The sequence below is a fragment of the Humulus lupulus genome, chromosome 1 (assembly GCF_963169125.1).
Source record: "Humulus lupulus chromosome 1, drHumLupu1.1, whole genome shotgun sequence".
Lineage (NCBI taxonomy): Eukaryota > Viridiplantae > Streptophyta > Magnoliopsida > Rosales > Cannabaceae > Humulus > Humulus lupulus.
This window is the reverse complement of record NC_084793.1, coordinates 46,318,342-46,390,430: the sequence shown is the minus strand read 5'-3', so window position 1 is coordinate 46,390,430 and position 72,089 is coordinate 46,318,342. Positions and strand designations below refer to the sequence as shown.

At 36.1% G+C, this 72,089-nt stretch overlaps 1 protein-coding gene across 1 annotated transcript; it reads right to left on the bottom strand.

The window, feature by feature from the left end:
- Nucleotides 1-29,736: 29,736 nt before the first annotated feature.
- Nucleotides 29,737-35,923, bottom strand: LOC133792004 (uncharacterized). Its single transcript, XM_062229915.1, has 5 exons — nt 35,711-35,923; nt 35,502-35,612; nt 33,336-33,519; nt 30,273-30,362; nt 29,737-30,109 (listed from the first exon to the last, which is right to left on the bottom strand). Exons 1-5 carry the CDS (start codon nt 35,825-35,827, stop codon nt 29,940-29,942), a joined length of 672 nt encoding a protein of 223 aa, XP_062085899.1. The 5' UTR covers nt 35,828-35,923; the 3' UTR covers nt 29,737-29,939.
- Between the last annotated feature and the right edge of the window lie 36,166 nt (nt 35,924-72,089).

Sequence of the window (72,089 nt, the reverse complement as noted above, 5' to 3'; positions counted from 1 at the left end):
AAAAGCCGCTACAGCAGGAGCTGATCAGTGCCGGAATAGAAGTAATTGTAGGCAAGCTGGCTAACTTGTCTATCCAATCGAATCTGCTAGAATACATACGGATTGGTCAAAGACATGACGATACACTAGCAGCACATATGGATGCAGTCAGAGAAGGCTAAGCTATAGATTTCTCAATATCTAGCCAAGGTTTATTGAGATATAAAGATCGGGTATGCGTGCCAAATGATCAAAGGATTAAGAGGACAATTCTGGAAGAAGCACACAGTACCCCTGTTGACGCCGTTTTTCGTCAAACAGTGAAAGAAGAGCACGTAAACAATGAATGACAATGGCTAAACGAAATAAAACAAATCAAACACGCTATTTTTACGTGGTTCAGCAGTTAAATCTGCCTAGTCCACGAGTCTCTGTTATTAATCTCAAGATTATCTCTGAAAATTCTTAAGCATGAATTCTTCAGAGTTTTCTCTCCAGGATCAGAATTTCGGTCCATTACAATGGTGCATGGCTTCTCTATTTATAGAGAAGGATGCAGAATACTATCCCACATATTTTGGGTAGTTACTCTTTTGTGAATAAAATAAATGGCTTTAAATGCCTATAATCAGATATAAAAGGAAACGTCCCTGAAGACCAGGAAACGCATAACTAACCTAATAATATCCCACGATTCTTGGGGATTTACATTAATAAATGAGGATTACATCTCATATTTATAATACTTGTAGATATTCAAGGTGGTTATCGCGTATCTCTAAGGCTTTAGCATCCCAGGTCTGACGTCATTGTGCGAGCTAATGACATCTCCCGAGATCACGTGTCTTTCGAGATCGTACGTGCATCGAGCTCGAGACCCCCGATCCGAAGTCATCCCCGAGGATGAGTGTGTTCTCGGAGCTACCCTTCGAGATTGAGATCGTTTCGAGGTCACTATATTCGAGGTCATATATTGTACTTTGCAGGCTCGATATACAATCCTGGAACATACTCTAATCCTTACGAGACCATTCGTTGCGAAACCATCTTTCGAGGTCACATTTACCATGGCTCGAAATCTGGGTATAACATCTTGCCCCCTCAAAAGTATTTGTTCCAATCCTAAGAGAAGGAAACTTTTGAACTACTTTCTTTGAGAACTGTACCGTCATACACTCTTGAAAATGGACACGCGTCAGCCGGGTATTGCTCACTTTAGGTACTTGAGTACCTTGGAAACACGCCCACGATCGTCCGTCTGAAAACTTTTCGGCGCCTTCTTGTCATTGATCCCCATCCGTTCGATCTAGTGAGGATTTCATTCGACGCTCCTGATTAATTCCTTTTCCCCGCCTATATATACAAGACCCCCCACTCTTCATCTTCTTCACTTTTATCTTCATTCGCCATAAGCAAGAAAAGAAAAACAAGCCCAGAGACCTCTTTGCAAAGTTCCTGTTCCGTGCATGTTTTCTAGACCAAAGAAGCAAAGGAATCCTGGTCTGTTCGAGTCAGTGAGTTCTTTCCTGCAACCTCTTCTTCAATCGACAATCTCTCTGCAATCGCCATTACTGTGTAAGTATGCCGTTTTTGTTTTCCATTTAAAATGTTCTTGCTGTGTGTGCTAGTTTACGTTCTTAGCATGATACGATATGAGGTTTTGAACCGATAGGCTTTTATGCTTTCTAGATTTTTCATTCTGGACGTTCGTCTCTGGTTTATACCCAGTTTTGACGTTTGAGTGTGGTTCCCATTTTCTGGGTTTTGAAACTCTTAGGCAGCGTTTCTTGTACATTAAGTTTTCGGATAAAAACATGGGCTTTGACAAATGCACGAAACCCAAAAACGCTTTTCCCGGCTAACCGCCACTCTTCTTTCCCTTGAACTTCGGGATTTTCAAAAAATTATCCACACTCCTTTTCTTTTTCGTGGAATACACGCCCCTGACTCTTCAATAAGGGTCTTAGTATTTAGTCTCGTTCCTAAATCTCCGAGCTCATTCCATCGAGCTCGTGACTCTTGCATGCATGGCCCTCACCATTTTTTCTTTCTTGCTAGATGTCACAGAATCTGGAAAGACGGTGGGGGTCATTGCTGGCAGTCCCTTACGAGCTGAAATCTCTGAGCCCGAAATCGCTCTTTGCCCGGAACCAACGTCGGATAAGAGAATACGAGCTTGCACGCGAGCAAGAAGATGTTCGAGCTCACTACCACCGCCAGATAGACGAAGTCATCGAGGGGAAGAGAAGAGTTCTTCGGGAGGCCATCTATCCGGAGCCCAATTCAGGACTTAGGCCTATTCCCCTCGACCCTGCGCTAAAAGTCACTGTTGCGTATCACCCAGGGGAACTCCAGTTTTCATTAATGGGGGAACCTTCCAACTCTCAACCGAGGAGAGAGATGTTCGAGGCCGAGCTTTACTGGAGCACGGTTACCACAACCAGTCAAATATCTGAAATCCTGGCTTTCCTTGGCCTTAGTTTGTCAGGCACCTTGAAGTGTCGACCTCCGACTGGTCAAGAACGGAGCTGCTTCGCCCCTGGCGGCCGTGACACCACAGTGAAATATGCGGCATGGAGCCAAGAACATATGAGGGCAGGAGCATTGCTGCCCTTGAAGTCTTTTTTCAAAGGCTTTATTGATTTTGTTGGGTTGGCTCCGTTCCAACTCAACACCTATTCGTACAGGGTGCTGTCTGCCCTGAGGTCCTTGTACCACGAGCTGGGGTGGGAAGGACCTTCACCTCAAGAGATTTTATATCTCTTTTGTTTAAAAAGTAACCCCTCCCGAGCTCGGGGAGGGGATGGCTTTTACTACCTCTCGAGCTACCCCAAGGAGACGAAGATTTTTGGGGACCTTCCCAACCACCTGCCTGATTTCAAGAGAGCCTTCTTTTGGACAGATGGTCTGTCCCCGTCTCGACATTATTCGTTCAGGCGGATTCGTAAGTATTCTCGTTACTTTCATTCCTGAGCTCGAGACTTTAGTTCTTAAATCCATATTTAGTTGAAATGTGCTTCGCTTTTTAGCTAACTTTAAGCGTCCCACCCCTACTGAAGCGATGACGAGGCACAGAGAAGCCTTGCTCTGACTCCCTCATGGCAGGAGATCTCTCTCGTACCTATTACATGAGGACAAGCTCCGAGCTTGTGGGTTGTTGGGAGAGGGCCAGTCAACCTCTGACCGGTCCAGTAAAAAATATGAACGCTGGGAGGAAGTGCCACTGCCCACAGGCGCCCTTCCTCCGAGGAGAGAAAGGAGACCATCACTCCCAGTTCGCCTGAGGAGTCCGCGATCGGGGAATGAGGCCAATGACGAAGCCTCGAGCTCGGATTCAGATGGAGGTAAAACCCTTCCTACTTCGCGAATGTGGTCCCCCACTTTACTAAAACACAGGCCCAATAGGTTAGTTTCGTGCCCACAAGATAGATACCACTTCTACATATGGAGTTGGGTAGATGACTGTGTCCATAGGTTTGACAGTGGGCTCAGGAAATACGATACCATGTACACCATGGACGAGGTGTGGAATGGGATAGCTGTGCAGTACGGAACCAATGATTATAGGGACCTCTCGAGGTTATCACCTACTTATAGGGAAGGCACTCCCCCCGCCTCCTCTGAAGACGGGGGAATTTCTTGGTCCCCAAGTTCGAGCTCGGGGGAGAGTCCCAGTTAGGTTTTTTCTTTACCTGGTTTCCATCTCTTTTCAAACTTATTATTATTGTCTAACCCATTGTCACTGTGCAGGTGCCATGAATCCCGACCTCGACGCTGTGCTTTTTAGCGATGGGGGAGCTGGCGCCCAGAGGAGCAAACGTCCGAGGATACCAGGGAGGTCCGACCGACCGTCCAAGGTACCCCGACGTCACGAGATGACTCCCACGGCCCAGACCACTGCAAACACCTCCAAGGAACCGACTGTCCAGGTTGATGGGCCTAGCTCGACCGCACACATCTCGCTGCCTGCCACCGAAACCCAACTAGCAGTTGTTCGGCCCCCGAAGAAACCTTCTACCTCCAAGGCTCAGCTGCCAATGGCCCGAACCCATACTGAGGAGTACGTACTTGATGGCGCCGATGGGACAGAAGGGGCTGTACTCAGCTCGGATGTCCTTTCTCGAGTGGGTCAGAGCTTTTCTGGCTTCGGCGCCGACCACTGGGATCTCGTGCGCAAGGCCTCGGACTGCAATACTCTTTATGATAAGAGTATCGAACTCACCGCCGCGGTAGCCTTCGCAACTCTATTTTAAGTATTTATGCCTCAGTTCGCAATTCTGATTCGTTCTTTGTGTTTCAGGCCTTTGTCGTTTCAGCACAGCTCAACTATAAACTGACCAACGAGGTGCAAAGGAGCATGTCCCTGGCCCATAAATCGAGGGATCTTGAGCTTAAGATGGCTGACGAGCTCAAAGACTCGAAGTCTGAACTTGAAAAAATGAAGACCCGTCTCGAGGAGCTGGAAAAATCGAATGCCGAGCTCGAGAAGGCCAATGCCAAGCTCGAAGAGGAGAAATCTGTCACCTTCGACTTCATGGAGAGCGAGAAGGCCCGCCTCCTGGACGAGTATAAGGAGCAGAAGGAGAAAGCGGTCGACCAAGCCATGTACAAACTTTGGGCTGACAATGCCGACCTCAATACCAGCTTCCTGGGTCTTCTCGAGGCCACATACGTTGAGCGGTGGAATGCCCGTCTTGAGGCAAGTGCCGCTGCTCGAGAGGCGGCTCAGAAGGATAGTCATGCTATTCATCCTGAGGGGTCTGGTGCTACTGATGCTGAGAAGGCCAAGGAGACTCCTCTTCCTTGAATCTGACCTCGGGGAGATCAGTTATCGGGGCTGCGTCCCCTTATTTCTGTAACTATTTTAACATATGCCCACGGGGCTGATACAATTTATTTTACCATTCTTTTATATGCTTTACATTTCTTGGCTCGGAATATTTTGCATATTTTTATATTGATGAACCGGTTATGTTTATTTATTCATACAAACATAGTTTGGATTTAGGCTCGAAATTCGATGCATTCATGCATAGTTTATTCGAATTATCCGCTTCCGACCTCGTTACTTATCAAGGTCGGATATTACTTTAACCATGAACTCAAAAGTGCTTATTTGGTATGTAATGTGAATGATCTGGTTATATATTTTTTTTTTGTTTAGTCACTTTTCCTCATCCTCAGTTTTTGCTCCGAGGTTAAGAGTTCGAAACTATTTTTCTTTAAGATATCCCAGCCTCGATCACGACTTGTCTCGTTATAGGTTTAGGCTCCTACTTATCATCGATCAATTTTTTGGCTGGTTTGTTCCAGACCTGTTAAGTTTGCACATCTGGTTAACTCCAAACGTTTTAGGTTTTTGGTAGTTCGGTTTTCTCCGAACCATCTAAGCTCGCGTATTTGGTTATATCCAAATACTTCATGTTTTTGATAACTCGGTTATCTAGGCTCGCGTACTTGGTTATCTCCAAATACTTTTATCTTTTTGATAAGTCGGTTATGTCCGAACTATCTAAGCTCGCGTACTTGGTTATATCCAAATACTTTATCTATATATATTTTTTTTATTTTTTAATCTGATGGTATATATACCAATGATGCCCCCTTAATATCCTATGAGTGTGACCATAGGTTATTAAATTAAGAGAGATTGCAAAAATAAAAAGAAATTACATATGGAACAAAATAGACCTTTTATTTGATGAAATTCAAAAACAAACAAACAAACTAGTACAGATAGAAAGTCATGGTTACAGGCAACACTTTTCCTACACTATTGATAGTAAGGTCTAAGGTGTTCGCCATTCCATGCTCGTGGTATCAGGCTCCCATCTAATCTCGCAAGTTTGTATACGCCAGGTCGGATGACTGACTCTATCTGGTATGGTCCTTCCCAGTTCGGCCCGAGCACTCCAGCTGCTGGATCTCGGGTTGCTAAGAATACGCGTCTCAAAATCAGGTCTCCCACTCCGAACTTTCGATCTCGAACCCTCTTATTGAAATATCTTGTGGTTCGTTGCTGGTAAGCAGCATTTCTCAGCTGAGCCTCTTCTCTTTTTTCTTCGATCAAGTCTAGGGTTTCTTCGAGCTGAGTATGATTTGAATCCTGATCGTAAATTTGAGTTCGGATCGTCGGGATTTCGACCTCGATGGGCAACATTGCCTCGCAGCTGTACGCTAGAGAGAACGGGGTATGTCCTGTTGATGTCCGAGCTGTAGTCCTATATCCCCAAAGGACTTGAGGCAATTCCTCGGGCCATCGTCCCTTTGCCTCTTCCAACTTTTTCTTTAGAGAGCTCTTGAGAGTTTTGTTAACGGCTTCGACCTGACCATTCGTTTGAGGGTGAGCCACTGATGAAAAACTCTTTATTATGCCGTTCTTTTCGCAAAAGTTGGTGAATAAGTCGCAATCGAACTGGGTTCCGTTATCGGATACAATCTTTCTCGGTACTCCGTATCGGCATATGATGTTCTTTACCACGAAATCAAGGATCTTTTTCGAAGTTATAGTTGCCAATGGTTCAGCCTCCGTCCATTTCGTGAAGTAATCAACGGCGACTACAGCATATTTCACTCCGCCTTTTCCAGTTGGGAGAGAGCCTATGAGGTCGATGCCCCATACTGCGAAAGGCCATGGGGATGACAACATGGTCAGTTCGAATGGTGGAGCTCGGGGTATCGTGGCGAATCTCTGGCATTTGTCGCATTTCTTCACATACTCAAAAGAGTCTGTTCTAATGGTTGGCCAGAAATATCCTTGATGTATGATCTTCTTGGACAGGCTATGCCCCCCGGTGTGGTCTCCGCAGAACCCTTCATGAATTTCTTCAATGATCTTCTTTGCTTCGGGAGGGGTTACACACCTAAGCAGCGGCATGGAATACCCTCTTATGTATAGCTTTCCGTCCAGAATGGTGTAACGAGGAAGTTGATACATCAACTTTCGAGCTTGATTCCGATCTTTTGGAAGAATTCCATTTTCGAGATAGTCAACTATTGGACTCATCCAGGTCGGCTCTGTTTCAATCATACACACATCTTCCTCGTCTGGCTCAGTAATGCTGGGTGCTGATAGGTGTTCTACAGGTACAACATTTAGCTCTTCATTTTCGGCGGAAGTGGCGAGTCGAGCTAAGGCATCTGCATTTGAGTTTTGTTCTCGGGGAACCTGTTCGATTGCATAAAACTCGAAATACTTGCGGATTTTTCCTTCTCCAGATAAGCTGCCATTCTTGTCCCACGAGCCTGGTACTCTCCCAAGATTTGATTAACCACGAGCTGGGAGTCGCTGTAGCAATGTACAGCTTTGGCCTTGAGCTCTTTTGCTATTCGTAGTCCTGCGAGTAGAGCCTCGTACTCAGCTTCATTATTAGATGCTTTAAAGCCAAATCTTAAAGCAGAGTGAAATTTGCTCCCTGCAGGAGTGATCAGAATAACTCCTGCCCCCGCTCCATTTTCATTTGACGAGCCGTCGAGGTAAAGTCCACAGCTCGTGGGCCGTGGTTATCACCTCGTCGTCGACTATACCAGTGCCCTCCACTATGAAGTCTGCCAAGGCTTGTGCCTTAATGGTCGTTCTTGGATGGTAAGTGATCTCGAACTGTCCAAGCTCAACAGCCCATTTAAGGAGTCGACCTGACGCCTCTGGTTTAGACAGGACTTGCCTAAGTGGTTGATCTGTCAGTACATGGATGGGATGTGCCTAAAAGTAGGGGCGGAGCTTGCGAGATGAGTGGATTAAACTGAGGGCGAGTTTCTCCATCAATGGATATCTTGACTCTGCCCCCAGTAATCTCTTACTGATGTAATAGACGGGTTTCTGCACCCTCTCTTCCTCTCGAATGAGCACCGCGCTTATCGCGTGTTCGGTGGTTGAGAGGTATAGGTACAATACTTCTCCCGTTTCGGGTTTTGACAGGATGGGTGATTCAGCGAGGTGTCTTTTGAGCTCCTGAAAGGCTAGCTCGCACTCTTCTGTCCATTCAAATTTCTTACTTCCTTTTAGTAAGTTGAAGAATGGAAGGCCACGATCCGTTGACTTCGAGATGAATCTGCTCAGGGCGGCCATCCTGCCAGTCAAGCTTTGGACATCTTTATGCTTCCGAGGTGAAGGCATATCAATCAGGGCCTTTATTTTGTCGGGATTAGCCTCGATTCCACGAGAGTTGACAATGAAACCCAGAAATTTTCCCGAAGATACCCCAAAAGTGCACTTCTGAGGATTTAGCTTCATGTTGTATTTTCTGAGCACGCCAAAGCACTCTTCGAGGTCATCAACATGGTTCTTGTTAAGTTGAGACTTTACAAGCATGTCATCAACATAAACTTCCATGTTGTTCCCTATTTGTTCTGAAAACATCATGTTCACGAGTCGCTGATATGTAGCTCCAGCGTTCTTGAGCCCAAACGGCATAACATTATAACAGTATAGCCCTTTATCTGTAATGAAGCTCGTATGTTCTTGGTCGGGGGCATGCATGGGAATCTGGTTATATCCAGAATATGCATCCATGAATGACATCAAGCCATGCCCCGCCGTGGCATCCATGAGCTGATCAATTCTTGGCAGCGAAAAATAATCTTTTGGGCAAGCCTTGTTGAGATCCGAGTAGTCAATACAGGTTCTCCACGTCCCATTGGGCTTTGGGACCAACACTGGATTGGCTACCCAGTCAGGGTAAAAATCATCCCTAATGAAATGGTTTGCTTTTAATCTGTCAACTTCCTCCTTTAATGCTTTCTTTCTGTCCTCGTCCAGCTGTCTTCGCTTTTGTTGCTTCGGGGGAAAGCTTTTGTCTATGTTTAATGCGTGGCTCGCAACATTCGGGCTTATCCCCACCATGTCTGAGTGTGACCATGCGAAGACATCCTGGAATCCCTCTTCGATTTTTGATTTCTCATTGGGTCCGGACGCCTGAAGGGGACCTGGTTTTCATTAGCCAGGTATATGTTTTCCCGAGACTCGTTGAGCTCGGTGTGCACTTTATATACAGAGAAATACCTTTCTCCTTTCTTTTTCTTTCCTCCTTCAGCCTCGGGGTTATTTCCCTCGCTCTTTTTCCTCTTGGAGGGATTCTCCGAGGTAGGCTGTGGAGTTGCTGGGTCAGCCAAGGTTGAGGCGGAGTTAATGTTTATCATTGTAGTTTCGGACTGCGAGGTCGCCTTGAGCGTTGAACTCGCCTCCTCTACATTGACAAATCTCTGCGCCCGTCTGTTAAACTCGGTTATTGACCTCACCGGTTTCCATTGCATGTCATCCCAAAGGGCACTTCCGGGTAAAACACCAGCTCGGATAGCCATCAGGTGCCCACTGTCATCCACATCTCGAGCTCAGGTGACCTCTAGATTAAATCTTGTCAGGTAGCTTTTCAGTGTTTCGCCCGGCTGTTGTCGGACGTTAGTCAAAGTGGATGCCTCTGGTCTGACTCCCATCATAGCTCGGAACTGCTTCTTGAAGTCTCTGGACAACTGATCCCATGAAGTTATCGAGTGTCTCTTGTACTTTTCGAACCAACTCTTGGCAGGTCCGGCCAATGATGTTGGAAACAACATGCACCTGAGCTCGTAACCCACGTTACTAGCTCTCATAATAGTGTTGAATGTACTCAGGTGACTGCATGGGTCGGTTTTTCCTTCAAACGCTGGGACGTGAGGAATCCGGAACCCTTGAGGAAATTGAGTGTTAGAAATATGTGGAGCAAACGCTCGAGCTCCTCGTCAGAGTCCTCATATCGACCATTCCCTCGTTCATTCTTTAAAAGCCTAAAGGCTTTTTCGAGCTGATCGATCCTTTCTTGGACTGGGTCCTTAGGTGGTGTCTGGAATTGACAGTCATTGATCATGATTCCAGGCTCGCGTCTCCGTGAGGGATCTCTACGCCCATTCAGGTGATTCCTTAGGTCCGGATTTGTCTGATCTCCCTTCCTCCTGCTCTGATTCAGATGATTTCGCAGGTCAGGACGATTCTTGCGGCTTCTAGTATTTTTACGACCTCGTTCGTGTTTACTGACGGACTTGGTCTCTCCGGACTCGTCACTGGTGAAACTCATCGATCGGTCATTTCGCGATGGGTTCTTCCCATGTCGCCTCGTCTCCGCAGTGCGAGACCGGGACGTCTGACTTTTCTCAGATTGTGCGCCTCTCCGCTCCTGGAAAGTCTCCCTGTGTCCTTGTCTATCCCCCGTACGCCCTTGATCCTGATCTCGAACAGGTTGAGCGTTTCTGTGGGGAGGTGAAGGATATCTTATGGGAGACGGAGGGAACCGTATAGGCGACGGTGGCTGCCGCCCTTGCCTCGGCCTAGAGGGTCCAGAATTTGCCTGAGATGGGTCAGTCGCGTTCGGTGCACTACCAGGAACCTGAGTCCGAGCCTCGGTAGGAGCTCGGTTATTCTCAGTTCCTGCAGGCACTTCCACAGGTGGATTAGGCGGGACCCGAGCTCAGGTACTCCTCTGGGGCCTAGGAGGAGCAGATGGCTCTGCTGGTGCCGGAGGTTGAGTCGGCCTCCTTGTGGCAGCATATTTTCGTGGACGTCCACGGGGCCTCCGGGGAGGAACATGCACGTCCCTTGGAGGAGGGACTTGGTTTTCGCGCGGAGGCGGGGGCTGAGCCACCTGTGCCTCTGCGGCCATCCTAGTCAACTCCTCATTCTGTTTGTTGGCTTCTGCCAACAGCTGTTTCAATTGCCGATTTTCCAGTTCTACAATAGGAACATAACGCTCAGGATTGTAGTACATATCCTCATCCCTCGGTGGAGGCGGTGGTCCCCGGGAATCGGAGGACCCACTTCTCTCCTCAGCATCTGGGTTCTCCATTGGTTGTTTTCCAGAACGCCTTGGGTAGCTTTCATCAGGGGTGTTCTGATTGTTTGTAGCCATGAATCTCTCAAGGATGAATGCTTAAGGCTCTCAATGAAAGCACCAAACTGTTGACGCCGTTTTTCGTCAAATAGTGAAAGAAGGGCACGTAAACAATGAATGACAATGGCTAAACGAAATAAAACAAATCAAACACGCTATTTTTACGTGGTTCAGCAATTAAATCTGCCTAGTCCACGAGTCTCTGTTATTAATCTCAAGATTATCTCTGAAAATTCTTAAGCATGAATTCTTCAGAGTTTTCTCTCCAGGATCAGAATTTCGGTCCATTACAATGGTGCATGGCTTCTCTATTTATAGAGAAGGATGCAGAATACTATCCCACATATTTTGGGTAGTTACTCTTTTGTGAATAAAATAAACGGCTTTAAATGCCTATAATCAGATATAAAAGGAAACGTCCCTGAAGACCAGGAAACGCATAACTAACCTAATAATATCCCACGATTCTTGGGGATTTACATTAATAAATGAGGATTACATCTCATATTTATAATACTTGTAGATATTCAAGGTGGTTATCGCGTATCTCTAAGGCTTTAGCATACCAGGTCTGACGTCATTGTGCGAGCTAATGACATCTCCCGAGATCACGTGTCTTTCGAGATCGTACGTACATCGAGCTCGAGACCCCCGATCCGAAGTCGTCCCCAAGGATGAGTGTGTTCTCGGAGCTACCCTTCGAGATCGAGATCGAGATCGTTTCGAGGTCACCATATTCGAGGTCATATATCGTACTTTGCAGGCTCGATATACAATCCTGGAACATACTCTAATCCTTACGAGACCATTCGTTGCGAATCCATCTTTCGAGGTCACATTTACCATGGCTCGAAATCTGGGTATAACAACCCCGTACTCAGTTCACCCAGGGTCTACCAAGATGACTCATGACATCAAAGCAATATATTGGTGGCCAGGGATGAAGAAAGACATAGCAGAGTTTGTGTCCAAGTGTCTTGTATACCAACAAGTAAAAGCAGAGCATCAGCGGCCTGCAGGCTTATTGCAACCGCTTAGCATACTAGAATGGAAGTGGGACGATATAGCTATGGACTTCATGACAGGGTTGCCAAGGACGAATAAGCAGTATGATTCCGCTTGGATAGTAATAGATAGACTAACCAAGTCGGCTCATTTCCTGCCTGTTAAGACTTCATATACGGCAGACCAATATGCAGACATCTACGTCCAAGAGATAGTACGGTTGCATGGAATCCCCAAGACAATAGTATCAGATAGAGGATCGATGTTCACATCGAGATTTTGGGGAAGTTTACAGCAAGCTATGGGTACTAAGTTAAGTCTTAGTACAGCGTTTCATCCTCAGACAGACGGGCAGTCCGAGCTTATGATTCAGATTTTAGAGGATATGCTACGCGCATGTGTACTTCATTTCGGAGGATCATGGAATAAGTACTTACCACTGATAGAATTCTCTTACAACAATAGCTATCAGTCAACGATTGGGATGGCACCTTATGAATTGCTATATGGAAGGAGGTGTTGATCACCATTGCACTGGGACGAGGTAGGAGAAAGGCAGCTTCTGTAACGCCCTGGTTGCCCCAGAATAGTTACGGCGAACGGTGGACTGGAAATTTGACTCGCTACCCGAGTCATTTGGTCAAAAACGTGCTCTAAGTGTAATTAACTGGTTAAGGTATAAAACCAATAAAAAGGAAATGGAGATTTTCATTACAAACTGCTCTGCAAAGCTAATCAAAACATTTATAAGTTGTTCTCAGTACAAAATGGTCACTACTGTTTTAAATTTACAATCCCGCCGACCTAAGCGGCAAAAAATAGGGTAAACCCCCTAGTTCCTCTGAGAACTACTTGGCCGTGGTGGTCAAGCGGCCGCATATGTACACATCACCACATCAGCTCTCCACTCAAGGCTAGGTGAGCTTTTCTTTCCCTTTACCTGCACCACATAGCACTCATGAGCCAAAGCCCAGCAAGAAAACATAACACTTTTCAATAGCATTATCAAATGATTATCATTATAATCACACTGAGCATAAAGCTTTCAAACAACTGAGAACACAACACATGAGGTCCTGATAAACCATACTGAGTGACTGACTAGCATGTCACTAATTCAAATGGAAGAGTGGTTGTTAGGTAAGCCACTAGCCTTCAACAGGTTCTGGTAAACCATACTAAGTGACTGTCAAGCATGTCACTGTTTCAAATGGGAGAGTGGCTGCTAGGTAAGCCACTAGCCTCCAAGCGCTTATTTCATTCATCGACCCTCGGGGTCGGTCTGGCATTAATGCTCTTTGAGCCATTCAATGCTGATAGTTGATTAGATCTAATCCTTGTTGGCTTGCGTTAACACGCTAAGGCCATCCTGACTAATGAGTCAGCTTAATGTGACCAGTGCCCAGTACCACTGCCGAACCTGACTAATAAGTCACAGCTTCAAAGTTGATACTAGCACCTTTGCCAAATCTGACTAATGAGTCAGTACCATGCACAAGTGAACAACATATGCTAAGCATTCTATATTTAATCCATGTCCATATTTACACAACCAACATGCCTCATGAATATCCATGCATGTCACACTTGGGGTGCAGTTTTCTTACCTCTGGTTCGAGTGAGAATGAATAAAAGAACAACCCTGAGAACGATCAACCTTTTACTCCTTTAGCGGTTACCTGGTCATAACCAATTATGGGATTCCATCAATAAAGTGAGCAATAAAAGGTTCCCAAACCAAAACCTAACCTCCGGAACATCAAACACTACTCAACCGGGTAGTAGGTTCAACCCCGAGGCCTTAGGCTTGAATCCCCATGCTAGAAACACTATTTTGGCCAAAAATTCCTTAAGGACCACGACCCTCCCCAGCTGCGTCGCGGCGCGCCTCCAAACAGAGGCGGCCAAACCCTGACAGGCACCTTGGGCCACGGCGCACCTAAGCCATGCCGCGGCTCAATACCCCTTTCAGCCAAAAACCAGCAACGCACCAGAAATTTCCCCTGCGTTTATCCTCTCAAACCAGCCCTTCAAACCAACTCAAAACCTCTTCCAAACACCCATTTAAACCTCCAAACATCACCCATAACTCTCCCTCATCATAACCCAAGTAAAACACCACAAAAACTCCCCTTAATTCCAACTTTCCTCACCAAATTCTAGAGCTGAAAACTTAAAACGAAAACAGAGTATAACCAGAAAATTGATGGATAAAACTCACCTCAAATTCGAAACCAAACCCTCTTTAATGGCTGAACTAAGTCTACAACCTTAGCCCCTTGATCTCCTAGCTTAAGTCCACCCTTTGAGCTCAAGATTCCAAAGAAAAAAAATGAGGGATAAGAACGTATGGGAAGGAGAAGCTCTCACTCTGTTTTTGTTCTATTTCTACAGCCATCTAAACCTCACATATATCCTAGCCAAATGACCTAAATACCCCTAGGTCATTTAAGGCCTCTAAAACCAACTCAAGGGTAATTTTGGCACTTTCCACCTATTCCGTTAATCATAATTAACGCTTCCCAATTCTCGCTAATCTCAATATTCTCAAACACCAATAATTCACATCCCATTACCCTTTAATGCCTGGTAACACTCTAATCATTAAAACACCCTGAGACTCACCCCGAGCCCCGAGCTTAAGCCTGTTATGACCAAACCGATATTTAACATACCATGATCGTCTCATGCCAAATGGCTCGAACAAACCCACATCATAATGTGGTCTCAAAATATATCACCAACATGCATCCAAATAAACAATTTACCCTCAACGGGCCAAATTACCATCACACCCCTGTAATTAAAAATATGGACTCACATGCATGCATTTCACATCATATTATAATATAATCAACATATACATGCATTTTATCAATTAATAACATAATTAAGCAAGTATGGCCCTCCCGGCCTACTATTCACGCCGTTAAACACATCAGAGAATTTGGGGCATTACAGCTTCTAGGTCCCGAAGCTGTTAGACAAGCTCAAGAAGCAGTAGCGCTTATTAGACAGTGTATGCTTGCTGCTCAAAGCCGTCAGAAAAACTATGCGGATGCCAAGCGACGCGATGTGGAATTCCAAGTCGGAGATCAAGTCTTCTTGAAGATATCTCCTATGAAAGGTGTAAAGCGGTTTGGGAAGAAAGGCAAGCTTAGTCCCCGATTCATAGGTCCTTTTGAGATATTGGACAAAGTGGGAGCAGTTGCTTATAGACTAGCCCTACCGCCAACACTAGCAAATAGTCACAACGTGTTCCACATCTCGATGCTACGCAAGTATGTGTCAGACCCATCTCACGTTCTCAAGTACGATACGATAGCACTCCAGAAAGACTTAAGTTACGAGGAACGACCGGTTAGCATCCTGGATAAGGGGATGAAGCAGTTACGGTCTAAAAGCTTTCCTATAGTCAAAATCCTATGGAGTAATAGTTCTGAACGAGAGGCAACGTGGGAGTTGGAGGAGGACATGCAAAGCCGGTATCCGAAATTATTTGGTAAGTAAATTTCGAGGACGAAATTCTTTTTAGTAGGGAGAATTGTAGAGTCCAAGAACTTTACTTAGCTAGTTAGATAGTAGTATTATAGTAATAATAGTATTATCTTTATGACTGTGGATTTTTGGTTCAGACCAGGATTTATTTGGACACTCATAGTAACACTTGTAGATTTTCTAAGTTTAACCTATAGTTTAAGAATATTAATTTTAACCTAAGGTTTGATTAATATGACTGATATTGAGGGTAATATTTATTATATTATAAGGTTTAGATAAGACCCAATAAGATAATAGCACATGTCATGTGTATATTTAATAATGATTAAGTATTTTGGGGGAATAAATCTATTAAGGTTAAAATTTGAATACCCTAGAGTCAGTCAGCAGCTTTGAAAACGTTAGAAGACTTAGTCAAGGCTGTTTACTCAATTTAAATTAAGCTAAAAATGTGTAATTTCGTGTTTAAATATTCAGCGTATGCCGATATATCGCAGCTATAGGGGGCGATATATCGCAGCACGAAGATACGAAAAACACGAAACGTTGCACGATTGCCTCGGGCATACTAGCCCAGGCGATATATCGCCTCTCTCAGCATATTTTGAAAGTTTTCAAAAAAGTTCTCCATTCAAACCTTCAACCTCTTGATAAGTCCAGCATCTTTTTGAACGAGTCTTCAGCCTCTGCTGAACTATAATTCAAATGTTTTTCACTTAAAAAGCCATTATTTTTATTCAAGTTAAATGAAGATCTCTTCATTCCTAAACTCTATAAATAGGACCTAGTACCCAGCTATTTATTCATCTATTACTCTAAGTTCAGAGGCTGCAAATTGCTAGGATATTGTGAGAGTGTAAACACTTGGGTTGGGGATCATAAACTTGATCACTATAAGCTTACCAAACACTTGGGAAGTAAGGTTCTATTCACATTTCGGTTCAAGGTGTAGATTGGTCATAGAAGTACTCAAGGTATCCCAAACTCTAGTCCATTTCTGTATTATTTTCTTTAAAGTTCTCATAGTCTTCTACTCATATTCTAACCTTATTCTTATTCTTGGTTAGGAAATCTAGGTTCTTGAGCACAAGGTTTTTGGTAAGTATATTTTGATGGTATAGTTCCTTCATCACTTTCATCCCTATTCTTCAATATACTCACCCTATTATAAATGGTTTTTAGGAGTGTTCCAAGGTCCCAAATCAGTTCTCATATCCCGGTTATTTTGGTAAGGAAAATAGGATAGGATTTATGTGTTATATGCCTTTATATGTTATCTTATGATTTTATGTTATGTAATATGTTATGTTAAGTATGATTGTAGACTTGGGCATATGACCTATATGACTAACAAGCCCCAACTAGATTATGGGAATATGACTTGCTTAGCTAGCAAGACCCCACTAATCTAATGGGCATATGACTTGCTTAGTTTATGGGACCCCAAGTAATAATGGCCATTATAGTATGTATGTGACATAAGTGTTATGATATGTTTTATGTTTCTTATGAAATTTATGTATATGGACTATGTGTTAGATTTTCCTTGCTGGGCATTAGGCTCACTCATTTTTATTATATGTGCAGGAAAATAGTTTTAGTGGCAGGAAAGGTTCTTGGAAGCTTGGGGAATGTGTATTGAGGCGGAATGGATTCAAAGAGCTGAGAGTTTTGATTCGAGGATGTAGTTTTTTTGTTTCTTATGGTTTTTATATGTATTTTTCCGCATTTTATTATGTAATCTCTTTTTAATTATCATTATGTCATGTTTTGATTTTAAAACAATGGGATCCCATATCCTAACTTAAATTTTATGTAAGTTTGACCTTTGTTTTTTTTTTCAAGTTTTAATAAAGTTATGATCTTATCATTTGTAAGTGTTATTAAGAATTAGTATTTATGTATAGTTTTCGTTAATGGTCCAAAAGTCTAGAGTAGTTGGGTCATTACATCGATGGTCGAACAAGCCTTCTGCCAGATGTCAGCCACGTGTACGAAACGTCTGCCATGTCATCCATGCCTGTTTTTTGGATAACAGTAAGAATCTTACGTCCAATGAAAGGACTAAGAAATTCATTCCCACTTTCTATTTTGTGGAGTCAAAGGTCACATTGACCAAAGTGTTTTACAATGATGAATTTTTTTCAATACAAATTATTTTCATCAAGAAAATTTCAAAAAGATGCAAAAGAAACATCTTGCACCTAAACAAAAACGGGTAAAAAATAATGTGAATAATTGTCTTACTGCATTAACATGTCATAGAACTCATACATCTAATTCTTGGTACTTTGATAGTGGATGTTCTAGACATATGACAGGTGACAATAATATTCTCATTAATTTTAAGGTTGTAAATTGTGGCGCAATCACTTTTGGTGATGGTGTAGCACGTAAAGTTCTTGGAAAGGAACCCTAAATTTGGAAGGGTTACCTAAACTGAAAAATGTTATGTTGGTTGATGGATTGAAAGCTAATCCAATTAGCATAAGTCAGATTTGTGATCAAGGATTTACTATCAATTTTTCTTGTGATGATTGCAGTGTGATTGATAAAAGTGGAAATCACGTCCTAAAAGGTTTCATATCAGTTGATAATTGTTATACTCTTTCTCAAAATCGGTCATGTCACTCAGCCATAAATAATTCAACTGATCCGTGGCATGAAAAACTTGGTCACATTAATTTCAAAAACTTGAAAAAACTGTCAAATGCTGGTATTGTTCGAGGATTACCCAAATTGGGTAAAAAGTCTATTGGTAAGTGTGAACCGTGCTAACTTGGCAAGCAATTAAAGATTATTCACAAAGGTATTTCAGATATGAATACCTCAAAGGTTTTAGAATTGATTCACATGGATCTAATGGGTCCAATTCAGAGTTTAAATGGAAAAAGATACATTTTCGTGTGTGTAGATGATTTCTCCCGTTTTACTTGGGTTAATTTTTAAGAGAAAAATTTGACACTTTTGAAGCTTTCAAAACTCTGTGTTTAAAATTATGAGTTGAAAAAGATTGTAATATTGGAAAGATTTTTAGAATTTGTAGCGATCATGATAAAGAATTTGAAAATGTTGTGTATGATGAATTTTGTAAATCTTGTGGTATTTCTCATGAATTTTCAGCACCCAAAACTCCTGAACAAAATTGTAACACCTTGGTTACTCCAAGACCGTTACTGTGAGCTTTGAACCGTGCTTAACTCGCTAATCGAGTTCTTTGGTTATAAACATGCATCTAGGTATTATTAACAAGCTAAGGTGAAAACCGATCAAAAGGAAAGGATATATTTTATTTAAAACATAAAACTGTTCATGAGCCCATAAAAATGTTTACAAGTTAATTACAATCCAAAATGGTCATTACAGTGTAAAAATTACAACTCGCTGACCTAATCGACAAAAATAGGGTTAACCCCCTAGTTCCTCCGAGAAACTCTTTGGCCGTGGTGGTCAAGTAGCTGCATATGTACACATCACCACCTAAGCTCTCCACTCAAGGCTGGGTTAGCTTTTCTTTCCCTTTACCTACACCACATAGCACCCGTGAGCCAAGGCTCAACAAGAAAACTCATTACTGCATGTATATAATATCAAATGATGATCATGATAATCATACAGAGCTTATAGCCCTGAACAGATGAGTGAATAACACTTTGAGATTCTGTTAAACATGATGGGTTTATAGCCCTAATTAGATGAGTGACTGATGAGCAAGTCACTAACGTGGCGATGTGACGATGCAGTCACCTGGACCTTTTGGCCCTGGCTCTAAATGACTAGCCATAGGCTAGACAAGCACTTTTAGTTTTAATCGAAATTGAGGTCGGTCCTGCATTAATGCTCATGATGAGTTATTCAATGTTGATGTTGATTAGATCTAATCTTTTCGGCTTGCGTTAAACACGCTAAAACCGCTCTTGACTCTTAAGCCAATACCATACGACCAGTGCTCAGTACTACTGCCGAACTTGACTAATAAGTCACAGCTTCACAGTTAGTACTGACACCATAGCCGATTTTAACTAATAAGTCAGTGCCATTCACAAGTAAGCAAGATATTCTAAGAATTTGATATGCAATCAAAGTCCACATTTAAACACTCAACATGCCTCAATAATAACCATGCATGTCACATATGGGGTGCGGTTTTATTACCTCTGGTTCGAGCGAGAAATAGTAAAAGAACGACCCTTGAGAATGATTGACCTTTTGATTCCTTAGCGGTCACCTAGTCATAACCAATTATAACCTCCATTAATGAAAATCAACAATAAAAGGGTCTTGACCTAAACCTCACTCCCGGGACCCTGAATTGTACCCAAACAGTGAGTAGATTCGATCCCGAGCCTTATGAATTGAAACCCCGAGCTAAGAACCCTTAAAAATGGCCAAAACAGAAATTTGGAAAAGCAAGGTAGCGCTGTAGTGCTACCCCCCCCCCCCCCTAGCGCCCCAACGCTATTGGCAGAATAGAAAACCCTCTGGCTAGCGCTGTAGCGCCCAGTGATGGGCACTGCAGCGCTACAACCAGGGTTTTCAACCCTAGTTTTTCCCTCCTTCGACACCACCATTTCCAACCTGAACAACAAGCTTCTAAACCTCATTTAAAGTCCCAAATGAACCCAAAACCATCTACACATGTCCTAGGCATAATAACCCAAGTAACCCTAGCCAAAAACTCCCATCAATTCCCAATATCCAACCTAGAAATTCAAGCTGAAATCCAATAGAAAATAGAGCAAACCAGAGTTTTAATGGCTAGAACCTTACCTCAAGCTCAGTTTAGAACCCCCTTCAATGGTGGAACACAACCCTAAGCCCTCAGGGTCCACTTCCTTAGCTTGAATCCTCAAAAGAAGCTCAAAAATCCAAAGGAAAAAGTGAAGGAAACGATGCATGGGAGAGAAGATCTTGATACTCTGTTTTGGAAAGGTTCTATAGTCTTCAATGGTTGATATATATCTTAGGGTGAAAAGACCTTATTGCCCCTAGGTCATTTAAAGTCTTTTAAAGGCTCCCAAGGGTAAAACTGTCATTTCTCGCCTATCTCGTTAATCACAATTAACACTCACTAATTCCCGTTATTCCCAAAATTCTCAAATACCAATAAATCATATTCCATTACCCTTTTAATTCCCGGTAATATTCTAATCACCAAATTACCCCGAGACTCACCCCGAGCCCCGAACTTAATCCCGTTATGACCAAACCGCTAGCTTGCACTCAAAGATCGTCTCATGCCGAATGGCTCAAAAAAATCCACATTATAATGTGGCCTCATCAATGATTCACCAACATGCATGAAAATACACAATTACGCCCTCAACGAGCCAAATTACCAAAATGCCCCTATGATTAAATGTGGACCTACATGCATGCATTTAACATCATATTATAATATAATTCACATAATCAATTATGGTCGTCCCGGCCTACTTATCCAAACATTAAACCTCATCAGGGATTTTAGGGCATTACAAAAATGGAGTTGTTGAGAGAAAGAATCGTACTCTTCAAGAAATGGCGAGAGTAATGTTGAATAGCAAGAAATTTTCCAAACGATTGTGGGCTGAAGCTATTAATACTACTTGCTACACAATAAACAGAGTATTCTTACGTCTAGGTACTGCCAAAACTCCTTATGAGATCTGGAAAGGTAAGCGTCCAAATGTAAGTTATTTCCACATTTTTGGTTGTGTTTATTACATATTGGGGGACCGCGAAAATGTTGGAAAATTTGATGCTAAAAGTGATGTAGGTTTTTTTCTTGGTTATTCCATTAATAGTAGGGAATATCGTGTGTACAACATGAGAACCCAAACTGTTATGGAATCTGTTAACATTGTTATTGATGATGTGAAAGATTTTTCAAAATTTTCAACAGAAGCTGAGATAGAAAAATTCACGGAAGACACGCTTGCTGCCTCAGATGCCCAGAATGATGTATCATAAAGTTTACTTTCTGCGACAGAAATAACAACAGAATCATCATCCATGGCATCTGATACATCCACATCTAAACAGGCAAAGGCACAAATGCCAAAAATCATCACTGATTAAATACATAGAGAACCCTTAACCAGGGTTAAAAAGAATCAACCTGCTGATCTCATTCTGTGAGATTTGGAAGAGAGCATGGTCACAAGGAAAATGTATGTAAATCTCGTTCAACATGTGTGTTTCACCTTTTCACTGGAACAAAAGAATGTGAAAGAAGCTTTAACTGATGAGTCTTGGATTAAAGCTGTGCAAGAGAAGTTGGAATAATTTACAAGAAATAATTTGTGGATCCTTGTGCCCAGACCAAATTACACAAATGTCATTGGGAAAAATGGATTTTTAAAAATAAAAGTGATGAATTTGGCACAATAGTAAAAAACAAAGCTATATTGGTGGCACAAGGGTACACTCAAGTGGAAGGTGTGGACTTTGATGAAACATTTGCACCTGTTGCTAGACTTGAATCAATTAGGTTGTTATTAGCTATTGCATGTATCATGGGTTTCAAATTGAATCAAATGGATGTTAATTCCGCTTTCTTGAAAGACATTTTGAATGAAGAAGCTTTTGTTGAGCAACCTAAGGGATTTGAAGATCCACATTTTCCAAATCATGTTTTTAAATTAGAAAAAGCTTTGTATGGTTTGAAATAAGCCCCACGGGCATGGTATGAAAGATTGACACAATTTTTGGTGTCTCATGGTTATCATAGAGGTGGAGTAGAAAAAACACTTTTCATTCAAAATATCAAGAAAGACATAATTATTGCTCAAATATATGTTGATGATATTGTGTTTTGTTCTACATCTAACCTTGAAGGGCAGGAATTTGTTCATCAAATGAAGGAGGAATTCGAGCTGAGTTTGGTGGGTGAATTAACCTATTTTTTAGGTTTGCAGGTCAAGCAATCAGAAGATGGTACTTTCATATCTCAGAGTAATTATGCCAAAAACTTAGTAAAAGTTTGGGCTTGATACTGCAAAACATAACAAAACTCCCATGGGTACAACGGTCAAATTAACAAAAGATGAGAATGGAGTTAAGGTAGATCCCACCTTATAACGCATTATGATTGGCAGCCTTTTGTATCTCACTGCTAGTCATCCTGATATATGCTATAGTGTTGGGGTATGTGCTAGATACGAAGGAAATCCCATGGAGTCTCATGTGATTGCTGTAAAAAAAATTATTAGATATGTTCACAATACTCTAAAATATGAGATTTGGTACTCCAAAGAAACAAGTTCTAATCTTGTGTGTTTTAGTGATGACGATTGGGCAGGTAATGTAGATGATAGGAAAAGCACAAGTGGATGGTGTTTCTATCTGGGGAACAACTTGGTGTCATGGTATTGCAAAAAACAGAATTCCATATCACTTTCTACAGGTGAGGTCGAGTACATTGCTGCTGACAGTTGTTGTACTCAACTGTTATGGATGAAACAAATGATGGCTGACTATGGGTTTGAATTGGATACTTTAACTATTTTCTGTGACAACACCAATGTAATAAATATTTCTGAAAATCTTGTTCAACACTCACCCACAAAGCATATTGATATTAGACACCATTTCATTAGAGAGCTTGTTGAGAATAAAACACTGATCTTGGAATACATTGAGACTGACAAGAAAATTGTTGATATTTTTACTAAGTCCCTAGATTCAATTCGGTTTGATTCCCTCATGAAATCCTTGAGGGTTTGTAGCATGTAATTTTTTGTTTTCCCATGAACATCCAAGCTTCTTATCAAATATTTGTATAACTGTTAAGAAAATTTCAAACATTTTCAAAAAATTTGTGAGTACTTTGTGTTAGATAAATTATTTTTGATATATGACATGCTAAGTGTGTTGGTTTCAAAATAAAAACAATTCATGATTTATTTTTAAGAAAAATGCCTACTACAAGAGTATTGAGCAAAATTAACAAAATTTCTTCAGTTTTAGGTTCCTTTGTGAGAATAAAGCTACCCAATGCCAATGTGTGAAAGCCAGCTTTGAGTAAGTTGAGCTTGTGTAATTAGAACTATGTAGAGGATACGCTATCATTGAAAAGGGCTACCACTGGTGTAGTGTAACAATGTCTTCTTTGCGTACTACACAAAAATGCCTAAAATTGCCAACATGGGCAATGACCCCTATTTTTACACTTCACATACAAATACATGTTCTGAATGATGAAAAGTAAAAATTGTAAGTCTCATCCTCTATGTTAATATTTTTCCTAAATATATTTTATGTTCTTGAAAAAATTATTTTTATTCCAACACTCTTAAGCTTGTTATATAGATCAAATAATTTTTCTAACATTATAAGTACTCATTTAATTTTTGTCTGTTTGGTTATTGTTTCTCAGGTTTTGAAATTTTGTTAGCAACAAAAGGAAATGTTATGGTCAATTAATAAAAAAATTATTATAAATATATTTAAAAAAGAAAAAGAGAAACTTGAATGTATTTTGTGGGGTATTTGAAAATCTTGCTTGCACTCTTTTGGTCTAATTGATTAAGTAATATTTTTATCAACATTCTCTCTAAAGTTAAGGTTATCTGAATATTAAGTGTTTTATGTGTGAAAAATGACAGTTGGAAAATAAAAAATAAAAATTATGTTGCCATTTTTGGTTTGGTCATAATTAAGACAAAACCTTCATTTTTTCTCTCACATTCAAAAACGGGTAACTACCCATTTTTGTTCTTTCTATATCCCACGATTGGCACCCCACTCCCATGATCACTTTTAGTCCCTTTCACTATATATATATATATATTTTTTTTTTTTTTGTGTTTTTCTCTTAGATGTCTAGTGTGCAGGAACCCATGGCTCGGACCAAGACAACCAGAGCTCCCAAGCATTCTGCCATTGCTATGAGTACCTCTACCCCATCAGCTTCGCCTCCAGTGACTTCAGGACCTTCCACCAAGTCCTCCATCAAGATCAAGGCTCGCAAGAACACATTTCCCATGTCCACAACCTCACCCTTGGTGCTTCCATCTTTGTCTCCTGCTCTGATGGCTCTGCCCGCACCACCATCTAAAGAGGTGGTGCCTACTAGAACTCTTCCTTCTGAAACCATGACTCTTGATGTAAACCCTAAACCATCAAAGGGTGGGTCTGCAAAATCGAAAGCCTCCTCTGCTGCTACACAACCCATTTCAAGTCTGTCACCTGCTTCCCGGACTCGCTCCAAGTTGACTACCTCTGGTTCAACAACAGTAGTGAAGAAAAGGGGAAAATGTGGAAAAAAATCCCATGCAAAGAAATCTCCTCCAGCAAAGAAACTCAAAATCACTCCGCCTCCAAGTTCATCATCTAAGTCTGATCCCTCTGAAGACCCTTCTGGTAACGCTGCCACTCAATCTGAAAATTCCAGTTCTGAAAGCACTCAGAAGTCAAAATCTGACCCAGACCTTTAAGATCTGATTGCCTATGAAGAAAGGGTTGTTGACTCAGAAGATGGTTTTGATGCATCAGAAACCTCGTCTGAGCCCTCTAATCTTGTCATAGAAACTCTGCCTTCAGAAACAAAAGGGAAGAAGCCCGTGACTTTTCCTAGTCCAATTACTCGCAAGGTTCACTCCAAAAGCATTGGTTCAGGTACATCTTTTGTTCCTCACTCTCATCATTTTTGCTATAATGATCATGAAATGGATATGGTTTATTATGCCAACCGTAAGGTTATTTGTGAAAAGAATTTTGACCTTGCTGCTCATAGGGTATTTGGGGTGATTGGTATATTGTGAGAAAAAGAATAGTTAGATTCTTTACAGGGCTATTCTTGGTATGTTGATCGTGTTGTCAAGGAATTTTATGCTAACATTACTGATGATTTTCTTCATCATAATTCCTTTATGTATGGCAAAGTGTATGTTAAGGTTCATTGGTTTTCTTTTAAAGTTAAAGATATTGTTGTTGCCCTAAATTTGCCTATTGGTGTCATTCCGGATACCCTTGAATTTGATAAGGACTTAGTCCTTTCAGAGCTTGTTGGTCAAAACGTATCTTGGAATCCAAGCAAATCACTCTCCATTACTGATCTTACATATAACCATGTTGTACTTATGCGTTTTTCTCTGTCCAACTGGATGCCCTCATCTAATCTAGTTGTTGTGTCTCAAGATTTGGCATTATTTCTGTTTAAGATCGGTTCCAGTGCTTAGATCGATCTCCCCTCCTTGATTTTGGATCAAATTGTTTCTCTAAGAAAGGCGAAAAAGAAGGGATTCAACTTGTTGTTTCCACAACTAATCTTTAAGGTTTTGTCCTCACAAAAAGATGTATTGATGCCCAATGAGTTTGTTGAGGTTCCTCCACCTTGTCCTACATTCAAAATATTTGAAGGGAAATACAATTATTTGAAGAAGTCCAAGTTTGTGGTGATTCCTTCTGTCTCCACTGCCACTGCTGTTGATTCATCTGGTGTCGGTCCTAAGACACCAGACATTCTCGCTGTCAAAGCTGATCTGGTAACGGTTAATAATCGCATTGGAACCATGGAGGCCACCCAACAAGCAATCCTTGCTTAGCTGTCTGCCATATCCAGGGGTGTTTAGTCTTTTTTATCTTGCTTTATTTTCCGTCTTGTTTAGTTTGATGTGTCCAAAGAACAATGTCTCTTGTCTTTTGTTTTTTGTTTTTCGTTACTTTGACACATTGATAGATGAAAATGGGGAGTAGTAAATTTTTTTGCATAACTCTGGACCCTATTTTCAGGGGGAGTTGTGTGGTTGTGTCTTGTTAAACTTTTTCCAAAAAGTTGACAAATCTTATCTTTGTTAGTATGATTGTGTGCAGGGGGTTCTTAGGAACTTAATCATTTTTCTAACAAAGTGTTTGCTGCAAGTTTTGAGCTCATATTGCTAAGAATATATTGTGTCAGAAAAGTTTCCAAAGGGGAGATTATAAAATCCTAGATTGGTCGTCTTTTTATTAAATATATTTTATCAATTTAATTTATTCCATCTTGGGTAAGTAAGTGGATTTTGTCTCTTTTTTGTTAGAATAAATTCTATATTAAGTGTATTTTATATAGTCCAACTTTCCTTATTTATTTATGGCAACTTTTTCTATAATAAGCATATCTATTATGGAATTGATCATTGCATATTTTCCTTGATTTTATTATATTTAAAAAGAGGAAACTGAAATATTATTTGTGCCTAAGTAAGTTAATTTCGTAATGAACCTAGTTTGGATTTAAGTCCAAGTTCGTCCATTTTCGTGATGCTATAGGATGATTCTCTGTTACATCTGGAATATTCTGCAGTAAAGATAATTGATAGTTATTTTTAGAAAGGGATATTTGCGGCATAGGTACCCAATGTTTGGGTTTTGTATGCGGCATAGACCCAATGTTTATTTTAGTGGGTAAAGTACCCAAAGTCAGTAAAATTGTAATTTAATCCAGTTCTGTTACTTAGGGTTCCGTTAGTGTCTTGTTAGGGACACATGTAAGGCCCAGATTAAACCACATTTGAATTTCTTTTAAAATTAAAAAAATAATTAAAAAATACATTTTAAATTTAATAAAATATTGGTGGGAATATTTTACAGTGATTCTTCATACACTCATAATGGCAGCAACGTCGGCGTATGTGGCGGCGACCACCGTCTTGATCCCTCGCCTCTCGAGTCAGCCCATTCGCTGCTCTGCCTTGCCACTCCACCCACCTCGCCTCTCCTCCTTGACCTCATTGTCTTTCTCTCTTAAACAAGTTTCAAGTATCTGTGAATTTTCTTCTTCGAGTACTTTGAGGCATTTCGTCAAACCGTTGTAGTTCGAGTCAATTGATTTGTTTTGTTGACTGAAATTGACTCTTTTTTTTTCTTTTTCTTTCTGAGTTTTCTACTTTTATTCTCAAGGAATATTATGTGGGTTTTCCTGGGGTTCTTTGAAAACTTTTATTTATGTACCTTATCTTGATGGATGCTGAGAATACAAGATGTGGTAAAGGAAGCTATTCAGGAGTTATCATTTTTCGATAATATTGGAGCTAGCTGCCTGTTGTTGAAATTGTGTGTTGGCTGTACTAAATTTCGAGAATTTTGGGATGAGCAAAAGATTTGTTTAAGGGTGAAATTTATGGGTTTGAAGTTGTTCAGATGATGTGTTGCAATTGAAAGGAACCGAAATTCGGTCATTTGACTCTCGAGTTCTCTATTATTCAACTAGATAGCTATATCATAGAATTGATTGCCTCCCACCTTTGGCTGTTTGTTTCTGTTGGCTTTTCTCTTCGTGAACCTACAAACCAAACAAGGTGAGATCACATTCTTTCTTAAAGCCCCCACACAGATGCTCCATACTCCTCAAACCAGACAATGTTAGATTTAACGTTTGTCTAGATCCATCACCGACCCTTGCTGCCCAGATCGAGCCTTGTGTTGCCGCCTTCATCGAACCTCAGTGATGTTCATTTGTCTAGATCCATCGTCGAGCCTTGCTGCCCAGGTCGGGCCTTGTGTTGCCACCTTCATCGATCGACTTATGGAAGAAAAGAAGAAGAAGAAGTGGGGAGGCAGATATACTGTGACGTACCACCGGAGGTGAGGAAGAAGATAGCGAGGGAGAGAGAGAGAGAGATCAAGAAGTGAGAGGAGAATAGTTTTAGGGTTTTCTTTTTAATATATTTTTTTAATTTAGATATGATATAAAATATAATTTTTTTAATTTAATTTTTATTTTTTATTTTTGATTTTAACCAAAAATTAACTATTTTAATTTATATTTTTGTTTATTTTTTAATTTAGTTATGATAACCAGAAATAAAACTATGAATTATCAGGCGAGTACACGTGTACACCCAGATGCAACCAACGGAGGAAACCAAACGGAATAACACTTTTTGGTACTATGGGTACTATTGCCACTAAAAATAAATATTGGGTCTATGCCGCGTACAAAACTCAAACTTTTGGTACTTTTGCCACAATTATCCCTTTTAGAAACTTCATGATTTGGTCTGATTGAGATCATGAACGAGATTGGCTGGCTTAGGGTTTCCTAAACTCTATAAATACCAGACTTAAGCAGCAGCTAATCTCATCTCTCTTCACCACTCTAACATTTTATATTTTGAAGAGTTATTTTATATGTAAAGAGTAGTCTTTGTTCAACTATTTCTTTGTTTGTTTGTTTTGCTTTGTGTTGTTTATTCTTAAACAGGTCATGAAGCTTGTGAACGTGACATACAATATTTGGGAGAAGATTTCCATAAGTCTCACTTCGGGAGGAAGCGAGCACTCGTCAAGTTCAGAAGGGATTTCGTGTTCTTGGTGTTTATCAAAATCAGATTATTAAAGTGAAGTACTTCAAGGTTGTGACAATGATTTAGATGGAGTCTAAACTTTTATAAGTCAATTGCTTATTGTATTATTGAGATTTTACTAATTGATTTTATCTTTGACAGTGGCCCCGTAGACTAGGTTTTCCGAACCACGTAAAAAAATTCATGTGTCACATTACTTTTAGTTTATTTACTTTTTGTTCTTACATTTTGATTGATCAGCAATCTGTCCTGATACATCATAATATTTGTTTGATCAAACAATTATTTAACTATTCTACATTAATTAAATTGTTTGTTAAATTCAGTTGGTAATCTTAAAAATGGAATTTCAAATTATAATAAAACTCCTATTAATAAATAAAGGGAAATGAAAGAAGATTTTTTTTTTTTTTGGTGCTATGATTATTTAAACCAAAATACATGATCATCACTTAAAGCACTCTCAATGGATGAGCTAAAATGTGTTATTCTTTATAATATAGAGAAAAAATGGTTAAATAGTCTTCTAATGGGTGATGTAAAGTTATATTTTTTTACCTAAATGAATAGTATTTCTCTATATATAGTGAAACACTATTCATCAAGCTATAAATATTTTATTATTTTTTTATAAACTTTTGTATATATATGAGTGTGATACTATTATATTTAATTATTTTATTTTTTAAAATGAATAAAATATTTTAAAAAATATAACATATAAATGATGTAGAAAAAAAATAGAAAATCAGATGTATGGTATAATGTAAAAGTTTAAGGTAAATTATAAAAATGTATGTTTTGGTGATATATTTTGTAATACACTTTCTCTATAATATTTAGCTAAAACTCATAAAAATATCTTCCATCAGCTATTTTATACATATATTTATAATAGTTATGCACAAACTCCAATTAATATATATCTACATTTATATATCATTTATATAATATTTTAATATTATTTTTTTTATAAGCTTTCTCTCTCCATTTAGTATTTATTTATTATTATTTTTTTCTTTTTCAATTTTTTTATTTTACTTTAAGTAATAAAATATATTTAAATAATATAGAAAAATATATAGAGAAGCTAAAGTATGATATAATGTAAAATTTAGAAGTAAAATAGAATAAGATGTATTTTGATGATGTATTTTAAAAGATGGAGTAGAACACCCATTAATAGGAGTGCTCGAAGGACATAATTAACAGCACAACTATTGAATAAGAGCTTTTAGCCTTTTTTTTTTTTTTTTTTTTTAACGGGGCTTCTTTTTGGTTTAAAAACCTTAATCTTCACTTTTTGGAAGCTAAAGCTAGCTAACTAATAAGTCCATTCCTTTGGAAGAAACAAATCTGGAGAAGAAATCTTTTTTTGGGAAATAACACCACATTGTGACGAAGGCATCGTCGTCACTACATCCTTGGTTTTTTTACTATGTTTGACTGAGTTTATGTTCTTATGGCCTCCACTCTTTCTATTGGCTTTAGGATCTGCCAGAAAAACAAAATATTTACGTATAATTAATATTTACTAAAATTAGAAGTAAGTTATTGCATGTGTACTACTACTAGGCGTATTAATTTAGATAGGAAGCTTGAGTCAAATTAATCTTAATTTGTAGTTATTAGTTTTAGAGAAGGAAATTAAATAAACCTTGTCGAGGTGAAATTTGTAGGCCTAAAGCGTGCACGTTGAGGTTGAGAGCTTGGACCACACGGGAAGGAAGGAGAACAGGAGCACATGCTACATCAAATAATCAAACTATATCAGTTAACTGTTTACATATAATAATGTGATATTTTTCAAAATAGTTCACAGTAATTGAGACTATTGTACACTTGTACTCTAAAAAATAATTATTAAATTTATATAGTTTTAAATAAATTTAAATTAAAAAAAAAGTGTATATCAAGTAACAATTATTAAAATTTTTGTAAAATATAGTTTTTTTAATAGTTATATAAATTTTGAACATAATTTATATAGAGATTTTTTCATATTTATGTGATGTTTAAGGTTGTTTTACAAAAATATAGATATTTAATTTTTTTATTTTTTATAGTTTTTTAATTTGGAAGTTCAAATTTATGGAATTTTATTTCTCATAAATTTGAAAAAATACATAATTATGCTACATTTTTTTATCATATTTATGATTTCTTTGATTTTGAAGGTAATTTTGTTTTTCAATTTATTTTTTTATTTTTTTATTTTTTAATTATTTTTTCAGTTTTTTTCATTCTTTTTTTCCTTACTTAGTTTTTCTTCTATTTTTTCTACCAATTTTTTCCTTGGTATTTTTTTTTTCTTTTCATTTTTCCATTCTTCTTCTTCTTTTCATTGTTAGTCATTTATCTAATTTTTCTTCTTTCATTTGTATTGTTTTGTTTTTTTTCATATATTTTTAGTTTTCTTCATTTTTGTATTTATTCTTTTCTCCTTTCATTTTTTTTTCATTTTTCCACACACATGAGATTTTTTTCTTTTTTTTTTCTACCAATTTTTTCCTTTTTCTCTTTCAATTTTCCATTATTTTTCTTCTTCTTCTTTTCATTTTTATTCATTCATCTGCATTTTTTTTCCTTCATCATTTCTTTTCTTTTTTTTTTTTCATATTTTTTTTAGTTTTCTTTCCTCTGTTTTTTTCCTTCATTTTTTGTATTTATTATTTTCTCATTCCATTTTTTTCCTTTTTTTCACACATATTTTAATATTACATAATTATTTTACTATTTGTCATTTATTATTGTAGTTTTTTATAGTTTTTTTTCCACTATATGTAAAAAAATTCAAATAAATTTTTTCAGCATTTTTTTTTACTGTAACCCTTATAAGAACATCCAAATTTAGAAAGAAATATAATAAAAATATGAAAATATGAATGAGTAACCAGTTACCCTGATGTGAGCATTCAAATCTAGAAAAAAAAATTATATGAAAATGTGAATGGGTAACCAGTTATCCTAGTGGCAACATCCAAATTTAGAAAAAAAATATAAAAAAAATATATATGAAAACTTGAATGTGTAACTAGTAACCTTGATAGAAACATCCAAATTTGGAGAGAAAAAATAGATATGAAAACGTGAATGAGTAATTAGTTACCCTAATGGGAACTTTCAAATCTGAAGATAAAAATGTGATGAAAATGTGAACGGGTAACCATTTACTCTAGTGGGAGCATCCAAATTTGGAAAAAAAAAAAGATTAGATATAAAAACTTGAATGGGTAATTAGTAACTCTGATAGGAATATCCAAATTTGGAAATAAAAAAATAGATATAAAAAACATAAATGAGTAACTAGTTACCCTAATGTAAAAATTCAAAATTGAAAAAAAAAACTGATATGAAAACGTGAATGGGTACCTGGTTACCCTAATGGGAACATCTAAATTTGGTAAAAAAAAATTCATATACGAAAACGTGATTGTTATTAGTTATTTAACCCAAACAAAGAAAAAAAATAGTTGTGATCTTTAAAAAAAATGGAAAAAAAAAAAGTCGGAACAAAAAAATTGATTTGATTTTTTTTATGTATAGTAAAAAAAATAAGTACAATAATAAATAATATTGAATGAGAGATGACTTAATAAGAAGTTTTCTCCAAAAAAGTTTGACAAAAAGGAAGGAGAAATAAGACGTCAACGAGAAGAGAAGTTGAAGATATAAAATCTAAAAATAGTAAAATGAAAATATATTTGTGATTTTAAATTATAACATTAAATTATGAAAAATAAACATTAAACAATATAAAAAACAATAAAAATAGATTAAGTTCACTTTTTAAAATACTAAGTTAATATTGTATAATGAAACTAATATAAAAATAATCAAATGAAAAATACTTAAATAACTAAAGTTGTGTTTGGTAGAGGGGATTTAGTGAGGGAGGGAGAGCTAAGAAGGGAGAGAAGAGAAGAGATTGCTACTCCATTTATTTGGTATCATATGTGAGAGGATGGAGAAAAGACTTGGAGAGATGGGAAATCTCTCTAGTCCCACCATATCTCATCCTTCTTTCATTGAACGAATTGGAGAAGAGAGACAAAAAAAAAGTTTCGTACTTTCAATTCTTCTTCTAATACCAAACAAAAGGATTGAACGTTGTCATCTCTCTTTTCTAACTTACCAAACAACATAAAGGAGTGTCACTCTCCCTTCCATTCCACTACTCTCCCCATCCTTCCTAACCTATTCATCCCTCCTCTTCTCCTTCCTTTCTAACAAATATAGCCTAAAATAATCTTCTAATTTAAATAAACTTAATTAAGAATAAAAATATGGGATAAACTAATTTTTAAACAAAAATATGGGAAACTAAATCCATAAAATTGAAGTTTTTTTTTATAAAAGCCATAAAATAAGTTCTTTTGAAAAAAAAATAGCCATATTTTTGTGAACTTGTTAAAAAAAACCCATAAAAAAGTAATTTCCTCATTTTTATATAACTAGAGATAGAACTTAATTATAACAAGGTTTAATTAATTAAGCATAATCACTTTAGGTTTTCATTATTTGGCAATTTGGCACCTGATTTTTTTCCTTTTACCAATTAAGTCATTGAGCTTTACAAATAGCAGTAATTGAATTATTTTGGTTTTTAAAAATAATATTCTAAAATTTATTGTGTAAAATTGATATTTTTAAAAAATATATAAAATTCATATCACAGTGCATAAAAAATTTGACTTAATTATTGATTGGCGTATAATACCTGGCTTTTTATTGTTGGGAGGTAGGTGGGAGCCTGCTGTTTGTGGAAGGAAAACACCAGTACCACATGATTTTTGGGCAGAATCTAGAAAAATGGCCTGCATTCCATGCCCTCCACTCGATGCCCAATGTTGCCCAAATTTTGGTCTCTGAGGCAGTTTTGTATTGCTGCACTTTATTGAGTTCTGCAACGTCCATACATTTTAATTACATAATCAAGCATTGTTTCCTTCTTATTTTAATTACATAATAATATTCTACGCACAAACGTGTAAGCATATATTTTACTATAATTTTCATACCTAACAAATAGAATAGTCAATGCCACACGCGAGCTCATATAGGCAATATATGTATATAGCTTGTTTGTTTCATTCTACTTTTTATTGTACGATGCATATTATTTAACATTATCGCTCCTAATTCTAAACTACATGTATGTATATGTATATAGTCGACTAGGCATACATAAATATGTTTCGCCAAATAAACCTTTTAGACAAATGACGTACCCAAATATTGGCTCCAATTAATAACTAATTGTATTCGGAAACTACTTGTTCAAATAGTGAGAAATGATTGTTAACAAATGTTTTTTTTTTTTTTTTTTAAGAAAAACACATTAAATCATATATATATATATATATATATATATTCACGCACACAACTAGGTAACTCAAATTAATAATTTAACTACACAAAGTGGCAGACACACGTTGGAACGAGTGGGGTCAACTGACTCCAGTGAACTTTTAAAAATTACATGTACATATGTTAATATTTTTGTAATATTTTAAGTATTTTAATAATTAAATGTATTGACCCCATTAAAATAATAATTACATTTTTTTTTAAAGATTTTATAATTCTGTTTGTTTATTTCAAACTTTACCACATGTATTTTGTTTTTAATTCATGAGAATATTATTCATATGTATTTTTGTTAATGGATATTTTTTCTTTTTGAATTTTTTTTTGACCCCAATAAAAATATATTCTAAGTCCGCCTCTGACTATACAAGCAAGTTTAAGCACTATATCTATGAAATTCTGCTTGAAGGAAACAAAAGAGACGTTTCAGCTTACAATATATGCAACTGTTATATATCGTTCCATGCTTTTCTGATTTGAAATTTCTATTAAAAGTATTATAATAGTATGTCATGCTAGCTAATTATTTAATTTGGTACATACTTCACAAAAAATAATGATGCGTGATTAATGTATCTTATACAAAAATAATCATTAGGATATAAAATACAAGAGAATATACTACATTTGTCATAGCATATATAACTATCTATTACTACTTTCATATTTTGATTAAGAAATAAATGGAAAATGTAGTGTTTGTTTAGCTTAAGATAAAAAATCTTAAGAGAGGGAAAAATAAAGTTTATTATTAAAAAAATATATATAAATAAATAATTAATCAAATAAAAAGAGCTAGCCATCTATCAGTACGAAAACTATTTTTCCAATTGTGCTGTGTGATCCAAAAGGCAATATTAAATCAGTGACACCGTAGTTTCACCAAATAAACTTAGACTAGAAGCCATAATATGGGAGGTATGGTAATTAAAAAAAAATTGAACGTTACCTATGTTATGTAACATTATAGAATCTCCCCAAATATATACTATCTTTTTTATTTTGATAAAATTAAGAATAGACACTAAATAACAATACTACTAAATTAAAGCTCTGCAATTTAGTCTTCCTCCATTATTATTTCAAATAAAAGTCTAATGCTCATAATAGTGTATATACTGTAAATAAAAACGTATAGAGAAAAGGAAATTCGAACTCACGTTTTAAGTACTTTAGCCTAATTTCTTTGAGTTGAAAAGACTACTAAACTAAAACTCCAATAACTTTAATAGTTATGATTTCATATATTATTGTCCTTTAGCTTGACAATATGAAGCACAACCCATTAATTGCAGTTGCAAATATGATGTTTAAACAGTGTAAATTTTATATGATATGACAACTAATTCCTACGTATTCCTAGAAGGAAACTTAATCAAACAGGAATTTACTCTTTTTAAAAAAAATTTAAAAAAATCATATTTTCAATGAGTATACGCCACATAGTTCTAAATCACCGAATTCAAGTAATAAATCATTATTACGATTACGAAAGAGATTTAAAAATAAAAAGTACCATGTTAGGAAGTTCTTCGACCGAAAATTTGACGACACTACGACGGTGATGGTGAAGGTGGTGGTGATGGTGGCGGTGGCGGTGTGGTTGAACAGGTTTCACAGTACGTGCCTAAACAAGATTAAAAAATATTCTCAATAATTTTACTCGTTCATAAATATATTAGAATTCAAACCAATAGAGAAATATATATATATATATATAGAAACCTTTGTATCACAGGCCCCATCGAGAACTTGAGAGGGAAGGTACAACATTCCTTCTTCTAAACCAATAAGCCGATCACCTTCATCAGCAATAGCAGCACCAACAACAGCAGCCGCCATGTGAGAGAAAGCTTCAAATTGTGAAACTTTATTAAGAGAGAGAGAGATAGAATGAGCGATATTAAGTTTACGATCGAACTCCAACTTCTAAACTGCAACACAACTTATTAAATAGTTAACTCGGAGGGTCGTGGAGAGGGAGAGTCACACACCTCAGCAATTGCTCTTCTAGCAGCGCGTGAATTCAGCTTCCCTATAAACGACGTAGTTTTTTTGTTAATGCGTGGGTTTCAGTTTCGCTTTCCGAGAGTATGCCGGTATTTTTGTTCATTTCCTACGAGACTACCGAGATTAAGTGGGTGACGGTTTCCTGTACACGTGTGTTTGTGTTTGATTCCATTTTCACCTTTATTTTCCAAAATTTTATTCAAAATCAAAAAATTACTTTAACAATTTACGTTACTAGGATTTTTTATCCTAAAATAGATACCCAATGAATCAAACAATGATGCCAATCATCCAAGATACTTCAAAAGATACGTTACATATTTAGGCTGAGTCGGTAAATGATGCCATTGCCAATCATCCGACGCTTAGAAGAGGCGAGATGAAGCTGAATGTGGACGCTGCTATATATGCAAGTTGCTGATCAAAAAATAGGGACTGGAATGGCTTTAAGGAACAATGATAGTAAAGTTTTGTTTCGGCCCTTTGGTCTTTTACTGCAACTTACAAGTCAGATATAGCTGAGATTAATGATAACTATTCTGAATGCTCTCAAACTCTGTTGAAGCATGATTATATGTGCATAATTTTGGAGTCTAATTGCCTGGCCGTCATTAAAGCAATTCAAAACAAATATATTCACAAATCTTAATTTAGGCTCGATTATTAAAGAAGTCATTTCATTATGTAATTATTTTTCTAATATATCCTTTCAATATTTTCCTAGAGTTGCTAATAGTGTTAGCTTACTCATTGGCAAAATTAGTTTTATAAAAAAAAAAACATTCTGTATGGTGGCCTAGTGTCTTTTTTTTGTAATGATTCATCTTATTTATGGTGATGTTTATTATCAATGATATTTGTTTGGGGAGGAGTGCTAAAAACAACCTTCTATTTTAATATTTTAGTTAACTTTCGTCTTTGAAAACATATGAGGATATATTTTTTTTCAATTTTTTTAATGTGATGTTTGTTGTAGTTATAATATATATCCTACAAATTTTTAAATTTTTTTGAATAATTTACCATGTCAAAAATAAATTTGTATTTTTTCGAACACGTAATAAACTGGAATATCTAAAAATATCATGAATTGTTTTTTCGACATTGTAAATTATTATAAATTTTTTAAAAATTTACAGTAAAAATATTATAATTACAACAAATACTACGAATACTACGGTGAAAAAAATAATAATTTTGTTTTGAGAAGTTTTAATGAGTCCAATCTTTTCTTTAAAAAAAATGAATCAAACATTTATTGCTTGTTTTTTCCTTAAAAAATACTTGTTGCATTTTGACAAACAAACATATTGTTAAAGTTTTAATTAAGTTAAATATGTAGAATATAACTTATTTTATAACGGTTGTACATATACACACTAACTTAAAAGTTTTCCGGACCGGTAGCCTAAAAAAATATGGGGATGGTAATGTAATTTTAGTAATATATATTTACCAGATCGGTTGCCAAATGTACCAAACCCGCAAATGGCTAAACAAGGTTATTTTAGTCATTTACAATAAACAAGTGATGCAAGTATGTGGATTGGGTGGGTTGGATTCGGTAAATCTCTCTTCTCCCTCAGCTTGTTGCATTGCAGTTACTCTACCCATAACGCTCTTATTCTAGCGTCGTCATCTCTTGTTTTTTTTTAAAACAAATAATAATAATAAAAACTACTTCTTCACTTCTTTTTTTCATATAATATTAGCAAAACTTTAGATTACATGTACTAATTAATTTTAGTCAATTTCATTAAATAAATATATAATTGAGACTTATCATCATAGTGCTTAATTATTTTTATTTAAATAATTGAAACCCATTAGTACGTATGCAGCGACCAGTGCCTCTTCTTAACAACCATACCAAAACCTCTCAGCACAGGCTTGAAATGTATGGTTTTGGAAAATGGGTCCCACATCAGATTATAATAAACTTTAAAGGTGAGCTTATTGGCGTGATTCTGCTCTATGCTTTCTTTAGGTACATGTGGTCACTTTTGCTTCTTAAGAGAACTGGATGATTTTGATATTTGGATTTATAAGTTTTATTTTATTTATTTTTTAATTTAAAAGCATTGGTGCCTCTTTTTTCTTTGGTTACCTGTCTGATTGACACCCTTGCAGATGGCAAGTACTCCATCTTCCAAAACTTGCAACCAATCCTAAACCATATGTACTATTATTCATTATTTAATCATAATGTACTTCTATAATTCGTAAATATATATAAAGGTCTACAATAATCTAACCAAATTATAGTAGGTCAACCTTAAACAATAAATCTTGTCTGATAATAGCAACAACAAAAAATTCCTAATGCAAGTATGTTGTGGGATATGGTAGAGTGGTTTCAAATGTAATAAGCCAATTTAGGCCAACTAATTTGCATTTAGGACAATAATAGAAGAATTTACTGGAATTGGATTTAGGGAAAGCCATCCGTAAGATATGTGTAGTGTTGTTTCAATATTTTGTAGTTTGCTATGTCTTATACTATACTTTGAAAATTGGTTGTGTTTGTTACTGAATGTTGTACGTGCTTTGATTATTAATTGTGTTCATTACTGAATTAATTTATGAAGCTTCCATTATAATGGATAAAAATAGACTACTAATAGATTGTTGGACCGGGGATGGTTGTAAACATTTTCTTGCTTTGGGGTTTAGCTTTCCTTCCACAAGTTCACAGTAGTACCAATTTCATCTTAAGTCTTGTTCTCTAAATATTTTGTAGTCTGATGTTTCTTAGAATTTGGTTTTAGTACACTTGTAGTTGTGTGTGTAAATATGATTACATGAGGATTTTTTACATAATATATATATGAAAATATAATATTGTAAATTTTTCATTTTTTAAATATATATTAATTTCTAAATATAGTTACTGTTTTTTATTGGTTGGAAATATCATTAATTATGACAAAAAAAATAACTAAATTTGAAATTAAAGTAGAAAAAAAATATTTATTCGTTGGTGACTTGCTATACAAAGTCACTATGTTATCACAACATCATAATTGTTAGTAACCATCTATGGGCAGTAACCATTGAGAAGTCTTTCATATATATATGTGTGTGTGCACTCTTAATGGTTGCTACTCATGGTTGGTTACTTTAATATTAAACATTGGATTAAAATCAATGATTCATATTTATAGTTGTTAATTAATATTTCTAAAAATAAATTTTGATTTTTTAAAATTTTTGGAAGGGTTACCTGATGAAAAAACGTGTATATATTATGAAATTATAATATTGTAATTTTTTTATTTTTCAAATGCATGTCAATTTCTAAATATAGCTAGTGTCTCTCATTAGTTGGAAACAACATTAATTATGTCAAAAAAATAACTAAATTCAAAATTAATGTAGAAAAAAATATTTATCTGATGGTGACTTGCTATACGATGTCACTATATTGCCACATCATCATAAATATTAGTACCCATCTATGGGTAGTAGCCATTGAGAAGTCTTCTATATATATATACTAGATACAAGTAATGTGCAATGCACATTTCCTTAGTTTTATTTATATAATTTATTAATGAATTTTATTAAATTTATATTAATGTCATATAAATTTCAAATAAATATAATGTTTTAATTAAATAATTTATTTATTTTTATTTAAGTTTATGTTTGTTCTAGTTTTTTGAATTTGGGAGTGACAACAAGAGATTATATATTATATGTTTAATGTAATATTAAATATTATAGGTGGATTTTAAATTTAAGTTTCTTGCTAGTTTAAAAAAAAAATTGTTGCTAATTGAGAATAGATTATAGTATATGTTTAATATGATATTATTCTAATAAGTGATTTTAAGTTTAATTAAATTTTATTTAAGTTATAAAACGTATGATTTTATTATTTTCAAATAATTATCATTGTAAATGATCATATTTTAATTTGTTTAATTATTTATTATTTTTAAATAATTATCATTGTAAAATATCTAAAAAATATCATATTTTAATTTGTTTAATTATTTATTATTTTTAAATAATTATCATTGTAAAATATCTTATTTAAATTTTTTTTAGTTATTTGTTTTATTTTATTTAAGTTTAAGTGATGTTTACAAACTACCATTAAATATAAGAATATTCTGTTAAATATAAGAATATTTCGTTAAAATTAACAATAAAAAATAAAAAATCGTTAAAAACGAGAATTTCCACTATATACACACTGTTTATATAGAAGAGATATATATGGTGTGGTTGATATAACTTTAAGCACTTATGTGAATTAAGTTTTTAAAAATTCTTGGGAGGGTTTGATTGAGTTTTCCAATGAAAAAAACTTTTTGCTTTTACAAGTTATTTTTGGAGAAGCTATAAAATGTGGTTTATTGGGAAATTATTTTTTAATAAGCTAAAGCTAAAAACTTAATCTTAATCAAACAAAGTTATACATATATTTGTCGCGAAAATAATTAAGTTTTTCAGATTATGACACTTAACTTCCTAATTTAATTTTGTGGTTAAAATATATTTCGTCAACCATTTTTGGCGGCTATAGGTACCTCTCTATTAACTATAAGGTCAGCACTTACATGACAACTTCCAATTTGTTTAGAAGTATAATTTTTTATTAAAAAAAATTATTTAAATATTCAAAAAATATTAAAATTAAATTTTAAATAATTAAATTTAAAGTTATTCATTTTAAAATTTAAAATCTAATTAACATTAAATTAAATCAAAACAAAGATTAATAAACCAAAATCAGAGTTAAACTAAATATTAAAATAAAAAAATTAGAACGGGTAGCCTGGGGCGGCTCGTTTTGCCCCAGGCACGAGGAGGATCTTCCTGCTCCCTTATGCTTATTCCCCTCGTTCTTCTCCTCGTGGGAGTACAGGTAGCATGGGGCTGCTCATTTCGCCCCATCTCCTCACCAAATTCGTACTCGGCAGCTCTTCCACCAGTTACGCCTTTGGTGGTAGTGTCTTGGGTAGTCTGGTAGGCCTCGAGCAAGCCAACCAACCTAAGGTTGTCATTATTTACTAGCAGCCTACAACCTTTCTTGTCGTGAGTAAGGCTGTTAGCATGGTTGCTCAAGTGAGCATGTCTGAAGTGGGAGGAGGCAATTCCCATGGACCTAAACAGTGAAGTAAAATAAGATGAGTACTAATTTATAAAAGAAATAAAAGAAAAGAAAAACAAGGAATGGCTAGTACCTCCTTGCTCGAAGGAGAGATTTTCTGCAACCAGGTTAGTCGTCATAAATTATTCCTTAAAGTAGGCACCCACATTGCTCCTAAATGTGGGGTCGATTAGGAACACTTGGCATGTGTCCTTGCTCATGTCCCTATGGAAGAAGTAAAAAAATCCAGTACCATGTTGACCTGGATTAGACTTGAGGTCAAACATGTATTGGACTTCGTGGGGAGTTGGTGTTGGGGTTTTATTCCCTAATTAAAACCCAATTTTTTTGTAATCTCGTTTTATTATCAATAAAATAATAGAAATCATTTTTTGACTTGGTCAATCACTTTGCTCACATGTTTTATTTTTATGATTATTTGTTTAATATAAACTTATATTAAATCTCGAGCGTGTAGCTAATCGTATTTATAGTGACGTAATCATAATGGAATATAAATATGATTGTATGTTCAAAAATAAGTTAGTCCTACGATTAGCCAGTGCACACGATTTACACTAACTTGCCAATCTACGATATGATCTACTTACACATTGCAGTGTTATGTTCTTTCCAGAACATTAGCAAAGTAGATAAGATCGGATGTATTTGTTACATCGAACTGGACCGATATTGACAGTGGATAGGATAAGTAAACATACTGTTATTATCTATTCTAATCATATCATATAGTTGACCATAGGTCAATTCAATCTCAATTATGAGTGGTTAGTATTCTAACTGATTGTATTATTTGAGTTCTTTGACTTGTTCGTTACCAGCTTACCCTATAGACTAGCCCATACTCACATCTTGGGAACTCGGTAGTATAATTGAGTGGGAGTGTTAATCATAGATATGAACTGTTGGGGTTTTATGCCCTAATTAAAACCCAAATTCTTTATAATCTCATTTTATTATCAATAAAAGAATATAAATCATTTTTTGACTTGGTCAATTGCTTTGCTCACATGTTTTTTTTCATGATTATTTGTTTAATATAAACTTCTATTAAATCTTGAGCATATAGCTAATCATATTTATAATGACGTAAGCACAGTGGAAAATAAATATGATTATATGTTCAAAATAAGTTAGTCCTAAGATTAGTTAGTGCACAAGATTTACACTGACTTGCCAATCTACGATATGATCTACTTACACATTGTGGTGTTATGTTCTTGCCAGAACATTAGCAAAGTAGATAAGATCGGATGTATTTGTTACATCAGACATGACCAATATTGACAGTTGATAAGATAAGTAAACATACCATTATTATCTATTCTAGTCATATCATATAGTTGACCATAGGTCTATTCAATCTCAATTCTGAGTGGTTAGTATTCTAACTGATTGTATTATTTGAGTTCTTTGACTTGTTCGTTTCCAGCTTACCCTACGGACTAGCCCATACTTATGTCTTGGGAACTCGGTAGTATAATTGAGTGGGAGTGTTAATCATAGATATGAACATCTATAGCTTCTGATGAAGAAGTGAAATGATGGTTTCTTTTTAGTTTGGTTCAAGGTGTTAAATGATAGAGATCTCATTTCAGTAATTAAATTAGTTTACTGAAATATCATTTACAAGGAACTAAGTGTTCTATGTATAAAATACATTGAGTGGTAAAACGGTATTTTAGTCCTATCTCATTGTAGACCATCTATAGAGGATTGAGTGACAATTATGGTTGTAACAATGGATAATTAATAGCGTATCTATATTTGTTATAGAGCGTTCTATGAATTTAAGAGTGCAATTCCGAGTCTTTAGTGGAGTCACGAGGAATTAATAAGTTAGTAAATTTATTTGTTAGATTTATGATAACTTATTGGAGCTTGATTTCATAGGCCCATGGTCCCCATTGAAACTTGGATAAAATCATCTAGATAGTCTCAATTAATTGATTTAATTATCAATTAGAATTATCAAAGTTGACCAGGTCAATTTTGGATAGTTTCACAGAGTTATGTAATTTAGAGAAGAAAAGAGAAATTATGGCAGATTTATTAATTAAGATAAATTGGTATCTAAATTAATAAATAAGTTTAAATTAAGGTTCAAATTATGAATAATTAATTTGATAAAGGATTTAAATAATTAAATCAATAGAAAATAATAAATGCCTTGATTTTAAGTCCAATGGGCTTATAATCAAATGAGAAATTTCACGGGCCTAAAGTCCATGATAATTTCGACACAGGGCTTCAAATTGGCTACTATTTTATTGATTTTTCAATTAAATTAAATGAACTAATTGAGTCTATAAAATGAGTGCTTAGAGAGAAGTCAAAATACAAGTCACAAGTCAGATTTTCTGATAGGTTTTAGATTCTCACTAAACACAAGTCCTTTTCTAAGCCTGTTTGTTATTTTCTCTTATTCTCTATGTATCTATCTCATGTGTTGAGAATTGCCCACTCTAGTCTAGGTGATTCTAAGGATACTTTGGAAGACTATGAAGAAAATAGAAGATCGGTTCAGTTTCTTGATAATACTATGCGACAGAAAGGATACAAGGGTTAGAGAAACTGAAGGAAGGACTCATTCATTTCGCTGCGTATACTGTAAGTATTCTTATCGTTGTTTCTCTTTGAATTCAATTTTAGAAACATGTTCTAGGTTATCTCATATTAATTTGTTTAATATTAGATCTACATGAAAATAAATAAAGATCTTGTATAAGGTTTTCCCAACAACTGGCCTCAGAGCCTTGAGTAATCTTTATTTTCATGCATGAACATGTTAAAAATTGGATTATTTTATGTTTTTGAATAATTGGATGGTTTTCATGTGTTTTATGAAGCATATTGAATTTTATGTGATTATTAGCAATTTTAGGTTATTTTGATGTGTTTTCTATACCATTAATTTTTATATATGCTTTATTTTGTGTAAAACATGTTAAAAATTAATTAGAAAATAATTTTGGTTTGAAAATTGCTCAATTTTTTTTTTTGAAAAATTTGCATGGCTGCCCATGCGCGCGTGCCACTCGCGCGCACCGCGTGCGTCACCCACACGCACGCCCGTGCGCACCAGCCAGTCGCACGCAATGAACAGTACTGTGGTACTGTTCATCCGATTTAAAAAAAAATTAAAGAAAAATAAAAATTGTGAAAATATCTTATTTTATCTTTAAAGTAAGATATTTTTGTTAGTTGAGATATAAATAATTAGATATTTTCTACAAAGATTCAAATTCAAATTTAAAAATAGACTAACAACCTAATTTAAATATTTTAATATATTAAAATATTAGAATTAGGATATCATATATTTTCTTTTAAATTCTGGATGTTTTATTAAATCTTTATTTGAAAATATAAATATCTGTTTATTCTATAATTTTTAATATTTAAATTATTTGAAATTTGTTAGTTAGATATTTTCATGGATATTTGAAGTTGATTAATTGTTTTAAGATATTTTAGGGTTGTTATAGCTATTAATATATATATATATATATTTTTTAAAATGGTTAAAATATTTGCTTATAGTTGTAACAACACAATATATTTTTAAAAAATAGTTAAGATATTGATTTTAAAATTTTAAATTGGTTAAATTTTGAAAACTATCATTTTTTTTTCAGCCAATTAATAAAATATATATTTTTAAACGGGATTTGAATTAACTTTGGTTAATTGTTGATATCCTATTTAAGTTAAATTAATTTTTTTTCTTCAAATTAACCTAAAACCAAGTTGATTGTTGATAAATGAAATTTAAATTAACTATTGTTAATTGTTGATCAATTTAATTTAAATTGACTTATTTTTGTAAAAACTTAATTAATTTGAATTTTTTTGATAAATTATAGATAATTAATTGTGGTATTTTTGCAAATGAAATAAATTGTGGTATTTTTGCATAAATTCATAGACTTGCTCATATTGTAACATGATTATGCCCATCCAATTATAACATATCTGTGTTGCACTATATGTAGTATTTTTACAATTGGGGTTAGATGCATATAGTGGCCCATATGCTTGTTAGATATATGGATTTTGCTAAATAAAATATTCATAAAATAATAGGTTTTATTTGGGCCCATTAGAAAATGTAAAGTTTAAATTCCTCTCTTATGGGTGATTCTACTTGTGAAGACCCATTTGCTTTGCATGACTATGGTAGGCCTAATCAATTAATAACAATTAATAAAACGAATGTTTAAATTCCTATCTTTTGGACCTTGTATGGAAGATTGATGGCCTTTGTAATGGGAACGACATATTGGACCCAGCCCTCCTTCATACAAGCCCAATTGTTAAGGCTCATTTACCTGAGTTGGACTTAATTGTATAAGTTCATTATATTAGTTAAACCTAAATATTGATTAGCAACAAATTAATTCTAAATTAATTGAATTTGTTTCAATGTGACACTTTAGAATTAATAGGAAATTATAAGACTTTGGTTTTAAAAATTCTGATCTTACAATTTTTTGGAGAATCAGTCATTAATTTTCGAAAAATAATAAAAATACTATCTTTTAATTTTATAATGAGCTTATTTTAAGATTTATATTCGATCTCCACCGTTGGTTTAACAACGTCAATAACTTAATGGGGCCTCGAGGTGCTTTGATTTGTCCCCCCACAGAAGGTGTTCATTAGTTATTTTGACAAGATTAGATCTCGAAAGATAGATAATTATAGGTCAAATTCTCTAGACTTACCCCTACGGTGACTACTAGGACTAATCTATGATTATCGAAACCGTGGATCTAGCTCATAAAATAAGAGATTTTGTTTTCTTATTTTGATTGAATAGTAGGTTGTTAATAGTGGTGTCCATTATTAAATGAGTTTACAACTCTATTTTACTAGTGATATTTTTTACTCTCACCAACCGGGACAAGGATATCATAGATTAGTTAAAACCCTAAAGAAATAGAGATATGATTGTTTTTTATATTTTTTCTCATATCTTACATATTTTTGGTATATGTTGTGTTATTTCTTGAAATTTTGTGAATAAAAGTTTTATTGAGCATATGTGATTGATTTCTATTTTATGGGTAATTTGTAGTTTTAAGTTAAGTAGTGTCTGTGTCTACTCCCATCATTTCTCAACTTTCGATGAAGAAACTCACTGGAGAAAACTTCCTTAATTGGAAGCAAAATATCAACATAGAGTTAATTGGTGACAACTCCAAGTTCGTCATGATTGAGGAATCCCTGGAACGAGCACCGTGTCCGCACGTCCGTGATGGCACCGTAAATGCTTGGATAGCACCATCTCCACACATACATGAAGACACCGTGAATGCTCGAATAGCACCATGTCTGCACGTTCACGATCAACTCAACTATGGTCTGACGCAACTCATGAACGAGCTTCAGATTATTGAGCCTATCATGGATGGATCTAGTAAGGGAGGAGAAAATAAGACTACTGCTATTGCTGCTGATCCAGCTAAGACTGAAGCTCACCAAGCTTCGTCTTTGAAAGTTGGAAACAAGAGGAAAGATGGACAAAATAACAACCCCAAGCCTGCAAAGACGAGTGCACAATCAAGTACACAGACGCCTAAGGGGAAGAACAAGAAAAACAAGAAAGGTAAAGGTAAGTGTTTTCACTGCAAAGAGAAGGGGCATTGGAAACAGGATTGCCCCAAGTTTCTAGCAGCTAAAAACAAAGGTAATGATTATAGTTCATTTATCTTGGAAACATGTGTTTTAGAGAATGATAAATCCGTTTGAATTATTGATTCTGGATCTACTAACCATGTTTGTAATTCTTTACAACTTCTTGAATCATGGGAGGAAGTGGATGAAGGCGGCTTAAAGCTTAGAGTTGGGAACGGAGTGTTCGTTGCGGTCCAAGCTAGAAGAAGAGCTCGTCTGAAGTTCAGAAATAAATTTTTAATTTTAAATGATGTATTTTTTATTCTGGATTTTAGTAGAAATTTAATTTCAGTTTCCATGTTACAATTAGAACGATTTGTTATGACTTTCACAAGTTCTAACATATCTATTTCTTTCAATGGATCACAATTGTGTATTGCATGTTTGGAAAATGAGCTTTATATTCTGCGACCTAACGAACCCCTCGCTCTTAACAATGATTTATTCAAAGTAGCTAAACCTAAGACCAATAAACATCAAAAGACTGATAACGATAATATGACATATATATGGCACTTGAGACTAGGTCACATTGGCTATGATAGGATTCAAAGACTTACAAAGGATGGGCCTTTGAGGGAACTAACCTTAGGTGAATTACTTGCCTGTGAAGGCAAACTGACCAAACTTCCATTCTCTGCAAAGGGTGATAGGGCCAAAGAACCACTTGGACTTGTTCATTTAGATGTTTGTGGACATTTCAATGTAGAAGCCAGGGGTGGTTTTGAGTATTTCGTCACTTTCATTGACGATTACTCTAGATACTCGTGTCTTTACCTAATGCATAGGAAACCAAAAACATTTTCAAAGTTTCAGGAATTCCTAGCAATGGCTCAGAACCAATTAGGTAAAACGTAAAAGATCTTGCGATCGGATAGGGGTGGATAATATTTGGATATGCAATTCCAAGATCATTTAACTGAACTTGGGATTTTATCACAACTTACTGCCCCAGGTACTCCACAACAAAATGGTGTAGCGGAACGCCGGAATAGAATTTTATTGGAAATGGTTAGATGCATGCTTAGTTACTCAACTCTACCAACTTCCATCTGGGGACATGCAATTGAAACCGCGAATGACATTCTCAATGTCATGCCATCTAAATCAATCCCCAAAACACCTTTAGAACACTGGAATGGTCGTGAACCTAGTTTACGCCATTATAGAATCCGGGGATGTCCTGCCCACGTCCCGAGGAAAAAGGAAGGAAAGATAAAACCGTGAACTAAAGTTTGCATGTTTGTTGGCTATCCTAAAGGTACTCAGGGTGGACTTTTCTATAGTCATTCAGAAAAGAAAGTGTTTACTTCTGCGAATGCTGCTTTCCTTGAAAATGACTATGTCCAAAACTTGAAACCTCACAGCAAAGTAGTTTTAGAGGAGATGGTTAAAGATTTGACTCCAACCAATGTTCCATCGTCATAAATGCGAGTTGATGATGAAATTCCCACTCTTCATGTCCAACCGACGCAAGTCGATTTAAATGAAGAAAGTACCACTGTTCCTGAGCAAACTGTCATAGAGCCTCGTCGTAGTGGGAGGGTTTCTAGGAACCCAGTTCGCTATGGTTTGGATGGTGAAACCAATATGGTTGTTGGTGACACTAGTGATGATGATCCGTTGCCTTTCATACAGGCAATGGCTAGCCTTGAAAAGGAACTATGGCTCGAAGCCATGAAACAGGAAATGGAGTCCATGTTGGTTTTTATTGATCAAATTAGAGATTATACACAGCGGAACAACAATCAAATTGTTAATTTAATCCCATGAATAGAAAAATTACCTAAGGTCCTTCCTTGTCGCTATCTTTTTGTATGGCTAAATCCTTGAGATCTCACACCAAGATCTTCCAAAATGTTCTCAGCACACAAAGAACGAGTGTGGGCTCGCTATACAAACAATAGGCAATAAACTATTTATCAGATGTTCTCAACACATGAGATCTGATAAAGTTAGGTTTTGTGAAGAATAGTGACTTTTGTTTGTATCACTGTTCTATTTCTCTGAGAGAGATTTCTAGACATTTTTCTATCCCTGAAAAGTTACGTTCTGTAAAACTGATATCCTATATTTAATATATCCCATATATTAAAATAAAATCTTAGTTATTTTAAACATTTTGAAAATAACAAATCAGTTATCAGATTTTTGTTTAAATAATAATATTTTAATCAAATTACAATATCTCATTATTTATTTAATATTTAAATAACTAAAATTGTGGAACCTAGAAACTGATTACAGTCTCTTATGTGTGTAGCACAGTGACTGTGCACTGTGCTACACGTGTACCACAGTGACTGTGCAATGTGCTACACGTGTACCACATGCCAGTGATTGTTGGGGTTTTATGCCCTAATTAAAACCCAAATTCTTTGTAATCTCATTTTATTATCAATAAAAGAATAGAAATAATTTTTGACTTGGTCAATCACTTTGCTCACATGTTTTATTTTCATGATTATTTGTTTAATATAAACTTCTATTAAATCCCGAGCATATAGCTAATCTTATTTATAGTGACGTAATCACAGTGGAATATAAATATGATTATATGTTCAAAATAACTTAGTCCTAAGATTAGTCAGTGCCCAGGATTTACACTAACTTGCCAATCTACGATATGATCTACTTACACATTATAGTGTTATGTTCTTTCCAGAACATTAGCAAAGTAGATAAGATCGGATGTATTTGTTACATCGGACAGGACTGATATTGACAGTTGATAAGATAAGTAAACATACCGTTATTATCTATTCTAGTCATATCATATAGTTGACCATAGGTCAATTCAATCTCAATTCTGAGTGGTTAGTATTCTAACTGATTGTATTATTTGAGTTCTTTGACTTGTTCATTACCAGCTTACCCTACGGACTAGCCCATACTTACATCTTGGGAACTTGGTAGTATAATTGAGTGGGAGTGTTAATCATAGATATGAACATCTATAGCTTCTGATGAAGAAGTGAAACGATGGTTTCCTTTTAGTTTAGTTCAAGGTGTTAAATGATAGAGATCTCATTTCAGTAATTAAATTAGTTTACTGAAATATCATTTACAAGGAACTAAGTGTTTTAAGGATAAAATACAATGAAGGGTAAAACGGTATTTTAGTCCTATCTCATTGTAGACGGTCTATAGAGGATTGAGTGACAATTATGGTTGTAACAATGGATAATTAATAGCGTATCTATATTTGTTATAGAGCGTTCTATGAATTCAAGAGTGCAATTCCGAGTCTATAGTGGAGTCACGATGAATTAATAAGTTAGTAAATTTATTTGTCAGATTTATGATAACTTATTGGAGCTTGATTTCATAGGCCCATGGTCCCCATTGTACCTTGGATAAAATCATCTAGATAGTCTCAATTAATTTATTTAATCATCAATTAGAATTATCAAAGTTGACCAGGTCAATTTTGGATAGTTTCATAGAGGTGTGTAATTTTGAGAAGAAAAGAGAAATTATGGCAGATTTATTAATTAAGATAAATTGGTATCTAAATTAATAAATAAATTTAAATCAAGGTTCAAATTATAAATAATTAATTTGATAAAGGATTTAAATAACTATTTAATTAATTAAATCAATAGAAAATAATACATGCCTTGATTTTAAGTCCAACGGGCATATAATCAAATGGGAAATTTCACGGGCCTATAACCCATGATAATTTCGACCTAGGGCTTCAAAATGGCTATTATTTTATTGATTTTTTAATTAAATTAAATTAAATGACCTAATTGAGTCTATAAAATGAGTGCTTGGAGAGAAGAAAAAGAAGATTTTTAAGTCTCAAGTCAAATTTTCTGATAGTTTTAGATTCTCTCTAAACACAAGTCATTTTCTAAGCCTCTTTGTTATTTTCTCTTCTTCTCTCTATATTTATCTCATGTGTTGAGAATTGCCCACACTAGTCTAGGTGGTTCTAAGGATACATTGGAAGATCGTGAAGAAAATAGAAGACTGGTTCAGTTTCTTGATAATACTCTGCGACAGAGAGGATACAAGAGTTAGAGAAACTGAAGGAAGGACTCTTTAATTCCGCTGCGTATACTGTAAGTATTATATTATTTGTTTATCTTTGAATTCAATTTTAGAAACATGTTTTAGGCTATCTTGTATTAATTTGTTTAATATTAGATATACATGAAAATAAATAAAGATCCGGTATAAGCTTTTTTCTAACAGTGATGGCATGTGATTTTTATTATTATTTAAATACCAAAAATCCCAAAAAATAAATTAATTCAAAATTAATTATATTTTTGTTAAATCAAATAATTAATTAATTATTAATTAATTAATTACACATAATTAAACAATAATTATGTTTGATACATAGAAAAATATTTTACTTATCACATAAGTCCTTTTTGCCCATTTTTGTATTTACCTTTGTCAGTGTATGTTTGAGCCATTTCGGGGACCATGGACCTATAACATTAAGCTCTAATAAATTGAAACTAAATAATTAAACTCTTTAATTATAATAGTTAATTTATTAATTATGATATTGATCCACTATAAATTCAGAATTGCACTCTTTATGTTATAGATATACTTTTACAGAAATCTTATCTTAAGTCGTCCATTGATATAACCATCTTACAATAGTTCAACCCTCTAATTAATTAGTTCATAAATTAGAATGGAAGAATTACCATTTTACCTTTCTAATTTACTTCTTATTCCTTAAGTGTCATTAATTCACTAGTGAATAATTAATCTATAATCTAATTATAAATTTGAGCTCAAAATCATTCAGTTCCAGAATTAACCCTTAAGGGAACTAATATACGATCCGTTAGGAAAGATTAGATTCCGTATTGTTGATACATGTTCCCAGCCATCCATGATATTAAATCTCCAAAACAAAAGTCATTAGCCTCATTCTTTGAAGAGACCTTAACGAATGGATAAAAAGATTTAATAAACATGAACAGAAGTTCATGAACACTTAGGATTTAGGTTGATCTATAAATGATCATCAGTTATGATACGAATTACAAGTCTTTATTGTTAAATGGTTTTTGGATAAATACTTTAATTCATATTGGTCCATGTCATATATAATCATATTATATAAAGCACCTTTACCGAGATGTCTTACCACATCAATAATCCGAATCTAGATTATTTGTATGATTATGATACTCAGTAAACCGTACTTACAACTCCAATTAAAGAATTCCATAACTTTAATTTGTTGTTGTTGACTATTTTTATTCATTCATGTGATCTTAATTCTCTTGTACTAATACAAGATCACATCCTCAATAATGAATATGGAATTTTTATGATATTTACAAAATTATTCAAACAATAATTTAACAATCTAAATATAACAATAATAATAAATCATTGTATTTATTTATTCACAGAAAAACAAATGTCTTTACATGCTTTTAGGACACACTCCTAACAATCTCCCACTTGTACTTAAAGCAAGTGAGGCATTTCTCTCAATCTCATATTACGTACATGACCCTCGAATTGCTTTGCCAGAAGCATCTTCGTGAACGGGTCTGCCAGGTTGTGTTCTGATGCGATTTTCAGAATGGACACATCTCCTCTATGTACGATTTCTCTGGCTAAGTGGTATTTGCGCTCTATATGCTTTCCCCTCTTGTGGCTTCTTGGTTCTTTAGAATTGGCCACTGCTCCACTATTGTCACAGTAAAGAACAAGTGGTTTCTCCACTTCTGGAACTACTTCCAAATCTGTGTAGAACTTTTTCAGCCAAACTGCTTCCTTACCTGCTATGTATTCAGCTTCCATGGTTGAATCAGCTATACTGGATTGCTTAATGCTTCTCCAGACAACTGCTCCACCACCAAGAGTGAATACTGACCCAGAAGTAGACTTTCTACTATCCTTGTCAGAGTGAAAATCTGAGTCAGTGTATCTAGTAGGTTCGAGGTCACTACCCGAATATACTAGCATATAGTCTCTCGTTCTCCTGAGATACTTGAGAATATGTTTCACCGCAATCCATTGTTCCAAACCTGGATTTGATTGATAACGACTGACAATCCCTACTGCATAACATATGTCAGGTCTAGTACATAACATTGCATACATTAGGCTCCCTACTGCTGATGCATATGGATACTTTCTCATGTCCTCTTGCTCTTGTGGTGTCTTTGGACACTGATCTTTGCAAAGAGTAATTCCATGTCTGGTCGGCAATTGACCCTTTTTGGAATTCTCCATAGAGAATCTTTTAAGCACTTTATCAATATAATTTGCTTGTGAAAGTGCTAGGAGCTTGTTCTTTCTATCTCTTAGAATTTTAATGCCTAGAACATAGCTCGCTTCTCCCAAATCTTTCATTTGGAATTTGTCAGCCAACCATTTCTTTACATTTGATAATGTCTCTACATCATTCCCAATGAGTAGGATATCATAAACATAAAGAACTAAGAAAGCCACAATTTTTCCTTTGATGTATTTATAAACACATGCTTCATCAACATTTTGTTCGAAACCATATGTTTTAATAGTTTCATCAAATGTTAATGTAACGCCCTGGTTACCCCAGAACAGTTACGGTGAACCGGAAATTTGACCCGCTACCCGAGTCCTTTGGTTAAAAACGTGCTCTAAGTGTTATTAACAGGTTAAGGTGGAAAACAATAAAAAGGAAAGGGTATCTTTTATTAAATATATAACTGCTCATGAGCTTATCAAAACATTTACAAGTTATTTACAACTCAAAATGGCCACTACTGTTTCAAATTTACAACCCCGCCGACCTAAGCGAAAAAAATAGGGTAAACCCCCTAGTTCCTCTGAGAACTCCTTGGCCGTGGTGGTCAAGCGGCCGCATATGTACACATCACCGCCTAAGCTCTCCACTCAAGGCTGGGTGAGCTTTTCTTTCCCTTTACCTGCACCACATAGCACCCATGAGTCGAGGCCCAGCAAGAAAACACAATATGGCATGATATAATATCAACAATGATCATAATAATCATTCAGGACTATCAGTCCAAAACAGATAGGTGACAGTCGCAAAAGTCACTAAATTGGGAATAGCTCCCTTCAGCCTTGTGACGATAGGGTCACCGGGGCTTAACAGGTAAGTGAACCTTTCATTAGCTTAACCAGGATAGGTGCATGGTGACTGGTCACCAACATAACCTTCCTTATGACCATAGAGTCATAACCCTGGAACAACGTTCCCTAGCTATGTGACAAACGGTCACCTAAGCCTTAGGCCCTGGCTCTGAGTAACTAGTCTTAGACTAGCCAAGCGCTTATAAGTTTCATCGACCCTAGGGTCGCTCCAGCGTTAATGCCTTAGAGTCATTCAACGTTGCTATCGATTAGATATAATCTTCATTCGACCCTGCATTCAGGACGCTTATGCCGGTTCTGACTCTTAGGCCAGTATCCCTGACTAGTTAGTGCCATATACAGATAAACAATATTCGCTAGCATTTAATATGCAATCCATGTCCACATTTATCAATCAACATGCCTCAATACAATCATGCATGTCACATACACACAGGGTGCAGTTTTCTCACCTCAGGTTTGAGCGAGAAATATTATAAGGACGACCCCTGAGAACAATCGATCTTTTGGTTCCTTAGCGGTTACCTAATCACAACCAATTATAACCTCCATTATTGAGAATCCACAATAATAGGGTCTTAAAAGCACCACTCTCGGGACCTCGAAACATGCCCACACGGTGAGTAGATTCGATCCTGGGCCTTAAAGATTGAAACCCCAAGTCAAAAGCCATTAAAAACACTCAAAACGGGACTTTGAAGGAACAGAGTAGCGCTACAGCGCTGACCCCTAGCGCCCCAGCGCTATTCTCAGAACCCTCAACACGCCCAAATGCCCCCTGAGTAGCGCTGTAGTGCCCTAAGGTGGGCGCTATAACGCTACCTCCAAACCAGAAACCCCCTGAAACCTCCTTCTTCATCTCCTTCGATTCTAACCTGTTTCCAATGCTTCCAAATCCAAATTTTGGTGCCAAATGAACCCAAAAACCATCCCAACATATCCCAAACATCACAACCATAAGAACTCTAGCCAAAACTCCCAACAAAACCAATATCTCAACCTAGAAATCACAGCTGCAAAACAGAACTAAAACAGAGCCAACCAGAGAATTCAATGGTTAAAAACTTACCCAAAGCTCAGCTTATGATGTTCTTCAAGGGTGGAACACACTCCCAAACTCCCAAGGCTTCCCAAGCTTGAATCCTCAAGAATGGTTCAAAAATCACAAAGAAAACTGAAGGGAAAATAGGTACGGGAGAGGCTTCAAGTATACTCTGTTTTCTTCTTTTCTTTCACAACCAAAAATGGTTATATCTATCCTAGGGGTGAAATGACCATTATACCCCTAGGTCAATTTAAGGTTTCTAAAGGATCCCAAGGGAAAAATTGGTATTTTCCACCTATCTCGTTAATCATAATTAACGCTCTCCAATTCCCGCTATTCTTGATAATCTCAAACACCAATAATTCATATCCCGTTACCTTTTAATTCCCGGCAACGCTCTAATCGTTAAAATCTCCCCGAGACTTATCCCGAGCCCCGAACTTAAACCTGTTATGACTAGACCGCTAATCAATATTCCAAGATCGTCTCATGCCGAATAGCTCGAACAAACCCACATTATAATGTGGTCTCAACATATATCATCAACATGCATACAAATATACAATTATGCCCTCAACGGGCCAAATTACCATCACACCCCTATAATTGAAATGTGGACTCACATGCATACATTTAACATCATATTATAATATAATTCACATATACTTGCATATATTCATTTAATGGCATAATTAAACAAGTATGGCCCTCCCGGCCTACTAATCCCGCCATTAAACCACATCGGAGAATTCGGGGCATTACAGTTAAGTTCCAAGATCTTGATGCTTGTTTCAATCCATATATGGATTTCAACAATTTGCATACCTTTTGATCTTGATCCTTCTTTATAAACCCTTCTGGTTGTTCCATATAAATGGTTTCATCAAGATAGCCATTCAGAAAAGCTGTCTTGATGTCCATTTTCCATATCTCATAATTATAAATGGTAGCTATGGATAAAAGTATGCGAATGGATTTAAGCATGGCCACAGGAGAAAATGTTTCTTCATAGTCTACACCCTCTCTCTGTGTGTAGCCTTTGGCCACAAGCCTTGCTTTATAGGTCTCTACCTTTCCATCTGCACCTCTTTTCTTCTTGTAGATCCATTTGCATCCAATGGCATTAACATTGTCAGGCAGATCTACAAGTTCCCAGAGTAAATTGGAATACATTGATTCCATTTCTTGATTCATGGCATCTTGCCACTTATCAAAATCAGGGTCTTCCATTGCTTCTATAAAAGTCAATGGATCGTCCTTTTCAGTATCTGATACAAGAACGTGTGCCTTATGTTCGTAGCGGATAGGTTGTCTCACAATCCTCCCACTACGATGTTGCACTGGTTTTTCCTTTTCAAGAATTGTGGTTTCTTTGGTTGTTTTATCATTAGTTGCTGCTGGTGACTTTGCGACTTTATTTGAGACCATCTCCTCCAGTACAACCTTACTGCGAGGTTTGTGGTTATTAACATAGTCATATTCAAGAAAAGTTGCATTTGTCAATACAAATGTTTTATTTTCTTTTGGACTATAGAAAATTCCACCTCTAGTCTCTTTGGAATATCCCACAAACATACACACTTCAGAGCGCGTTTCCAACTTCCCGGTCTTCCTTTTAAGCACGTATGCATGACACCCCCAAATTCTAAAATGGTGTAAACTAAGTTTACAACCATTCCATAATTCTATGGATGTCTTTTGGATAGACTTAGGTGGAACATCATTCAATGTGTATAGAACACATTGAATCATATAGCCCCTGAATGACAGTGGTAATGATGAGAAACTCATCATTCATCTAACCATATCTAATAACGTTCTATTCCGACTTTCTGAAACACCATTTTACTGTGTTGTTTCAGGTGTAGTGAGTTGGAATTGAATGCCATGCTCACGTTGATGGTTCTTGAATTCACAGTCCAAGTACTCTCTCCCTCGATCAGATCGAAGTGCTTTTTAGTAATTTACCTAATTGCTTTTTAGTCTCTGCTTGAAATTCATTGAACTTTCCAAAAGTCTCAGATTTTCTTTGCATTAAGTATAGGTAACCATATCTCGAATAATCATCAATGAAAGTGACGAAATATTCACAACCTCCTCTTGCTTGTACATTAAGTGGATTGCAACATCCATATGTACTAGCTGAAGTGGTTCTGTGGCTCTTGAACCTTTAGCAGAGAAAGGTCTCTTGGTCATTTTGCCTTCTAGATAGGATTTTTAAACAGGGAGAGATCTAATTAGATGGTTCTCTTAAAGGGCTATCCTTTACAAGCCTATTTATTCCGTCTAGACCAATGTGACCCAATCTCAAGTGCTACAGATATTTTTCACTATCGGAATCAGTTTAATAGATTTAGGATTAGGTGTTTTTAAATAATTCAAAATTATAAAAAATTTGTCATTCCTTATAAGTATGTAAACTTTGTTTATCCCAAAGCATTTGCATAACAAGTAAATAGATAATTTCTTTAAATAATAACTACTTTATTAATAAAAGAAATAAATGTTATGCAAAAATAGAAATAAGTTTCCAAACATTAATAATCAAAATTACTAACAATAAACAAAATTTCTAGACTGTAGTATTCTTTGTTTAAAGAAATCTAAAATTTCTAAAACAAAATAAAGAAATTTAAATTGTTCAACTAACAATAAAATTACTAAATAAAAAAAAAAACTGCTCTCCAACTTCTCCAGCTCCTTACTTGCTACCAAAATCCTCATCAGTCTCTTCCTCCTTTTCAGGGTTCTGATTCTGCAAAAGGAAAGACAAAAGAAAAATAGATTAGTGACATATATTTTTTGAATCTACTATCCAAAAATTTGAATATGATATTCATAGTATTTGAATCTACTATTGAAAGTTGGAAAAATATATGTAAATCTTATTTACCTTTTTCGTTTGATATAAACGATGACACTCAGCAAAGACTTCCTCTGTCATTGCTTGCCACATCTCATGTGCTGAGTCATAGTGTATATATTTTTCCTTTGTTTCGTCAGGCATGGTTGAAAGCATGCAATAACGTGCCAACCGATCGGATTTCATCCAATTTGCATATTTTTCTTCTGCTTCATAGCTAGTAGCTAGAGGTGGTTCTGTTGGAGGTTTTTCACAGACAGTTGACATCATCTTCTTATAAGAAAAAATAGTCAACATGCCTCGAAACCAGTGTTGCATATTTTCAGGTTCAAAAACCAAGGATTTGAGAAAGGCATCGGTGTGTAATTCACCAATAGACATTTTTTCTAGAAATAAATACAAATAATATTATTATATTTAGAAAAATAAATATCAAAGTTTTCGGAAATTAAACGTGATGCATGAGCACAATTAAAACACATAAAATAAAGATTAATTTCCACGATAAAATTTTCTAACAATTAAAGTGTCGCCTTAGGGTTGGTCAAATTAATTTTAGAGAATTTATAAGACATTCTTATCTTTATTGTTTAATACATAAAATAACTCTTTATTTTCTCTTTTAAACATTAAAGTACCGCTTAGTTTGATCAAGTTATGATTATCCACTGCAAAAGCTTAATCATAACTTTGTGAGTGTAACCCATTATTTCAGAGTTCATGACTTAACTTAGGACATGCCACCTTAGGGTCGGTCAAGCCTAAAATACATCATTAGTTCCTATCTATGTAAGAAATACAACCTTGATATTGATATGTCTAGACACCTTCCTTAGGGGGACGAAAACAAAGCCGTCGCGAGCCGCTATTCATATCTCACGGTGTTGTATTAATAATGGAGACCATGGGTTATGTTTGAGATATCAACCCTCTCCCATTCACCATTTTAAAATAAGTGTTTTTAAACCTAATTAATTCCAAATTAATTATAACACTTTTAAACCTTATGAACATAATTAAAATTGGAAAGAAAGCGAATTTCTAAGTCCATATCCAATTTTAAATTACCAATCATGTTCATCTAAACTTTACTAAAAACACTTTTTAAAAAAAAGTTGGTTTAAAGAAATTAAGTCATAAAGACTTAAAATTTGGTGTGATATTTTACCGAGTTTTCAAAAATGAAACTAAGTAATTTACATGCAATTGATTTCGCAAAACAATTCATATAAACACATAGGACAATCCTAATAATCATGTTTCTATTAATGAGATGCATGATTATGACTGTGTGAGTTTTTATGTATGACATACAATGCATGAACATGTTATCAATCACATGAAAATAATTATTTAAATAAATAAATAAACAATAAATGTTGAACCGTGTGCTTTTGGGTATTTCTAATTTTACAACAACTTTATAAAATTAAAATAAATAAAATAAAACCGCCTTGATCTCTGTAATGACCCAACTATTTCTAAGACCTTGGACCATTAGATCTACTATACATAACTACTATTTTGGGAAAGATACATAAGAAATAATATAACTAACTTTATTAAATCTTGAAATATTGTATCAAATACATAATAATAGAAAATATGGCATGGGTACCCATTGTTTAAAACATAAAACATAATTTTAAACTAAAGAAAATTGGTTACAAAACTAAATGCGGAAAAAACATGATTTAAAAGACTAAAAAAAATAAATAACTTCATCCTCGATCGACACGCAGCCCACACATTCCATCCATCATCAACACACAAGCCAAGCCACCAAGAATCCTTCCGCCTTCCATATTCATTTTCCTGCATCACACTAAAAAATAAAGGAATGAGCCTAATGCCCAGCAAGGAAAACCTACTAAAAACACACATCATATATCATAAGCATAAAACTACATCATATACTATAAAACATAACACTATTTAAAACATACATAATAAATCACAAGCATACACTAAAAACATATGACTATAAAATCGTATATCATATAGGACTACAATATTTAATGGCCATTAACTCATTAACATGGCATGTGATAAACCATCTAGGTCCCCTGTCTAATATCTGAGGTAGGTTAGATCACATGGTAGTATATGATAACTCATCTAGGTCCCCTGTCTAATATCTGAGGTAGGGTAAACCATAACTCTAAACCATGAAAATGATAAAATAATCTTGGGGCTTGCTATCTAAGCAAGTCATATGCCCAAGCGACTAAAAACATAATCTTGGGGCTTGTTATCTAAACAAGTCATATGCCCAAGGACTACAAAACATATCATACATATACTTATTATAGCATAAACATATCATACAAACATACAAGATCTATCCTATTTTCCTTACCAAAATACCAGGATGATGAGAACAAAGTCGGGATTTTGGAACACTCCTAAAAACCATTAATAGAGAAGTGAGTTTTCTAAAAGAAAGAGATGAAGAGGAATGAACTAAACCATCGAGAAGATACTTACCAACAAGAAATCTCAAGTTCGAAGAACTTAGATGCCTAACCAAGAATAGAGAAGATTGGGTTAGGAATTGAGTAGAGAAAAACTATAAGAACTAACAATACAGAAAAGGAACTAAGAATAAGAATACCTTTGAAATTGCTATGACCGAACTACACCTCGAAACCGAAATACACTCTATAAATCTTACTTCCCAAGTGTCTAATAAACTTAGAATGACAAAGCTTATAACCCCAACCCAAGTGTTTATCACTCTATAGTCTCACTAGCACTTAGAAGGCTTTGATCAATGCTTGAAGAATGAATGAAAAAGCTTGGTGCGAGGTCCTATTTATAGATTTCTAGGAATAAAAATCTTCTAATTATAATCCAAATTTAAATTTAAATTTAAAATAGAATCCTAACTTCTAACTTTCTAAATCCCGTAACTCTAAACTAACCTACAGTAAAATTAATATATCTGGAGCTATAGGACTCCGATTTAGAATATCTTTATGCCGTTAGAAAGCTAATTAAATTATCTACAACTTTTCAGAAATACTATTTTTCGAAATTCATAACATAACTAGGTCAAAAATAGGTCGGAAGTTACACTACCCTAAAGTTACGAAAAATCTATTTAATTATCTAAATCACAAATAAATAAAATATCTAAATCACAAATAAATAAAATTGTGACAAATGTCATGCTCCTAACAAATTCTGGTGAAGAATAAGTCTTATATTTCCCTTATTTTATCATTAAAATAATAATTCCTTAATAATCATACATATGATAAGTGTCATATTCTTATTGGCTCTATCTAAACCTTAGGAATAATCCATGCTCATGACAAATGTCATATTCTTATTAGCTCTATCTAAACCTTAGGTTGTAATAATTATCATATTAATAACTAACAATATTAATCAAACCTTATGTTCTAATTAATATTCTTAAACTATAAGTTAAACTTAGAAAATCCATAACTATTGCTAGGAGTTTCCAACTAAGTCCCGGCTTGAACCAAAATCCACAGTAATGAACATACTATAACTAATACTAGCTATTACTACTACTACTACTATCTAACTAGCTAAGTAAATTCTGAGACTCTACAATCTCCATCGGGCTTCTTTACTTTGTCGGTAGGTATGTGTCGTTGTTGGTCCAAAATAATAATAAGAAAACAATTTTCTAATTATTTTGATTAATTAAAACAAACTTTTAAATAATCATTATTTTTATTTTTCTTTTTAATTAAAACTGAAATGAATTTAAATTAAAATCTGTTATTTTGAAAAAATAAATTTTAAATAAGATATTAAAAAAGGTTTGTTAAGATAACAAAAATATCTCATTATTTAAATATCAAATTTCAAAAATAGGATATTTAAACATTTTAAAATAAAAAAATAATAACAGATTAATTTCAAAAAAAATAAAAAAAAATATGGACCAGTCAGGCGGGGACACGTGGCATCAAACGGGGCTGGACTGTACGGAACCGTACGGACCCGTCCGTACAGTCCGTACGATGTCCCGGCAGCGGCTCGGAGGTCGGCCTCGCAGGATCGGTGGCTGAATTCTGAATCCCGGGTTCCGTTCTGACTTTTGTGTGATCGGAATTACAATTTTATGGTGTCAAAAACCAAATAAAATTACATAAATCCTATGCCCTTTAATGGGTTACACAATGATCTAATCATAAACAAATCCTAACCCAAAAATACCATATAATTAACGATTCAACATTCCTATGCATTCAATCACATTAAGCTATCCATTCATTCATCAAAATAAATAAATGCATAAAAGTAAACCCACACAGATTCAATATATATAAATATGTGAAGATGGCTCTGGTACTATTTGTTGGTTTTTATTGATCAAATCAGAGATTATACGCAGTGGAACAACAATCAAATTGTTAATTTAATCCCATAAGATTTCTAGATCTACTTATTCACATGCATATATATATATTGAATCAAAGACATGAATAGAAAAATTACCTCAGGTCCTTCCTTGCTGCTATCTTTTTGTATGGCTAAATCCTTGAGATCTCACACCAAGATCTTCCAAAATGTTCTCAGCACACAAAGAACGAGTGTGGGCTCGCTATACAAACAATAGGCAAAAAACTATTTATCAAATGTTCTCAACACATGAGATCTGATAAAGTTTGGACCTAGGTTTTGTGAAGAATAGTGACTTTTGTTTGTATCACTGTTCTCTTTCTCTGAGAGAGATTTCTAGACATTTTTTTATCCCTGAAAAGTTACGTTCTGTAAAACTGATATCCTATATTTAATGTATCCCATATATTAAAATAAAATCTTAGTTATTTTAAACAATTTGAAAATAACTAATAAGTTATCACATTTTTGTTTAAATAATAATATTTTAATCAAATTACAATATCTCATTATTTATTTAATATTTAAATAACTAAAATTGTGGAACCTAGAAAGTGATTACAGTCTTTTATGCGTGTAGCACAGTGACTGTGCACTGTGCTGCACGTGTACCACATGCCAGTGATGACATGTGATTTTTCCCAATTTTTATTATTATTTAAATACCAAAAATCCCAAAAAATAAATTAATTCAAAATTAATTATATTTTTGTTAAATCAAATAATTAATTAATTTTTAATTAATTAATTACACATAATTAAACAATAATTATGTTTGATACATAGAAAAATATTTTACTTATCACATAAGTCCTTTTTGCCTATTTTTGTATTTACCTTTGTCAGTGTATGTTTGAGCCATTTCAGGGACCATGGACCTATAACATTAAGCTCTAATAAATTGAAACTAAATAATTAAACTCTTTAATTATAATAGTTAATTTATTAATTATGATATTGATCCACTATAAATTCAGAATTGCACTCTTTATGTTATAGATATACTTTTACATAAATCTTATCTTAAGTCGTCCATTGATATAACCATCTTACAATAGTTCAACCCTTTAATTAATTAGTTCATAAATTAGACTGGAAGAATTACCATTTTACCTTTCTAATTTACTTCTTATTCCTTAAGTACTATTAATTCACTAGTGAATAATTAATCTATAATCTAATTATAGATTTGAGCTCAAAATCATTCAGTTCCAAAATTAACCCATAAGGGAACTAATATACGATCCGTTAGGAAAGATTAGATTCCGTATTGTTGATACATGTTCCCAGCCATCCATGATATTAAATCTCCAAAACAAAAGTCATTAGCCTCATTCTTTGAAGAGACCTTAACGAATGAATAAAAAGATTTAATAAACATGAACAGAAGTTCATGAACACTTAGGATTTAGGTTGATCTATAAATGATCATCAGTTATGATACGAATTACAAGTCTTTATTGTTAAATGGTTTTTGGATAAAGACTTTAATTCATATTGGTCAATGTCATATATAATCATATTATATAAAGCACCTTTACCGAGATGTCTTACCACATCAATAATCCGAATATAGATTATTTGTATGATTATGATACTCAGTAAACCGTACTTACAACTCCAATTAAAGAATTCCATAACTTTAATTTGTTGTTGTTGACTATTTTTATTCATTCATGTGATCTTAATTCTCTTGTACTAATACAAGATCACATCCTCAATAATGAATATGGAATTTTTCTGATATTTACAAAATTATTCAAACAATAATTTAACAATTTAAATATAACAATAATAATAAACCATTGTATTTATTTATTCACAGAAAAGCAAATGTCTTTACATGCTTTTAGGACACACTCCTAACAGTCCATGTACTCAAATTCCTCCTGGGATCTTGTGGAAGCACCTAGTGACTTAAGGGCCATTGGGTGCAAGTGGATCTACAAGAAGAAGCGAGGTGTTGATGGAAATATCAAGACTTATAAAGCTCGATTAGTGGCAAAGGGTTATACCCAAAGAGAAGGCGTGGACTATGAGGAAACTTTTAGTCCGATTGCCATACTCAAGTCCATTCGCATCCTCCTATCCATAGCAGCCGCTCTCGACTATGAGATCTTGAAAATGGACGTTAAGACAACTTTTATTAATGGAAAGCTTGACGAAGTCATTTATATGGATCAGCCAGAAGGATTTAAAGTAGTTGGACAAGAAGGAAAAGTTCGCAAGTTGAATAGGTCCATTTATGGACTTAAGCAAGCTTCTCGTTCCTGGAATCTTAGGTTTGATGAAATAATCAAAACCTATGGCTTTGAACAAAATATTGATGAGCCTGTGTTTACCAACTGAAGGCAAATCAAATAGTGGTATTTCTGGTTCTTTATGTAGATGATATCTTACTCATTAGAAACAATGTTAAGAAATTATCAGATGTGAAGAATTGGCTGAGCACTCAACTCCAAATGAAGGATTTGGGTGAAGCAAGTTATGTTCTAGGTATCCAGATCATTAGGGATAGAAAGAACAAACTCTTAGTTCTATCTCAAGCAACTTACATTGATAAAGTGCTTGAACATTTCTCAATGACAAATTCCAAGAAAGGGTGTCTACCGTCCCGCCATGGAATTCATCTTTCAAAGAAGTAGTCTCCCCAGACTCCTGAAGAGGAAGATGCAATGAGAAAAGTTCTTATGCATCTGTAGTTGGAAGTCTCATGTATGCCATGTTGTGTGCTAGACCAGATATCTGCTATGCAGTGGGAGTAGTGAGCAGGTATCAGTAAAACCCAGGATCGGAACATTGGATAGCAGTTAAGCATATCCTGAAGTATTTAAGGCGGACTAGTGATTATATGTTAGTCTACAAGGGTGGTGTTTTGAACCCTGTAGGCTACACCGATTCAAATTTTTAGACTGGTGTCGATGACAGGAAGTCTACTTCTGGAATGGTGTTTACTCTTGGGGGTGGAGCTGTGATTTGGAGAAGCGTAAAGCAGTCTGCAATCTCAGATTCCACCATGGAGGCTGAGTACATAGCCGCGTCAGAAGTAACTAAGGAAATAGTCTGGCTAAAGAAGTTCTATACGGATCTTGGTGTTATTCCAGAAATGGATAAACTGCTTGTGTTGTTTTGTGACAATACAAGAGCGATTGCCAACTCGAAAGAACCTCGAAGTCACAAGAGGAGTAAGCATATAGAAAGGAAGTATCACATTATTTGAGAATATGTGGCCAGGGGAGATGTGAAGGTTATGAAGATTGCAATTGTAGACAATCTTGTGGATCCTTTTACAAAGACACTACCAGAAGCTACATTTGATAAGCATGTCAAGGAAATGGGATTAGTAGACTTAAGGCGTTAGTTTCAATTAGTGCAAGTGGGAGTTTGTTGGGGTTTTATGCCCTAATTAAAACCCAAATTCTTTGCAATCTCATTTTATTATCAATAAAAGAATAGAAATCATTTTTTGACTTGGTCAATCACTTTTATTTTCATGATTATTTGTTTAATATAAACTTCTATTAAATCTCGAACATATAACTAATTGTTAACGCTGTTTTTCATCAACAGTGAAAGAAGAGCACGCAAACAATAATCAGTAATGGCCAAAAAATACGATAATACAAACGAGATTTTTTACGTGGTTCAGCAGTTAAATTTGCCTAGTCCACGAGTCTTTGTTATTAAACTTAAGATGACCTCTGAAAATTCTTCAAGGATGAATTTTGCAGAGTTTTCTCTCAAGATCACAAAAATTCGGTCCTTTACAATGGTGCATGACCTCTCTATTTATAGAGAAGATTTCAGAATACTATCCCACATATTTTAGGAAGTTATTCTGTATATGCAAATAAATTAAATGGCATTAAATGCCTGCAATCCGATATACAAGGAAACGTCCCCTGAAGATCAGGGGCGTATAACTGAACAAATAATATCCCTTGATTGTAGGGGATTTACAGTAATAAATGTAGACCGCGTCTTGTTATTGGCGATTCACTAGGATATTCAAAGTTATTATCCTATACCACCAAGACCCCATTCACCCAGGTTTCTTATTGAGTTTCGAGCTATAGCATCTTCCCGAGGCTATATGACGTCGAACTCATACGCGCATCAGGCTCGGTGTCCTGATCCGAGGCCATCCTGAGAACAGATGCACCTCGGGGTTTATCTTTCGAGCTTGTGAGGATTTCGAGGCTATCATCTTCGAAGTCGTCTCTGCTTCGCAGGCTCGATGCTTAGATCTCGGACAGATTCCAGACTTTACGAGTTCGTTCACTATGAACCCAGCATTCGAGGTCACAATTCTCATGACTCGAAATCTGGGTGTAACATCTTGCCCCCTCAAAAGTATTTGTTCGAATCCTGTGAGAAGGAAACTTTTGAACTACTTTCTTCGAGAACTGTACCGTCACATACTTGAAAATGGACACGCGTCAGTTGGGTATTGCCCATTCAGGGTACTCGAGTACCTTGGAAATCTGCCTACGATCGTTCGTCTGCCACCTTTTTGGTACCATCATATCATTAATCCCTATCCGTTGGATTTTGCAAGGGTTTTGTTCAACGGTTCAGATCAATCCCCTTTTACCATCTATATATAAGACCCCACTCATCGTCTTCCTTTTATTTTTTGCTCATCAGAAGAAAGAACAAAAGCAAAACCAAAAACTCTCCCTGAGAACTTCTTGCTTGTGCATGTTTTCTCAGCCGAAGAAACAGAAGACTGCCAGTTTGTTTGAGACCGTGAGCTCATATCTGCAGCCTCTCCTTTAGTCGACGACTTCTCTGCAATCGCCATTATTGTGTAAGTGTCCAATTTTTATTTTCCCTTATGCCCATTTCCGTCCATATTGTTCTTGTAATTTCTGGGAGTGCGCTGATATATTTCCTTAGTATGATATGCTAGGAAATTTTTGATCGATAGGCTTCTACGTTTACGTTCCCATACTAGGTTTAAATCTCTGGTTTCAAATCTAGTTTTTGTGTAGAACAAGGTCTCTTTTTTCTGGGTTTCAAAATTTTAAAGGACATATCTTGCACACCAAGATATCGGGTATAAAATCTTGGTTTTAAAGAACTCACGCTACCCAAGATTACCTTTTCTGGATAACCACCACTCTTTTTCCCCTGATTTTCGCAATTTTCAAAAAAAATTTGTCCACTCTCCTCCTTTTTTTCGTGGAATACATGTTTTGACTCTTTAATAAGGGTCTTAGTTTCGAGCTCGTTTCGTTCTTAAGCTCCGAGCTTGTCCTGTCAAGCTCGTAACCTTTGAACTCTTGCATGCATGGCCCTCACCATTTTTTCTTTCTCGCTAGATGTCACAGAATATGGAAAGACGGTGGGGGTCGTTGCTGGCAATCCCTTACTCGCCCAAAACCCCGAGCCCGGAGTCGCTGTTTTCTCAGAATCAACGTCGAATTCGCGAGTACGATCTTGCGCGCGAATAAGAGGAGATTCGAGCTCATTATCGCCGCCAAATTGACGAGGTCATAGAGAGGAAGAGGAGAACCCTTTGGGAGGCTCTTTATCCAGAACCTGATTCTGGTCCCAGGCCGATTCCCCTCGACCCTAAATTAAAGGTGACCGTTACGTACAGCCCGAGAGAGCTCCGATTCTCGCTCATGGGGGAGCCATCTACCTTGCAACCGAGGAGGGAGTTCTTCGAAGCCGAGCACTACTGGAGCTCGATTACCTCACTAGGCCAGATAACTGATATCTTGGCTTTCCATGGCCTTAGGCTGTCAAGCACCCTAAGGTGTCGAGCTCCTACCCCCAGTGAGCGAAGCTGCCGCGCCCCGGGAGATGGAAATCCCAAGCTGAGATATACGGCCTGGAGCCAAGAGCATATGAAGGCAGGAGCGTTACTGCCTTTGAAGTCATTTTTCAAGGACTTCGCAGACTTTGTTGGGCTGGCTCCATTCCAGCTCAACACCAATTCTTACAGGGTTCTGTCTGCCCTGAGGTCGCTATACCACGAGCTGAAGTGGGAAGGACCTTCTCCAAAAGAGATTTTATACCTCTTCTGTTTGAAAAGCAACCCCTCCCGAGCTCAAGGAGGAGACAAATTTTACTATCTTTCGAGCTACCCCAAGGAGAAAAAGATGTTTGAGGACCTTCCTAATCATCGGCCTGACTTCAAAAAAGCCTTCTTCTGGACAGATGGCTTGTCCCCGTCTCGATGCTACTCATTCAGACGGATTCGTAAGTATTCCAACCCTCTTTATCTCTGTGCTCGGGCTCTTATTTGTAGGTTCGTAATTAGTTGCAATGTGTCTTATTTTCTAGCCAATTTTCACCGCCCTACACTCGACGACGCCATGAAGGAGCATAGAGAGACTCTGCTCCAACTCCCTTACGGTCGGAGGTCTCTCTCGTACCTCTTGCATGAGAGTAAGCTCCGAGCTTGCGGACTTTTGGGAGATGGACAGTCCACCTCAGACTGGTCCAATAAAAAGTATGATCACTGGGAGCAGGTGCCTTTGCCCACAGGAATCCTCCCTCCAAGGAGAGAGGTGAGGCCCCCACCTCCAGCTCGCCGAAGGAGTCCGCCATCGGGGAATGAGGCTAACGATGAAGCCTCAAGCTCAGACTCGGATGAAGAAGGTAAAGTCATCCTTAGCTCGAGAATGTGGTCCCCCACCTTATTAAAACATAAACCAGATAGGTTAGTTTTATGTCCGGATGATAGAGACCACTTCTACATATGGACTTGGGTAGACGACCGATTTCATAGGTTTGATAGTTGGCTCGGGAAGTATGACACCATGTACAGTCTAAACGAGGTGTGGGACGGCATAGTCGTCCAATATGGGACCAATGATTATAGGGACCTTTCGAGGTTGATGTCCACCTATAGGGAAGGTACTCCCCCCGCCTCTTCTGAAGATGGGGGAATTTCATGGTCCCCGAGCTCGAGCTCGGGGGAGAGTTCCAGTTAGGTTTCTTCTATCATTGCTTTGTATATCTGTGCGATACTGAATCACTTTATATACTATTCCCTCTTTTTGTTATGATTCACCTTGTGTCGTGACTTGTGCAGACAAGATGGATTCTGACCTTGACAACATCATCGAAAGTGGTGGTGCCAAGAGGAGCAAGCGTCCCAGGGCGGGGTTGCGAAAGGTGGATCGGCCCACCAAAGTCCCCAGGAGGTCCGAAAAAACTCCTCCTGCTTCACCTGTTACGAGCTCCGTCGTGGCGACGACTTCCCAGGTTGGTGCTCCCACAGCGGCGCCGACCTCGCAGGTCGGTGCCTCTGCAGTGGCGCTAACCTCGCAGGTTGGTGCCTCCACTATGGCCGAGCCCCAACTTCCTGTAGCGGTTCAGCCATCCCTTGGTCCAGCTCCTAGAAAGCCTTCTGCTTCTCGAGCTCAAAATCTGTCAGTTTCTACTCATGTCGATGAGTATGTAATTGACAACGCGGCTGGATCCCATGGGTCTATGTTGTGCTCAGATGTCATGTCCCGAGTCGGCTAGAGCTTCAGCAGTCTCGAAGCTCCTCAATGGCAATACCTGAACAATGCTCGAGACTGCACTGCCCTTTATGAGAAGAGCATCGAGTTCGCTGCCACGGTGAGTTTTCTTCTACTTTTTAGTTTTACTCATACAGTCTTGGTGTTAACAACGATTTTTTCTTTTCAGTCTCTTGCCTTTACTGCCCAGCTCAACTATAGGTTGAATAACGAGATCCACTTGAGCAAGTCTTATGCTCAGGAGGCGAAGGATCTTCAACTCAAGGCGAGTGACGACCTAAAGGCAGCGAATGAAAAGCTTGAGGCAGGGGCTGAGGAGCTTAATGCCAAAGCGTCTGAGCTTGAGAAGCTGAATACTAGGCTCGCGGAGCTCGAGAAAGAGAATGCCAGGCTCGCGGAGCTTGAGAAGGAGAACGCTCGGCTCCAAGAGGCTAACAAGTAGCTCAAAGAAGATCAGGCCGCTACCTTTGACATAATTGAGGGCGAGAAGGCTCGTCTCCTTGCTGAATATAAGGAGAAGAAGGACCAGGCGGTTGACTCAGCCATGTACAGAATGTGGGCCAAAAACGAAGACCTGGATACCAGCTTCTTAGGTCCTCTTGAGGCGAAGCTTTTGGATAAGTGGAATGCTCGGCTCGAGGCGGAAGAGGCTGCTCGAGAGGCCGCCTCCGAAGGTACTCAGGAGGATAGTCATGCTATTCGTCCTGAGGGGTCTAGCGCTGCCGATGCTGAGAAGGCCAAGGAGACTCCTCCTTCTTGAATCTGATCTCGGGGAAATCTTGTCTTGGGGCTGCGTCCCCTTATTTTTGTAATTGTTTTAATTTATGCCCGTAGGGCTGATACAATTTCTTTTTATATTAGTACACATGCTTTACATTTCTTGGTTCGAAATATTTTGCACATTTTATATTAATGAATCGTTTATGTTTATTTATTCATTCAAACATAGTTTGGATTTAGGCTCGAGACTCGACGCATTCGTGCATCGTTTGCTCGAATTATCCGCTTTCGATCTCGTTATTTATCAAGGTCGAATATTACTTTAACCATGAACCTGAAAGTACTTGTATGGTATGTAATGTGAATGGTTTAGTTATATCTTATTGCTTAGTTACTTTTTCTTGTCCTCGGTTATTTCTCCGAGGTTATGAGTTCGAAACTATTTTCCTCTAAGATATTCCAGCCTCGATCTCGACTTATCTCGAAGTAGGTTTAGGTTCCCACGTATCGTTGATTAGTTTTAGCTGGTTTGCTCCAAACCTGTTAAGTTCGCACATTTGGTTATATCCAAACGTTTTTATCTTTTGATAATTTGGTTATGTCCAAACTATCTAAGCTCGCGTATCTGGTTACATCCAAATACTTGTATGTTTTTTATAATTCGGTTATGTCCAAACTATCTAAGCTCGCGCATCTGGTGATATCCAAACACTTGTATGTTTTTGATAATTCGGTTATGTCCAAACTATCTAAGCTCGCGCATCTGGTTATATCCAAACACTTGTATGTATTTCGTGCATGTTATTTTATTTTTTAAGCTGATGGTATATATACCCATGATGCCCCCTTAATATCCTATGAGTGTGACCATAGGTTATTAAATTAAGAGAGATTGCAAAAATAAAAGGAGATAACATATTGAACGAAATAGATCTTTATTTGATGGAATTCAAAAGCAGACAAATTAATACAGATAGAAAATCATGGTTACGGGCAACACTTTTCCTATACTATTGGTAGTAAGGTCTTAGGTGTTCGCCATTCCATGCTCGCAGTACCAGGCTCCCATCTAATCTTGCTAGCTTGTAAACACCGGCCCGGATTACTGACTCTATTTGGTATGGTCCTTCCCAATTCGGCCCGAGCACACCAGCTGCCGGATCTCGTGTTGCCAAAAATACACGTCTCAACCCCAGATCTCCCATACCGAACTTTCGATCACGAACCCTCTTGTTGAAATACCTGGTAGCTCGTTGCTGGTAGGCAGCGTTCCTCAGCTGAGCCTCGTCTCTCTTTTCTTCAATCAAGTCTAAGGTTTCTTCGAGCTAAGTGTGGTTTGAGTTTTGGTCGTAAATCTGAGTTCGGATTGTTGGGATTTCGACCTCGATAGGCAACATTGCCTCGCAACCGTATGCTAGAGAGAACGGGGTATGCCCTGTTGATGTTCGAGCTGTGGTCCTATATCCCCATAGGACTTATGGCAATTCTTCGGGCCATCGTCCCTTTGCCTCCTCCAACTTTTTCTTTAGTGAACTCTTGAGAGTTTTGTTTACGGCCTCGACCTGGCCATTTGCCTGAGGATGAGCTACTGATGAGAAACTCTTTATTATTCCGTTCTTTTCACAAAAGTTGGTGAACAAGTTGCAATCGAACTGGGTTCCGTTGTCGGCTACAATCTTCCTCGGCATCCCATATCGGCATACGAT

Coding starts and splice junctions, on each gene's coding strand:
- LOC133792004 (XM_062229915.1), bottom strand. CDS start 35,827: ATGGCGGCTGCTGTTGTTGGTGCTGCTATTGCTGATGAAGGTGATCGG. Junction 33,520..35,501: donor TCGAAGAACTTCCTAACATG/GTACTTTTTATT, acceptor TGGACGTTGCAG/AACTCAATAAAGTGCAGCAA. Junction 30,363..33,335: donor TCCCAACAATAAAAAGCCAG/GTATTATACGCC, acceptor TATTTGATGTAG/CATGTGCTCCTGTTCTCCTT.